Here is a 54,513-nt window from a genome sequence, read left to right as displayed (position 1 = left end):
GGCTGAGACCACAATCTGTTCAATTAGGCTATATAGGTTTTACTGACACCAGTAACGATTTTATGACAACTAATCTTTTGTCTAAATTACAATCTTTGTGGATGTGGTTGTAGTTATTAGCTGGCTAATAACAAGAAGCTTTGAGTGAGACCTAGTAGTTACAGTTTAGCTGCTACCCAGCAAGTTTACATCAGTGGAAGAGGCAGAATTGCTCTTTCTTTTCATTAAGTTGCACATGATTTCCAGTCGGTTTGGTTTGTTAAAAACATCTTACATTAAGATACAGGAAATTGCTGGCTTTATAGGAGAAGATGCCAGACTTTTGTGCAGCCTAGTAAAAGGCCCAACCCTGAGGAAGTTAAAATAAACATGTAATAATTCAAATTATTTTATTATAATAGTAATATTCATATTATAAAAATGTGTGTGTGTGTTTATATATATATATATATATATATATATATATATATATATATATATATAATATCTCATGTTGCCATTCTGCTTGTGTGTGTATATTCATTACACCTATCTGTTCTGTTCAATGTTATTTTCATATGGAAGTTCATGGTTATAATTATTCATAAATATACAGTGTCATAAGTACATCTCTGACGTTTATAACAAACCAAACAGTTTGAAAATCGGTAGAAAATTGAGCAAGTTATGGTTATTTAAAAAGTACATGCACCATTAAAACACAATGTTACGAGTGAGCGAGCTGGCTGTGACAAGATGGCCGCCAGGTGCAGACGTCGACCTCCATTGGCCAGCAGCGCGGACGAGACATCTAGCCTTTATTATGTATATCTATGATGTTAAACACAAAATTTCACTTCAGAGCATGGAACAGTACTGTGTGATTTCTTCTCATGATAGTGGCAAGGCTTTTATGGATGCTCACTAGCGCCAACACCTGTCACACGCCAGAACACGCGTGTTTAGTGATGTAACCCTGAAAGTGTGATGTAACCTGAAAGAGTTTATAAAGTATAGTCTAATATATTACTGTCATGTCTAGTTTTCTATAACTATAGCTTACTATAGTTTGTTCTCCTACATTTTTGAGTTCAGTTATCTTCATAATAAAAAAAAGCTGCATCTAAATCCTGCTTCCTCACTGTGACAATAATGTATAATAAGCAATGCATTCTTCTTCTTCTTCTTCTTCTTCTTCTTATTATTATTATTGTTATAAGTTGTAGTAGTAGGCTATATACTTTATTATACTCTTTCAGGTTCACATCACTATGCATGTTCTTGCGTGTGACAGGAGTTGGCGCTAGTGAGCATCCAATAAAGCCTTGCCACTTTTCACGAGAAGATGTCACAGACACAGTACTGTTCCAACAGCTTTGAAGTGAAAATTTGTGTTTACTGATTTGATTTGTAAGCTAACGGTCCGTGTACTTTTGTGTCCATTCGTTTTTCCTTTTTTAAACCATGAATGAAGTATGGAAAATGCGGTTTCTTTGTTTTTTATTTTAACACTGATGAATAGAATTAGCAGATACAAGCTAATTTTCCTTATGCAAGATTATTATTTTGTTAAAAATAATATAAATGATATACAGCTTGTTTTTTAATATGTAAAAAAGCTAAATTTAATTTCCAGTGTTTTGCGTCATATACACAGATGCTAAAGCGCCCTCTAGTGACTTTTCCTCTGGTGTCAATAGAATGACTCGCTTCAAGAGCCTGCCTAAATGACATTGATTAATTTTCATTCGTTAAATTACTATTATTATTATTTTTACATTTATATTTTAACTTAAACATTACATTTCTAAACCATAGCTTCTTGTTTAGCGCTCTAACATGATCGAGTTCCCGCTTGTGGTATCAATCTCGTCATTTTGCTTTTTACTCTGAATAAAGGTCAAAACGACATCTAAATTACTGTGACTTTTTCATCTGGATCTGTTAGGTGTTTTATATTGTTTTATATTGAGAAATTGTTTGGGATTAGGAGTCACTTTATAGCTATGCAATGCTGTTCAAATTGAAAATATACCAACATTTGTTATGATGAAAAAATTATACCCCAATATGTGATTTTCATGAAGACAAAATTCCCATACCCTTTGCCTCAGTGGAGGTTTGAAATGAAATATTTCTCAATTCTCATTGAAAGCAATGCGTTACAGCCACGTCGCTGGGACATTAACGTTTTATGTGGCTTAATCCTAAAACAACATCCAGGGAAAAACTATTTTCTCGCACATTTTCTTGTCATCAACAGCGTCTAAGGCTAAGACAATGGCAACGTAAACAAAGTGGAAGGACAATATTTTTATGTTAAGCGTTTATAACGGTTTTCTATAACGCTAAACATTGAAAGCGTGTTGCCTTCATATTCGGCCTGACCTGTTTGTTTGCATATCTTTATTGGTCATTTAATATCAGTGTCTTAATCCATTAAGTGTTTTCTTCATAACTGTGTTTTATTTTCAAGGAAAAAGCCTAATGTGTTAATTGTGTTCATAGTGGGCTGCTTATAAGTAGTGAATTTGCTCCTCCATTGTCACTATCTGGTCCGCATGTAATCCACATGCACCAGATGTGGGCCCGATCTGGGCCAGACTATGTTGCTGTCTGGGGGAGAAACGACAATTTTACAAAAGTAAACTTGTAAATTGACATTTTTTCGACTTTCATTGGTCCTTTTTTAATTTTGGTTTATAAAGATGCAAAACGTTAGCCTGACGTGGTCATACTCAATTCTAGTTCGAATATGAGTCTGATACTGCTCCATTGGGCTTTGATTATGGGGGCGTATTTCAACCGATCCAGGAAAGACCTCAATTGGATAGACCTACAACCAATCAGAGCTACAGAGTAAGTGACGTATGTTGAGCGACGCATAGTTGTCAACAGAACTCTTCTTAGCGACCATCGGGGCCAGCTGATAAATCAGACTTTTGCCGAATCCCGTAGGAAGGACATATTTCATCTTGGGGAGATATCTTTCCCATCGACAAATGCCTTGATCGCGGTCCTCCGTTCCTCTTTTAAAATTAATGCGCTGTCGATATCTTCTATAACGGACGCGATGGCGGAAACTACACATCTCAGTTCTTCAACAGCCATCATTGTTGTAAACTAATTGACCTTTCGCAAAGACTCGCCCCCCTTAGTTACTGTTGCTTTGTCCGACAAGCCGTGGCGCTGTCACGCCACACAGAGTGGAAAATACATCGCGGAGCAAAGAGGAAACTGACAACACATCGACAGACGAGACAGAGCAGGTTACTTATGATATTAAACAAAGTCCCAGCTTTCAAACTGTGTAGTTATTAAAAAAATTCAAACAATAAAAACCGTTTTGTGGCTCTTTAATGTGTTGTGACCATGATCGTGACAGATTGCTGTAGCGCCTCAGCTCAAGAGGCTCGTGAACCGATCATCTCTTCCTACTAGTCCATTTATAGCATCAAATAAACATGAATGAACATGAGAATGAATGTTGTTTCAAACGCGGAAAGACGTGAATATGCACAATTTTTCAAGTTTAACTCCACCGAGGTTAATCTTCTAACTCCTGACTGCTTTGTCGGACAAAATGGCGGATGCGGCGTTCTGATTGGTTAGATCGCTTGTCAATCAAACTCCATAAGCGCTCTTTGATGACGTGACTGATTACGTTTCTGGTGATAATCTGTCAATCATCGCCCTGACAATGTGATTGGTCCGAACAGTTTCTGTTCGGGCATAATTACTCCTCTACGGATCGAGTCCAGACCGAACTCCCCGACCTCAAAATGTTGTGGGCGGGGCTAAGTTTGGCTGTCATCCAGGCTAGCAAAACGTAATGAACAAAAATCTGAAAAGAAGTCAATATTTATTTTGTGCACATGAAATTTGTGTATTCGGTTTTAATTTAAATTTTGGTATTCACCATAGCATTTAAAAATACAACAACCGTTCGTTTTTTGTTTTTCTTGACGTGGTTAAAAAACGAAAAAGGAATGGACGCAAAATCAACTGGTCTATGTGATCTATCCCTTCACCATTACGCTGACTCAGTTGATTCAGTAAACAATGTTTGATAGCAAGAGCTTTTCTCTGCCCAAGTCATGCAATAAATCTGACATATGCACAATATGTACAGTAGGATTTTTGGATTAAAATATCCAAAAATCACTAGAATAATGTTACATATGTTGTTGACTTGTGTACTTACATTATCCCAAATGTTTCCAAGAATGTTTAAATCCAGAGAAATAAGCAATTTTAACCAGGACACGTCACCTATCAATGACATCATAACCACATTACCCTCGATTTCCGGTTTTAATTGGTAGAAACCATGGAAACACCAAAAACATATCTAATATGATAAACAGCGATGCGTTACCCCATATATGCAAGACCGGAAAAAGCGGAAGCGGCGACTGTGGCATAATAAAAGTTCTCATTAGCTCTCATTAGCAATCTCTCCAGCAGCTTCATTCAGCTCCAACATCACTTGCCCTGCTCTGCTTCATACCACAGTAACATTAATAATCTCATCCGTGAACATGATTTCTGCCTGAGTCCCGTCGGATTCTTTTCCACTGGCTGTAGACGTGAAGACAACACCTCCCATGATTCCACAAAATCAAGGATAAGTGACCTGAATAAGCGACCTCTGGTGGCGAAAATTTACACATTGTGGATTTAACAGATCAAATATTCACATATCCCTGTGATCTCCCAGATGAAGGTTATAGTTTTAAAGTAACCAACAGTTTAATGTTTAACAGTTTGCGAATGACTCGTAATTGTATCCTAATTTAGTTATTTGGTGTTTGGTAACGAAGGGCCTACTTTGCATCAGCAACACTGACTCAGTGACAAACAAGTCATTCATAAGAAGACAACTGATGGCACCTGTATTCATAGCAACTAGTATCTAACTAATAAATAAATTGATTGATAATCATAAATATAGGGGGCTGCTGCTCGGTATAATAGTTTTCAAGAACATGATGTAAATTGGTAAACTATTTAGCCTAGGCTGCTAAAACGAACTCCAAAACTTAACATCTGTTCTGAACTCAACAAGTCTGGGCAAACTACTAAGCACCAATCAGAGGCCGCATTTTTATGATGTCATCATGTAGACTTCTTACAAAGTATTTTACAGTATTTTAAAGCTACAAAAATATATAACACTAAAGTATTTTGATACAAAATACAAACCCATTTTCATCAACCCTATCAAATACAAATGACTAATTACTATTTTGTATTTGAAATACGTATTTGAAATACATGTATCATAAACACTGCCCTTCCCTGCCCATCAGATTGTCCTACCTGGGCTTACTGCACAAGTGCACATCAATATTACATCATTTTTGTCATGATAAATAACACAAAATTACTGTATTTGCATTATTGTAAAGGTAGGTTTAGTGTTGGGGTAGGTGTAGACATTAATAATTAATAGCACAATCTGATAAGTAGCATTTTTCGCTATCGATTTACTTGTTCTAACGATTAATGCTATATCATATTGTGCTACCACTAGGCCCTACTTGCATTATTATAAGGGTAGGTTTAGGTGGTGTAGATGTTAATAAAGCCATAACCACATTAATATCACACTGGAAGCACAATCTGATAGGTAGCATTTTTCGCTGTCAGATTTTGCTACCCATTGTTTGAATGGGAGGTAGCAAAATCTGACAGGGTAGCACAAATTGTCAGATAACCCTACAGCAGGGATGGGCAACTCCGGTCCTGGAGGGCCAGTGTCCTGCAGAGTTTATCTCCATCCCTGATAAAAACTCACTTGCCTATAACTTTCTACTAATCCTAAAGACCTTGATTAGCTGGTTCAGGTGTGTTTGATTAGGGTTGGAGCTAAACTCTGCTGGGCAGTGGCCCTCCAGGACTGAAGTTGCCCATCCCTGCCCTACAGTATAATTTCTACAGTAACAAAAACAGACAAACTGATCTACAGAGCTGTTTTGCCACTATGTTTGTTGTTGTTTTTAGAGGCAGCTTGCATCTTCACTACATTGAATATGCACAAACAAGTTGTCAGTACCAGTCGTCTGGTTTATTAGAAGCAGAGACTGTTCTTTGTTAGAAGTAAGAAGAAACCTCATTGCTTGACTGGCTATCTGCTATCTCAGACAATGATATCTTTGTGTTTGTGCCACCATAGCTTCACTAAGTTAAGTGTTTCGAAAGGGAGGGGTGAGCATGGTGCTGAGCCGTTGGTTGCAATTCGCAACCCCACCACTAGATGCCACTAAAATTTACACACTGCACCTTTAAATGCACAAGGAGGCTAATCAAGAGAACTAGAGACAGGCAAACAGGAACAGAACAGATTCAAACCAAAACACAAATAAACTAACATACCTGTGAGTTGTGACACATATCTTCATGCAGACGCTCATGTTTATTGAAGTCTGTGCCAAAGTCAGCAAAAAATGGGAATATGAAATAGTGATGGTCTCACAGAGATGCAATACCTCCCCTTTGTGGTTGATGTGTGAAGTGGAATTTAGTGATTAATTTAGTCAAACTGCAAAAGTCACGCCCCCACGGCAGACAGTGACAGGATGTGAGCGTTCTGCTGTGGAAAATGTGCTCTGTGGTTTCACTGGTCACTGCAGACTAGAGCACAAAACTAATCAGATTATACTGTATACCTTACATTACCATCCATTATATAAGTAATGTATATGTGAGCATTGTATTTAGGTGACCTGTGTTTGCATTTACTCATTTAATAATTATTCTTCAGCATTGTTGTTTTTTTTCTTTCTTTCAAAGACTGCATTACAAGAAAAAAAAGAAAAAAGTGTACATGATCAATGGAAACTGTAAATTGTGTAACTGACAATATGACTTATGTCAATGATCTGCTACTGTACCAAAAGTTATTAAGTATATTCTTATAAGCCGCCTTATAGGCATTGCCTGTCTCACTCAGTTCAGTTCTTCCTTTACTAGTTCAGTCTCTACAGCACGTCTACAAGCCTTCAAGATACTGAACACGGACAGTAAGACAGTTTATACTCCTTCACAGCCCTTAAACTGAGTTTCCTGTTATGGCAAATTTTCAAATCAGGATTCTTCATCTGGATCTTTTTGTCGTCATTATTCTCCTGACTTACACAGGTACTGATTTAAGATTATTTATTTCCTTTCCTCACTTGTTTTATGATGTCCTCGTCTCAAAGCCGATAAACAGGATGTACATTATGCTAGCTGATATGAATATAAAGCCCAACATAGATTGATGATAAAATTATTTACTATCTTACCATTTAGTGTAGTTGTTGAAACATGTATTGATTGTATTGTATTCGAATGTTTTTATATTTTTATTTTTAAGAGCCATATGAACAATGTCTCTCATTAGCTTTTGCATGTGTGCATGATTTTACCATCCACTGAAGTTACTGTAAAACTGCAGTGATTGTGATTTTCTGTGTCTTTTCATCAGATTATTCCAAATCCAATCAAGAGCAAAGGATTCAGCAGCACATCAACAAAACAGTGTTTGTGGGGGAAACAGTTACACTTCACTGCAACAAAACCAAATTTGATTACGATTTCACATGGAAAATGAACAACTCTGTTATTTTTAGGCAGGTCTCTGATTTTAACATAACTAAAACAAACTTCAGCTCAAACAGGATTCACATCAACCCAGCAGTTCCAAGAGAATTAAAAATACATCAAATACAAGCGTCTGATGCAGGAAACTACACCTGTTATCCAGCAGAAATAAGATGGACATTAACAATAACAGGTTATTACATTATTTTATTTTATGGATTTGTTTTCTTTTAAAACAAGTGCATTTATTTTAGAAGAAATTAAAAAGTATGTTTGTAACCAGTGACTAGTATCTAGTAGAGTGCTGGTTGACTGATATCATGTGTGATTGACTCTTTTGTGTCTGTCAGAAAACAGACCAGCGTCACCCAAACAAATGCCGCTCTACATCATCATCATCATCTCATGTTCTGGAGTCATTATGATCTTTCTGATAATCACCATCAGCTTCTGCATTCACAGGTGAGAGACATTGAGTTGTTTTATCAACAGTTCAGCTCCTCAACCTCTACTAAACCTGTGCTATAGAAATAAATTATAACCTACTATACATGCCAGCTGATGAAATACTTCATACTTTTTCATTTATTTTTTCAAATGTATATTTGTAGGCAGTCTATTTAAACTCAGCTCAAACAAGCAGCTTTATTGGCAAAGCTTATATTCATTAAGTCCATTCACCAATGTACAAATAGCATTTTACTTCAATTTACAGTTTGTGTGAACAGTATTTATCACAGTGTAAAGAAAGTCTTAGTGCAAACAGTATCTTCCACTGTTTACACTTAGTGTAAATTGTATCTTTTTACACTTTGTAAATAGCACCTGCTAATGGTATACATGCAGATTTTACTATTTGACTCTTGTCCAGATCCCAAACTTTAAAGGGTTAGTTCACCCAGAAATGAAAATAATGTAATTTATTACTCACCCTCATGTCGTTTCACACCCTCAAGTCCTTCGTTAATCTTCAGAACACAAATTAAGATATTTTTGATTAAATCCGATGGCTCAGTGAGGCCTCCATAGCCAGCAATGTCATTTCCTCAAGATCCATAAAGGTACTAAAAACATATTTAAATCAGTTCATGTGAGTACAGTGGTTCAATATTAATATTATAAAGTGACAAGAATATTTTTGGTGCGCCAAAAAAACAAAATAACGACTTATATAGTGATGGCCGATTTCAAAACACTGCTTCAGGAAGCTTCTGAGTTTTATGATTCTTCTGTGTTGAATCAGCGGTTCGGATGACGCACCACAAGATTTTTTTTGGATACAATCCTGATTAGTACCTGGAAATCCCTTTCAGACAGCTTTCTCTTGCGTCGACAGTTACTCCTGTTGCATGTGGTTCATCCTACATGGTGGTATGCCGACATTACCCTGGATACTGTGGCTCTTGATACACCACAAAGACTTGCTGTCCTGGTCACAGATGAACTTCAACACTATATTGGCCAATGGCCAGTGTTTCATTTTCATTTTCCAACCACTGTACATTCCACCACATTGTGAGAAAAGTGTTTTTACAGTTTTTTTTTTTTTTTTCAACTGCTCACACACATTTTCAAAACTTTTTTTTTTTTCAAAACTACCCACAAATCCAAGAATTGTACACACAAAATGCAAAATGCCTCACATCTCTTGCAAAATGAAGCACTGCATTGAAAATATCACAAACACATCTCAAAAGCAAACATTTGTTTTACGTTGCAAACACTTTTGCCATAATATTCTATTTTTGGATATATCATATACACACAGTTATTCAAAACCTAAACCCCTCTTCTTTCATGAGCTTCTATGTACATTTCTGTACAAGATTGATAGTAATTGGCAGAGAGATGTTGAAAAATTCATGGTAAACACAATTGCATGGTACAAAAGAAAAGAAATACATCAACCATGTGTAGTTGGACAGAAACAATGGTTGTGTTTGAAAAGGGAAATCAAGACACTTCTGTTAGATTTTTGAGTGTTACATAGAGAATTGTGTGTTGTGTTTTGCAAAAGGTGTTTTATGAAATTGAAAACTGAGTCAAAGGCTGAGAATTAGTGTATGGTTTTGCAGATTTTGTGTGTGGTTCTGCTGTTTGAGTGTCAGGTTTCAAAAATCGTGTGACAAGTAAGGATTTTGTAGCAGTTAAAAAAAAAAAAAAACACTAAAACACTTCAGGACCAAAAGTGCAGACACATAAAACTATCAGATAGTTGAAACATACACACACACACACACACACACTTCACAAATCCAATGATCACCCCCTGCTTTCTTATGAACTGAGCTGTGTTCTGTTGTTCTCAAATTACTTCATCATTTTAACAGGAAATTGAGGCAGAAGATCAACTTTGGATCAGATAAGAAGGATGTAAGTATATTTTACCACACCACTGCAGGCTATTATTGGGCTTCTATATCTGTTCTTGATTGGGAAGCAGTAGCGGCTTCTTGCCATAAATTTAGGTAGAGCAGATTCAGATTCTTAGCACTAGTTTATGATGACCATTTTTGTAAGATTTATATTCTAATTACTGAACACATCCACTATTGGGGAACACATCAGACACACTTTTGGCAGAATTCTAATGTTCTTGCTTTATTTAGCCTGAGGGTGGCGCTCTAATGATGATTGACAGACTTCAGTACACAAGACAAATGCATAGAATGCGTTTGATCTTCATATAGGAAGAACAGACATGCCAACTAGTTACTGACCTGGGTAGCGTTTCCCAAAAGCATCGTAAGCCTAAGTTGATCGTAGCTGCATTGGTTTCAATAGAGCTACGATCAACTTAAGCTTACGATGCTTTTGGGAAACTCTGCCTAGATGCAGACACATATCTGAAGCAGACTGATATCGTCTTGTCTGGAGTGAGGTTTACATAAGGTGTGTTTACCTAGGTTAAAAAATTAGCGGGGCAGCCAGAAACCTGCAAGTACAGGTCTCTGCAGGACATTAATGATTGATGGGCGAGGCCGTAATCAGAGGGGCGTTTTTGAGAGTGTATTTGTTGCCCATGTCAGAGTGTGGGTAGGGTTTAGGGGTGGGGTCGGGTGAAGGGGATCATTCTCACTGCATGATATATAAATACCCACCAGTTTGAAAACACCAACAAATAAAAAAAAACGCCCACTGTTGTTCCGCAGAGACCTCATACTCAGATCTGCCCCAATAGAGTGCCCCAGGGATGACGCGTTTTTGTAGGCTAACCCGGAAGTTAGCGGCGCACGGGTTCCCTCAGTTGAAAGCCTATGCATTTTTCCCATAGACTTTTGGAAAATTGCAGAAAATAAGCTCTGTGTTTAACAAAGGGTTATGACACTTACACATTTTGTCTATCAAGATAATCTTTACAAGTTAACACAACATTTATAGATTTTGAAGCCTAAATAAAGTCGTCAGATATAAAAGGCTAACAGTAAGCTATAAACGGACTACAGCACACCATGGTCGCGGATCAACGTTGTCACCACCAAGCTTCCTCAAACTGTATTTAAAAAAACAACTTTACTTACAAACATGCTCGCTGATTATGATATGCGCTGTGTATGAATATTTATCCACTTTTTCATGAGAAATGCTGTCCAAATGTCCCGTTTTTAATGATGATGTCTAAAGTCCCCGCCAAAGAAAGTAGTCCCTTTTAGACACAGTAAAAGTTTAAAAAATCACAAGTGGGTTATAACTGGTGTGTTTTATATCATAGATCAAAACGTGAAAGTATTTAGAGGCTTTGTTAACCACAGACCTTATTTCAGGCTATTTAGCAAAAACCCATTCAAAAAACCCATAGACTTTACGGCGTTGGAACCAGAAGTCCAAAAATGCTAACTCGCTTCCGGGTTTTGCCTACAAAAACGCGTCATCCCTGAGGCACTCTATAGCTCTCTATGATAGCGCACTGCAGATCTATTCCTTACCACAGATTTACAATTGGTAATTTGTGGGGCGCTGTAGAGCTGGGGAGGGCTCCGAGACAAGCTGCCTCACTTAGTATCATGAATACATGCCTGCCAAATCCTTGCGCCGCATTTAATATATCCTGCTCACTTTACAACTTAAAATAGTCTAGAAAATCCAAAAAATATTTGTTGCAGAATGCTGAACAAATTAATAATGTATTATAATAATTCAGTGTTTATAGAGGTTCTGCCCCACCTGCCCGTAGACGAGCCGCGGCTGTTGAGAAGTTAAACTTGTGGTATGTTTTTTTTCTATTTTTGCTTGATCTGCATAGGTGAAGATGATCTCTCACTGTGACAAACACACAATAACAGCCTGTGTAAGTCAGTTCAACTTGACACCCATCTACACCCATCTCCATCATGCATGTTCACTGTTTCCATCTATCACTGGCCCCAACTGCTGCAAAACAAAACAGATACATTATCACTGATAAACTGCACAACAGAGATATGAATGGGAGCTGAAATGCTTGTTGTTTGTGCTTGACTTGTTTTATCTTCCTTTTCATCAGGTCTACAGTCTTCATACAGTTTCATGAACATGATCATTCCTTCTCAAGACACTAGTTTGATGTGTCTGTCACTCATCAGATGAGCATCTCAATACAGGAAGAAGTTTTTAGTCATTTTCATGGGTTAGAACGGGACCGTCCCAAGAATCTGTGCAGTCTCAGAGGTCTCATGTTTTTTGTCCCCAAAATGCTATTTTGCTTAGTTGAATAAAAATATCTATCCAAATAAATGTCATTTTCATTTTCAGAGGGACATGAATTTTAAACTTTGATATGTTTGACTAAATACTTTCATTTACCATTATTAAATAATCAGTTGATTTTTTCCCTTTTTTTTCTTTTTTTTTTATACATATTGCTGATGTGACTGACAGTACAGTTAGTTACAGTTTTTTTCAACTGCTTACTCACATTTTCAAAACGTGTCCTCTTTTTTTTCAAAACTTTACACACAAATCCAAGAATTGCACACACAAAATGCAAAATGCCTCATCTCTTGCAAAATGAAGCACTGCATTAAAAATATCACAAACACATCTCAAAAGCAAACATTTGTCTTAGGTTGCTTTTTTGAGATGTGTTGATGCATGAAATTTAAAATCAACTTGTTTTTCCCTTAAAATGATACATTTTCTCAGTTTAAACATTTGATATGTCAATTTAAAACATTTCTGTGATTAATCGTGATTAATTGCAATTAAAAACACTTAAGTTTTTATATGTTTTTAATATATTTTATAATGTAATAATTTCACAGTAAAAATCTCCAAATTAAAACAACATAACGACAGTATATTTTAAATACTTGTTTAATGGCATCTTTTTATGAATGAAGGCCAGTATCACTGATACCAATACCAAAGCCACTGGAAGGCAAGCCTGCAACCTTTAGCCAAAAAAGCGTAACAGCTAAAGCAAACGCTCAGCCTCTGGCGGTACGCAGGGATGGAGACCAGAGGCTGTTTTTTGAATGGATGTCAATGGGTGAGAGGCTTCACTATGCTGATTAAACAGCTTTTGTGGGGAAATAGCTAATCATTTAATTAATCGACAGCCTGTTTGCAAATCTTCAGCATGTTTTACACTAAACAATACTTTAGTTGGGAACTATATGTGGATTTTAGCTTGATAAAAATGTATTTTTTTAAGAGAAGGCAGACTAGGGAATGTTGCAACAGGTATGACTCATTTACGGCATTACCAACAGCACATGTGCCGTATTACTGTTGAACAGATGTTGTAGTATAGATGTTGAAAATAAACATTAGATGTTGTGTCAAAGCCACTGGAAGGCAAGCCTGTAACATATAGCCAAAAAAGCATAACGGCTAACGCTAAGGCTCTGGCTGTACGCAGGGAAGGAGTTTTAAACGGCGGGCACTGATGTCACTGCCATTACACGATAGGCTGAGAGGTGCTGCACGTGATTAAGTTAGCCTTTTTGCTTTCTTCAATGGTAAGAGATACAAACCCTCTCATCTCCCTATGATATACAATCTCTGCTAATACTTCTACTGATGTCTCGATGAAATAGATTTTTCCCCCCAATTTTAAACATGAATTAAAGCCATTCAACATTACAGTGTAATTGAAAGCTATCATTTTTTAACTAAATTAGGCTTAAGTGAACTTAGAACAATCTTCACATGAACCCATAAATGTCATATTTAGGCTACCTGTGCCATTCCTACCTGTCTCACACATATAAACTGCATAATTTATAGCCCAAATTAAATATAGATTAATCATTATTAAAGCTGAATTAGTTCTTTAGTCAAGAGCAGTGAGTAATTTTCTGTTACCTTTGTTCTTTCATCATTTTCAACGACTTGGTTTCTGTCACTTTAAAGGTGCCCTCGAATGAAAAATTGAATTTATCTTGGCATAGTCAAATAACAAGAGTTCAGTACATGGAAAAGACATACAGTGAGTCTCAAACTCCATTGTTTCCTCCTTCTTATATAAATATCATTTGTTTAAAAGACCTCCGAAGAACAGGCGAATCTCAACATAACACCGACTGTTACATAACAGTCGGGGTGTACGCCCCAATATTTGCATATGCCAGCCCATGTTCCCAACATTATGAAAGGCATTAGACAAGGGCAGCCAGTATTAACGTCTGGATCTGCACAGGTGAATCAACAGACTAGGTAAGCAAGCAAGGACAATAGTGAAAAATGGCAGATGGAGCAATAATAACTGACATGATCCATGATATCATGACATTTTTAGTGATATTTGTAAATTGTCTTTCTAAATGTTTCGTTAGCATGTTGCTAATGTACTGTTAAATGTGGTTAAAGTTACCATCGTTTCTTACTGTATTCATGGAAACAAGAGCCGTCGCTATTTTCATTATTAAACACTTGCAGTCTGTATAATTCATAAACACAACTTCATTCTTTATAAATCTCTCCAACAGTGTAGCATTAGCCATTAGCCACGGAGCACAGCCTCAAATTCATTCAGAATCAAATGTAAACAATATAACATTATACAATACTCACATAATCCGACACATGCATGCCGCATGCATGACGAACACTTTGTAAAGATCCATTTGAGGGTTATATTAGCTGTGTAAACTTTGTTTATGCACTGTTCAAGGCAAGCGCGAGCTCCGTGGGCGTGGAGCACGAGAATTAAAGAGCCACACACCCTGAATCGGCTCATTTATAATGATGCCCCAAAATAGGCAGTTAAAAAAAATGAATTTAAAAAAATCTATGGGGTATTTTGAGCTGAAACTTCACAGACACATTCAGGGGACACCTTAGACTTATATTACATCTTTTTAAAAAAAGTTCTAGGGCACCTTTAAGAGCTGCCACTGCTGCACATGAAGCAGATCTCACACGTGTCCCACTTTCTCACAACTCTTTACTTTAATTTAAGACTGTATTTAACTCATTCAAGGCTGCTCTAATGAGGATACTAAACAAAACTGACATTTTTGGCAGTATTGTGTGTGTTATTGTTCATTCAAGTATGACAGAGAACTCGATTCTGGCGCGCATCTTTCTTGCATATAAGTGTAATAATTTGCAAGAAGGCCAAGAATTAATGTATGGTTTTGCAGATTTGGTGTGTGGTCCTGGTGTTTGAGTGTCAGGTTTCAGAAATTGTGTGATAAGTAAGGATTTTGTGTGTAAGCAGTTGAATAAAACTGTACACTCACTGTAACAGACCTTGAGTTCTTACAGCAGGAGAACACAAGGTGGCGCCATAAACACTGATGTGATGCAGTAACGCAGCATTAGCAACAGGACAGATAAAAGAGAGTCTTTCTAAAAACAAAAGAGAGGCAGTGAAATGAGCAAAAAGGAATGAAGGACCATTTAACATATTTCACCTTCCACATGAACACAGAGAGCTGAGAATGGGAAATGATGGCTATCTCTTTCAGAGATGTAAAAGCTCCCAGTTTGAAGTGGTGTTCAGCGTTGATGTTAAGTTGAAATGGCTGCTTGCCAATGTATAATATGCTCATGCAATCAGAGCTATAGCGTATCCGGAAAGCTGAGGCCCCTAATCGTCACCACCTTTTGCCCCTCTAGCAACGGCCTTGCATGCAATGCTTGTGTATTTCATTAATTTAAGAATTAATGTAATGTTTTTAATATTTAAATTTTTTTTGTCAATCATTTCTAAGGATTTAGGTGGGAGAGTGTCATACATTTTTTACATGTGTTTATAAATGCTTCACTGTGCAGCATCTTGAAGAAGGTGAATCATTGTGCTTCTCTGTCATTAGCTCTCTGTGGCTACTTGTTTCCTGTTTGTCTTTTCCTGTCACTCTTCTTAGTAAATCATCACTGTTGTACTTACAAAAAGCACTACAACAAGATGTGTTTAGTGTCATGAGTTCTAAACTCAGTACTTTGCTCTTCTGCTTATTACACTGAGTGCACTCAAAAAATCTTAGCAAAACATTTTTAAATAAATGCTTTAAATAATAAATTTGATTAACTTAAGCTTAACAGATGTAGTTGCTTTGCCATTTACCAAACTGTACTGTTCAAAAACATTTGAATTCTGTTTTCCAAGTTTTAAAACGTCATACTATTAAATATTTTACTACAATACTTTGCATTTATTCTGAGTTCAAAGTGCTGTATATGTACACCATTTAAAGATTACTATATTTGATAAAAGGGTTTTGTTGATAACTCTAATGCTCATGTTATATATTTCAAGCACATGGATGACAGTGTAAAATAAGTTATTCCACATTTCGTCATTATTATGGTACTTTAGCTTTAATATTCTCATCAGCTGTCTTATAGGCATTGTCCTTTGCATTTACCCCATCCTTTACCGTCTCTACAGCACGTCTACAAGCCTTCAAGATACTGAGCGGACAGTAAGACAGTTTATACTCCTTCACAGCCCTGAAACTGAGTTTCCTGTTATGGCAAATTTTCAAACCAGGATTCTTCATCTGGATCTTTTTGTCATCATTATTCTCCTGACTTACACAGGTACTGATTTAAGATCAAGATTTATTTCTTCACTTGTTTTATGATGTCCTCGTGTTAAAGCGGTAATAGGATGTACCTATATGCTAGCTGATATGAGTATAAAGCCCAACATAGATTGATGATAAAATTGTTTACTATCTTACCATTTAGTGTAGTGGTTGAAATATATTGATTGTATTTGAATGTTTTTATTTTTATCAGGTTAAAAGATTAAGCACCATATGAACAATATGTTGCATCAGCTTTTGCACATGTACATTGTTTCTACTGCATGATTTTACCATCCACTGAAGTGACTGTTATTTTTATTTTTATTTTTTTGGTCTTTTCATCAGATTATTCCAAATCAAATCAAGAGCAAAGGATTCGGCAGCACATCAACAAAACTGTGTTTGTGGGGGAAACAGTTACACTTCACTGCAACAAAACCCCATTTGATGATGTTTTAACATGGAAAATGAACAAGTCTGTTATTTTTAGTCACGACTCGAACAGTAACAGAACTCTGACAAACTTCAGCTCAAACAGGATTCACATCAACCCAGCAGTTCCAAGAGCATTAAAAATACATCAAATACAAGCGTCTGATGCAGGAAACTACACCTGTTATCCAGCAGAAATAAGATGGACTTTAACAATAACAGGTTATTACATTATTTTATTTGATGGATTTGTTTTCTTTTAAAACAAGTGCATTTATTATAGAAGAAATATATGTTTGTAACCAGTGCTGGTTGACTGATATCATGTGTGATTGACTCTTTTTTGTCTGTCAGAAAACAGACCAGCGTCACCCAGACAAATGTCGCTCTACATCATCATCATCATCTCATGTTCTGGAGTCATTATGATCTTTCTGATAATCACCATCAGCTTCTGCATTCACAGGTGAGAGACAGTGAGATTTATTTTCAATTGACTTTTATAAATAACCTTCAAATATTTATCAGGTACACACACATTCCTATATTCCTATAAATCTTCATAAGGGTGGTTCTTCAACTCAGGTCACTTTTTGTCCCAGGGGTTGATTATTATTAAAACAGATTTTGGCAACCCTTTGCAATACAGGTGCACTAATATTCATTTATTTATACTTAACTAATGCACAGATAATCTTGAGTTAATGTATGACTATATACATAAATATACGAAAAAAAAAAAAAAAAACGTCTCGGGTTACATCTGTAACCCTGGTTCCCTGAATAAGGGAACGAGACGCTGCGTAGTCGCTTTGGGAACGCCTCTGCGTGATTACGTCTTGAAGCACTTGTGTAATCGAACCAATAGTGTAACGGGACGTCAGAGCGGGTGACGTCACGGACCAGGAAACTATAAAGCACCCCTGAGAACAAAGAACGCTAGCTTCAGATACGGATGAAGCAAGCGCTCACAGGCGGGCAGGGAGTATGGCTAAGCTATGCAGCGTCTCGTTCCCTTATTCAGGGAACCAGGGTTACAGATGTAACCCGAGACGTTCCCTTTCATGGGAACATCGACGCTGCGTAGTCGCTTTGGGAACGCTATCTCAACTAGGCCATAAGACCAAATGCTTGTCTGAATCATCTTTCAGGATGACAGCACTGAGGACCCTGGAGTGGAGCCCAAGTCAAGGTTGTAGAACCTAACGAAGGTATGATGAGATGACCACCCAGCAGCATCACAGATATCATTGAGGGGAACTCCCGAAATCAGAGCCTTTGAGGCAGCCATTCCCCTGGTAGAGTGTGCCCGGACGGCCAAAGGCGAGGGCTGTCCGGATGACTTATAAGCAAGAGAGATGGCCTCGACCACCCACTTGCTCATTCTCTGCTTAGACGCGGGACCTCCCTTGTTAGGGGACCCGTAACATATAAACAGTTGTTCTGTTTTTCGCCACAGGGCAGCTCTGTGGACATAGGTGTCTAAAGCCCTCACTGGGCAGAGCAGATTCAGTTTTTCCTGATCCTCATTTGTGAAAGGTGGAGGACAAAAGGCCTGCAGTACAATAGGCCCTGGGACATGAGTAGGGACCTTGGGAATATGCCCAGGTCTAGGATGCAAGAAAGCTTTGACCATTCCAGGCGCAAAGTCTAAACATGAAGGAGCAACTGAAAGTGCCTGAAGATCTCCAATTCTTTTAAGAGATGTAATAGCCAGCAAAAATACGGTTTTTAGCGTGAGGAACTTCTCATGTACTTCCTCCAAAGGTTCAAAGGGAGCCGCAGACAGCCCTTCGAGTACAATAGCTAAGTCCCAGGATGGAGTCTTTGTACGCACAACCGGCCTCAGCCTCTGGGTGCCACGGAGAAAACGTATGACTAGTGGGTTTCTTCCCACAGAAACACCGTTCAAAGGAGCGTGATAAGCGGAGATTGCTGCTATATAAACCTTCAATGTAGAAGGAGTTAGGCCATCTGAGAATTTTTCTTGGAGGAATTGCAGTACGTGACTGATAGAGGAGTGGAACGGATCCACTTGAGATTGGCTACACCAAGTAGCGAACAGCTTCCACTTATATGCATATAGTTTTCTCGTGGACAGAGCTCTGGAGTGGAGTATGGTCTCCACAACCTCAGTTGGGAGACCAGATTCTATGAGCTTGGCCCCTCAGAGGCCAAGCCCACAGTTTCCATAACTCCGGGCGGGGGTGAATTATTGTGCCGCCCGCTTGAGACAGAAGGTCCTGCCTGATTGGAATCTCCATGGGGGAGCCGTCCAGAAGGGACACTAAGTCCGTGAACCATACTCGGGTTGGCCAGAACGGGGCTATCAATATGAGACGGACCCCGTCCCGCCGAACCCTCTCCAGAACTCCGGGGAGCAGAGCAATCGGGGGGAAGGCGTACAGACGCAGCCTCGGTCACGTCTGTACCATGGCATCCAACCCCAGGGGGGATGGATGAGTTAGTGAATACCACAGCGGGCAGTGAGACGTCTCTTTCGAGGCAAATAAGTCGACTTCTGTGCGACCGAATTCTCTCCATATTAACTCCACCGCCTCGGGGTGGAGTCTCCATTCCCCGGGCCTCTGCCCCTGCCTCGACAGGATGTCTGCCCCCACATTTTGATGCCCCGGGATGTAAGCTGCTCTCAGTGAGAGGAGCTTTCCCTGGGACCACAGGAGGATCCGAAGGACTAATTTGTACAACTGACGAGACCTCAGACCCCCCTGATGGTTGATATATGAGACCACCGACATGTTGTCTGTACGGACCAACACGTGGTGGCCCCTCAGGTCTGGGAGGAAGTATTTGAGTGCTCGAAATACTGCCATCATTTCCAGCCGATTTATGTGCCAGGAACGATGATGGTCCTCCCAAAGACCCTGAGCCGAGCGAACCAGGGCTTCTTCCACATGGATAAAGCACGAAGGCATCGCCGCGTGACTTTGATCATGCGGAGAGGATTTCCCCTCGGAGAAAACCCCCTGGTCCTGAGCCACCAATGTAAGGGTCTCATGTGCAGCAGGCTAAAAGGTATCACGTTGGACGCCGCTGCCATCAGACCCAACAGTCTCTGAAACTGTTTTACAGTGAGTGACTGGCCTAATTTCACCCCTTTCACGGCTGAGAGAATGGAATTCACCCGAGCAGGAGACAGACGTGCCTGCATTGTAGTGGAATCCCAAACTACCCCTAGATAGTTGGTAGTCTGAGCTGGTAGAAGCACACTCTTCTTGGCATTAAGTCTCAACCCTTCTCATGTGTGACAGAACTACATCTCGATGTAGAACTGCCTGTTGCTCTGATTGAGCTAAAATCAACCAATCGTCGATATAATTCAGTATGCGGATGCCCTGGAGTCTCAGAGGAGCCAGGGCTGCATCCACACACTTAGTGAAGGTGCGGGGTGAAAGAGATAGGCCAAAGGGAAGGACCTTGTATTGGTAAGCTTCGCCCCCGAAAGCAAACCTGAGGTACTTCCAATGTGAAGGATGGATTGACACATGAAAGTAAGCGTCTTTCAGATCTATAGATCTATCTATAGATAGATTTTAATACAGGACCCCCTCCGGAGGGGGCTACCCTCGGAAGTCCTGGGCCACTGGCGTCAGGACTTCTTCGAAGCCTTCCTGGCGATGATAACAGTCCTCAGATCTGCTCTACCCCGGGAAGGCTTCGACTGTGTTGCCCGTCCCGGTCTCTTTGCGGGGGAGCACGGGCAGCAACACTCTGTTTTTGTTTCGCTCTCTGCACGGATGAGGAGCTGCTAGACGCCCGAGGCTGCTCCCGCTCAGCAGCCTCGGACGGGAGAGAGCGGCGAGGGAGGAACTTCTGGAAGGCCGCTGACTGCTTTTTTGCCTCCTGGAACCTCTCGACGACCGAAGTGACAGAGTCGCCGAAGAGGCCCAGGGGAGACAGCGGCGCATCCAATAAGACGCTCTTATCTCTTTCTCTTATGTCCGATAAGTTTAGCCATAAATGCCTCTCCATTGCCACCAGGGCTGCCATAGAGCGGCCGATTGTTTTTGCCGTCTCCTTGGTGGCACGGAGAGATAGATCAGTGGCTTTTCGAAGTTCCTGTATTACTTCAAAGCTCGCCTCACCGCTCTCATCGATCTCCCCCAGCAGGTCAGCCTGATATGCTTGAAGGATAGATATTGTGTGTAAACACGCTGCGGCCTGACCTGCTGAGGCATATGCTTTGCCCACCAGAGCTGATGTTGTTCTTAGTGGTCTGGTGGGCAGCGTCGGGGTTTTTAGGGACGACGCGGACTCGGGCGAGAGATAGCTCACGAGCGTCTCTTCGACCCGAGGCATCGTCCCATAGCCATGTTGTTTAAGCCCCAGTATGTTGGAATATATAGATGTTTGAGGGTTATAAACACGATATTGTGCTGGCTTTTTCCACGACCTCGTCACCTCGGTGTGGAGGTCGGAAAAGAATGGTAAACCCCGACGCTGAGGCTGTGACCGGGCAGGGAGAAAGCGCTCATCCAGTTTGCTTTTGTGACGCGCTTCGCTTTTTTCTGCTGGCCATTCGATCTTAAGTTTTGCCACTGCCCTAGTCACAACCTCAAGCAGCTCCTCATACGCTGGAGATGAGGATGGCGAGTCCTCCTCTCCAGCTTCAACGCTCACCACATCCAACTCCTCAGAGCTAGACAGGTGAAGCGCTGGTGCCTCTCCTCTGGGGGAAGAAACTGCAGCGCGTGCTTCCGCAGCCAAAGGAGAGACACTGGGTCTGGCGGGTGAGGGCCGAGATAGGGCTGGGCCCATCTCAAACCCCTCCGCCAGATCCATCTGTGAACCCCAGGAATGAAGCCGCCGCTATGCCTCAGCAGCAGCGGGACCCGATCCCTGGGGAACACTCGCCGCGGCGCCCTCTCTATCAAAGAACGCCCGGCGTGAACGGAGTGTACGGAGCGTTAGCTTTTCGCAATGCACACAGTCAGCTCCCTCAAGAGCTGCCTGGGCATGCTCCACTCCCAAACAGGCTACACACAACTCGTGTGTATCCCCACCCGTGATGAAGCGAGGGCAGGGAGAAGCACACTGAATAAACTGCTGCTTGCCTGTTTGTTCTTTTGCCATATTATAAATGTGTCTTTTCCACTTTCTATATATAAGTGCTTGGTGGACTGAAAATACTCTTGCCCTCGGACTAAGAGATATTTTCGAGCTGTATAACAGACAAACAACACCAAATAAGACACACAATACACAGAGCGCTTGCTGAAGACGCAGAAGCTAGCGTTCTTTGTTCTCAGGGGTGCTTTATAGTTTCCTGGTCCGTGACGTCACCCGCTCTGACGTCCCGTTACACTATTGGTTCGATTACACAAGTGCTTCAAGACGTAATCACGCAGAGGCGTTCCCAAAGCGACTACGCAGCGTCGATGTTCCCATGAAAGGGAACACCCACTAAATTATTCAATAATGACAGCCAAATCAACAACTAATAAAGTCATATATGGATTAATGGATCATGGATTTTATTAACTATTAGTGTAAATAAATGTGTTAATTACCTATGGAAAGCCACGCATTTCAACCTCAATGACAGTAAACTGATGCTCTATCCCATCAAGTGTGCATCATTGATCATAATTCAAGTAAAAATATTTACATATATTCAATATTGCAGTGCTATATTGAACACAATTCAAAGCAGAATATTTTTCCAGTCAAGCAGTCCTCACTGTCAAGTCAATCCAGTCCCATCCGCAAATTATGCCTATATGCCTATTTAAAATACTAAATAGTTTAAAATCAAATTAATATGTTGATGTACGGAATGTGTGAAATAATCACAATTTTAACATTTATTCTGTGAAAATTATTTATTTCCATTTTCCTTCAGGTGTGGCATCATTTCCATTATGACCAACAATTATGACACTAATACATTTTATCAAAATAATAATAATTTCCATTTAATGAAAAAATAGATAGGTGATGAGTGAAGAAAATAAAGAAAAGTCTATATATTTGTAATTTATGCCATATACAGTCAAGCTGTAATTTAGTTCAATTGTGCAAGTGTAAAAAAATATTATTAAACTGTGAGCATTGAAGATACGCATAAAGGCCTACATAAAATGCTAGCAATTAAATACGTCTTAGCAAGACAAGGAGTTAGTCATTTTATTCTGCAAATGTTTAAAATGTTTATGTTTAAAATGTTTTACCACAGAATGCTATTAAAACGTATTTGAGATGTGATGGGAATAACTGTTCTTGACAGAATGAGTAAAAAGTGTGCATGCTTCGAAAAAGATTTAACTGGGTTCAGTATAGAACTCTAGGATTTTTGTCTCAATTTTAAAGAACACCTTTTGCCCAAATATAAGGAGAAATGTCTTAAATTATTGCATGATACTTGTTGGTGTTCATGTTTAACTTATTTCAAAAGTTTTCTATGTATGTTTATGAGTTCAATTCATAAAATTGAAAAAAAAAAAAAAAATTAAACTATTGTGAATAACTTGAATTACTAAATCATTTAAAAACATATGTCACACAGAGACATTCATACAGCACTAGCATTTAGTATATTGGAGCACTTTGCAATTTTCACTCTAAAAATGCTAGGTTGTTTCAACCCATGTTTGGGTCAAATATGGACAAACCTAAACATTGGGTTTGAAAATGTAATTTAAAAATTTAAACCAATGGTTGGGTTTGTCCATATGTGACCCAAACATGGGCTGCAATAACCCAGAATTTTTTAGTGTTCTGCATCACTTACATGAAAATGGATGAATACAATTTTGCTGTTGTTGACTAAATGCACGTACATCATAATAAACTGAGCTGCATCTGTGATGTGAAAATGATTCATCATTTAACAGGAAACTGAGGCAGAAGACGAACTCTGGCCTCAGTGAAACAGTCCAGGAGAATGTAAGTATATGTGTTTACCTCACCAGTTTATTATTCAGTACATGCAGTAAAGGATCTGTTCTGGAATTCTGAGTGAAAAGAAAGTCTTGCAGTATATTTTCACCAATTTTCTTTTTCTTTTTTTTTGTTTTGTGCTTGATCTGCATAGGTGAAGATAATATCTCACTGTGACAAACACACAATAACAGCCTGTGTAAGTCACCCACCTACACACAGTTGAACTTGTTCACCACATCATGTCTCTTCACTGTCCCCGTCTATCTCTGACCCCCATAGCTGCAAAACAAAACAAACAGAGACACACACACTTCTTGATGGAAAAACTACTTCTTTGAAAACTGGAGCTGAAATGCCTTTTGTTTGTGTTTCACTTGTTTAGTCTTTGTTTTCACCAGGTCTACAGTCTTCATACAGTCTCTTGAACAAGATCTCTCCTTCTCAAGACATCAGTTTATGTGTCTGCCACTCATCAGATCAGCATCTCAATACAGGGAGATGTTTTAGTCATTTTCATGGGTTCCCAGGTGGAAAAAAATAAATCTCTATAATGTACTTAAAGTGCTCTATTTTTGTGCACTAATTTTGTACTTAATATATAAAAAAAATCTTCTTTAGTACCTCTTAAAGGGATACTCCACCGTTTTTTCATATTAAACTATGTTATTCCCTTAACTAAGACGAGTTGATACATACCTCTCTCGTCTCAGTGCTTGCACTAAATCGCTCTGTCTTGTGGCGAAACTTTGTTAGCACTTAGCTTAGCCCAGTTCATTCAATAGGGGCCAAGCAGAGAAGCTACCAAATACCTCCACGTTTTCCCTATTTAAATACAGTTACTTGAGTAGTGTAACTCGACCTAGGACGGTGACACAAAACAAAACGTTGCGCTGCGTTCTATTGACGCAAATGAGAGGGAGGAGGAGAGGAAGCGGGGGCCGGTGAGAGGACTTTTCACGAGTGAAGATATTACTGTGCCAAGTCAAAGTGCTCCCGAGCACTTGCTATGGTATTCCGCCATACAATATAGTTATCCATTTTACACGCTTAGAAAAGCGCAACGTTTTGTTTTGTGTCACCGTCCTAGGTCGAGTTACACTACTCGAGTAACTGTATTTAAATAGGGAAAACGTGGAGGTGTTTGGTAGCTTCTCTGCTTGGCCCCTATTGAATGAACTGGGCTAAGCTAAGTGCTAACAAAGTTTCGCCACAAGACAGAGCAATTTAGTGCACGCACTAAATCGGTATGTATGAGAGAGGTATGTATCAACTCGTCTTAGTTAAGGGAATAACATAGTTTAAAATGAAAAAACGGTGGAGTATCCCTTAAGATTAATCAATAGATCAGTATTAATCAAGTTCTCACTAGGCATACAAGAAACTTTTAAGCATGTGTGTTGCAGCTGGTTGGAGCTAAACTCTGCAGGACAGTGGCCCTCCAGAACCAAGTTTGGAGACCCTTGGGTCAGAGAATGGGTCTGGCCCAATAATAAGTATAAGTACAGTCTCAGAGAATCTGTATATGTATGTGTTTTTGTCAATCAGTATTCAAGAAAAGTGAGCATATCATATCATAACAATAGGATTTGGGGGATAAAGTAGTTTATGAAACCTGTTTTTCAAAGGACACTCCAAAAGACACATAAGAGCTTTTCACACTTGAAATAGTTAACCCTGGGTCACTCTAAACTCGGGGTAAACGGAATCCTGGGTTATCTTGCTTCACATTTCACACTGCTCATAATTTACCCGGGGACAAAAAATTAATCCAGGGTATTCTTATGCTGATGTTTCACATTGTACATTCCTAAACCCTGGGTTAACCTTCTTATTTGCATATTTGCGGTGTCAGTGTCATTGATTGGAAATACGCAGTACGCGTTCACATAAGCTCTAGCATTGCGCATCCTCTTATTGCAAACTGTACTAGCAAACTGTAAGTTTATACTGAATGGACATTTCGGTCTATTCTTTACTCAAATTGTTTTCTGTCAGCATTTGACATTTATCCTGTCAAACACTGAATTTACTGTTTATACACAATGTGCAGTGTTGTTTTGACTGTCCAAAGCAGGCAAATATTAATATGCGAGTATTAGTATTGTCTGTTGCTAATTATCTAGCTGTAACTTTCTAACACTTCAGGTGCTAACCCTGCTCCGGAGCAGAGTTTCATGACCCTGGGTAAAAAGCGGTGCTAACCCCACTTCTAAATTACAAGTATGAAACGTTCCTTTACCTTTACGGTGTTTAGAATGGCGATGACCTGGGGTTAAGCACAGTGTGAAAAACCCTTTATATATGCTAAAATGATAATTTTGCCTCCCTTGAGTTACATTTCAATAACTTCTGTTTAGAAAATGATAAATATAAAATTTAATAAAGAATAAATTTTTTTTTTTTTTTGTTGCAAACTGATTTTGTTATTTTGAGAGGTTTTCTGTTTTAACATTTCTTCTGTTTGAACATTTAAACTTGTCAAATTCAGACAGAAATTCAAAACATGCACAAGAATGGATGGGGTCAAGACTGTGGCCAGGCATAAACTAATATAATATAAAACTAACCGTCATGTGTTGTGTTCCCGTCTTGCATTTAAAGACTTAAGTTGAAGTGTTTTCTGTTTCTATTGTTTCTGTATTCAGTTCTATTTGATTTTGTCCCTTGTTAGTTTCTGTAGTTACCCTGATTAGTTCTCACCTGTTGTTCCTTAGCCCTCGTTTCCCTATTTATACCCCTGTGTTTCAGCTGTCTTTTATCATTGTTGTCTTTGCATGTGTTTGTATATTTTGTTCCTGGTTTGGATTTTATTGGTTTGTGTTTTTTGAATAAAATTGCTGTTATTGGATTCTTGCCTCTCCTCATCCCTGCTGTCCTGTAACACTAACATAAGTTGTTAGTTATGGAGAAAAAAATAAGTTGATCAGCGTTTTAAGGTAAAAGCTACTGCTAACAGATATGAATATCCAACTAACGTGAAAATACTATTTATTAGCAAGGTAACATAGATTGGCAGTTTAAGACATTCAATTCAATTCAATTTGTAAGCACATAACACAAGACACTTCTCTTTACAAATATAAATGAGACTTTGATTATTCTAACACATAAACTAATATCTAACACAAACACATGCACACACACATTCACACGAGTTGCAGAAAGAAAGGAAGCAAGGAAATAATGAGTTTTAAGAGAGTGAAATGATGCAATCCCGATTAAGCTTCTAGCAAAAATATGCACTTCATAAGACCTGATCTGAACAAACCATCAATCATTAATTTAACCCTTTTATCGCTGCTTATGCAGGATTATTAGACTTTATATCACTGCACCAGTTCAATCTGGAGGTACTTGTGTTTGTCGTTTGTGTCTTTAAATAGGGATTCCCTTCGTCAGTGTCTCTTGCTTGGAGAAAGGTGTTTCCCAGGTTCGTTTCTGAAGGTCTTTTCGGATCCGGATTGATGTTATGGGATGCCAATCACATTCTGGTGTGCTGGCAGATGAAGGGAGTCTCCCCTTAAGGCTGAAGTTTGAAATTGAGGTGGCAAAGACTGTAGTGTTGATTAAATTTTGAGGCAAAACTTAACTTAGAACACGGGACTCTCAATGGAAAAGAAAGAAAACTAAGTAAAAGGAAGGAAAGTAAGTGAGTGAGACAAGAGTAAGTTGGATGGCTTGAATGTAACTGCTTGTCTGCTCTTCATCGTCTACTCGTCATTGTATTTTTCTTTGTCTGTCTCATCTTGGTCAACTTATTCTATCTTCATTCTGAAGGCATTTGTCCAACCTCTTTGAGGAGTTCTGACTAATAAGGTATCTTCTTTGTTTCAGAGGTGGCTTTTCTCCTCCCCTGATCATAAATTAAATGTTATCTCCTGGTCTCTTAACTTTCCGCTCTCAGCAGAAAATACGGAGAGTACAGTTTAGACTTGATTTTTTCTAAAAAGAATAAGATACATTTTACGCAGATTTCATTCAAGCCAAACTTTGAATTATGAATAGAGATTTACATTCATACCAAACAAGGCACACTTCCAATCAACCATTTAATAGTTATAACAATTACATGAATTGTGAGTGTTCTAAGCATAACTGGTCACACGTATAATGTGTAGACATGATACAGAATTATGCAGTTGAATGATGTTTGATTGCAAGTCCATTTAGAAATGTTTTGACACATTTTTGATGGCAGTCTCTGTCTCTGTGGTTTCCTAATGGATTTGATTCTGTGTCACTCAGAGGTCACTCAGATGATGAAGGCCTGTTTTCTATCTGTCTCAGGAGCTCAAAAGACTCTTGGCATTATCTACGTTTGAACAATTAAAGCTGAGTCCTCAGATGATGCAATTACTCTGTAGTGCAATCCAGCACGGCTCTCTCTCACTGCGCGACTCCAACACAATCCGGCGAACGTCGAGATTCCGTTCTTCTCAAGCTTGCCATACAACGTCCAATCGCTAATGCAATAACACAGTTCAGACAAGATGGATAAGATTTATGATAGCTGCACATGTGGCTCACATCTCTCCCTTCAACGAGCTGACGCGCATGTGACGTAAGCACCCATCTACACGTTTATTACTTAAAATACATAAAAAAAATATACATAAAAATACATAACACAGGAACACAGCCTCAATTAATTGGGTTGGTTACATATGGACTTGTGTTTGAACGAATCTGGAAGATTCATTTGTCTGTTTTGTCCTCAATTCCTACACTTGATAATCTCATATCTTCATGCAGACACTCATGCTTATTACAGTCTGTGCAAAAGTCAGCAGAGATTGAGAATGTGAACTGGTGATGGTATCACAGAAATGCAACATGATGAGGTAAACTCGACAGGACAGCTACTCTCAAAGACCGACATTGCCTATACTTGGCCCAGAGTGTTCTCATCCAATTCCATATAAATGCAATCCATGCAATGCACTGCAATCTCTATGGGTTCCAGGAGGGCTAGCACTAACGTCCTTTCATCATCATACATAACCTTAATTTGTGCAGCAATTGGTGGGAACAAATAAACCTCTCTTAATAATCTTTAAGCTGAAGTGATAGGCAGTAATATTTGAAAATAATTTCGAATTTGAACAACAAGAAAAGGCTTTCGGGACGGTTTTTGCCACACAGTCAGTTATGAAGTAATGAAGTTAGTAAGAACCGCCACATTCTAGACCATCTTATGGACAGTGTGAAGTTTTGTGGCCTGTTCGAATTAGCCTTGAGATGCAAAGAAGAGAGTGAAGGTTCAAGCTATGCTGGCATTTTTCGTGGACTGGTCGATTTAGTAGCGTCACTAGCAGGGTGTTTGAGGAGCACTTGAAAACTGCCACAGTCTTCAAGGGTACATCAAAGACTGTACAAAATGAGCCTTTTGATTTTAGTGTAATGTAAGTGAGCAGTGTAATACAATAAGTAGTGTGATACAGTATAAGTGAATAGCATAATATAAGTGAGTAATGTGATTTCAATTATTTCAATTATCAATCATTTTATAACTGAAATTGGAGTAAAATGTTTTTGGAAAACCACATGGTTTTAGTCTTTATTCGAATAGATTTTGGCTTGCTGCTGAATTGTGTTAAAGGATTTGTCCACTTTTAAATACACTTTTCCTGATAAATTTACTCACCCCCTTGTCATCCAAGATGTTCATGTCTTTCTTTCATCAGTCGAAAAGAAATGAAGGTTTTTGATGAAAACATTCCAGGATTATTCTCCTTATAGTGGACTTCAATGCATGGCTACCAACATGTTGAAGGTCGTTTCGCTGATCGTTTCGCTAGATAAGACCCTTATTACTCATCTGGTGTTGTTTAAAGCCATTTGAAGCTGCACTGAAACTGTAATTTGGACCTTCAACCTGTTGGTAGCCATTGAAATCCACTATATGGAGAAAAATCCTGGAATGTTTTCTTCAAAAACCTTAATTTCTTTTCGACTGACAAAAGAAAGACATGAACATCTTGGATGACATGGGGGTGAGTAAATTTATCAGGAAAAGTGTATTTAAAGGTGGACTAATCCTTTAATTCACATATAGAAACACACAAGGAGAGCAAGGTGATCGTAAGAGACCGTTTATTATTCATTACAGTTTTTTGCTTAGACACTAAAAGTGGTATTTAAGGCCCACTCAGTGAAATCATTCACTCATGTAACGAATCTTCAGACAAAAATCTGCAAAACCTACATTACACGCTTTACACTCAGTTTGCAACTGTCAATCAAACTTTTTGCAAAACTCTAAACACAATTCTCTACATTATTAGACACATTACACAAAACTAACAGCTCTTTTGTTTCAGTTGTAAACACTGCCATTCAAATGCCACAATTATTTCCTAGTTAGAAAGTCAACTTTATTTCTAAAGCGCTGTTATACAATATAGTTTGTTTCACACAGCAGCTTCATAATATAGTTTTTCTGAATTGTTAAAACACTAAATCCCATTGTCTGAACCAAATTCTTAATAGCCTAAACCAATTTGTTAAATAAATCACTCTAACCGCCGGAGCGGTTAACTGTTATTTGTTTAAGATAACTACAAACTAACACAGCGATTAATCACATAATATAAACACTAGAAAAACACAGTCTGCGATTTTACCTCAGTTAGCGGTCTGTGTAAGGTCCGTGTAATCTGGCTATCACCAGACCAAGCTCAATTTAAAATTGAACATTGGTCTGGGGAGTTTGCTATGTATTTCCTACTGCACAAGAGGCATGATCAACGAGCATTAGTCACGTAATTGGATAGTCCTTCAACCAATCAGATCAACGATCCGGGTGACGTACTTTGCAGAGCGATGCGAAAACTCCAGACAGGTTTACCATGTGTCTCAATCAGCTCCCTAGTTCAGTAGTCAGGGCACTGATCAGGGAATCAGCCACATTCACTTGCATGATATACTGATTCACGACCTAGGGAACTAGGGAGCTGATTGAGACGCAGGTTTTGTTTGTATTGGTTTGTAGCATTGATCCGCAGTTTGCAGAAGCAGCAATGGCATCGAGCGATTTTTGCAGGTTGTGCAAAAAAACATGAGAGTGATCGGTATTTACACCCACTCGAGCAATTTGTTTGCTAACTAAAGAAGTCATTCAGCATCGTCGAGAGGTTAAAAGGCGACTCTGATACTGTTCAGTTCAGTGTAAATGAACGCGGAATATAGCCGCCCTAAACTACGTCATTGTCATAACAACCAAAAAGAATTCCAGTCAGCTCAGGCGGCGCGAGATTCAAGAAGCAGGGAGACGAAACGTATAGAGCAAATAATAAAAATATTGTCTACCATCAAGGGGCACTGAAGTAAAAGAGTCCTGTACTCACATCGTGAAGCAAACCACCAAAATAACAGCAGAGAATCATTGTGTGTCATTAATCGCTGTTTGTAATCTTCCTATGAAGAGACTGTCGGATCAACGCTCTGCTACATTTGTCTCAGATAAAGTAAATGCTTAACACAATCGGCGTCACTGTGATTGTGCATTGTTATTTTGGAGAGAAGGGTAGATCAGCTAGAGTTTGAAAGCTGCCGTCGCTTCTCTATAGTCATCGTGTTATACCCGCCAATAGCGAGCAAGGTGGATGTTAAGGTTTCATTTCTCTCCGTCATGCCTATGTGTAATATGTTGTTGTCATCCATCCATTAAAGATTACTACAAAATATAACTTCTTAGTATTGTTTTATTTTACCGTTTACATCTCAATGCACTGCCATCAGTGCTCGAGGGAGCAGCAACAGGTTCAATGTGAAAAGTTTTCTTTTTACATCCACTTTACTCAAGTCAAAATAAAAGTCCCGTCTGTTCACACATGCGCACAATGAACTCTTGCACATTTTTGGGTATACAACAGTCAGTATCATAATCTAACATAAAAGGAAAAATAATAATAATAATAGTAAGCAACATAATATAACATAAATGATGAGAACATAACTCAACACCCCCCACTTGTTCTCATCATCTTAAGCCATATATAATGACATCACAAATATTTAGTTCCCAAACAGAAAACATTTGAATTTTAGAATTTTAATTTTTGATACAGATTTTGTCAAAACGTCTGCCACCATGTCTTCTGTTGGGCAGTACACAATATGTATTTTTCCCTCACTGACAGCATCACGGATAAAGTGATATTTCACATCAATGTGCTTAGATCTAGATCTATTCACTGGATTTCTACTCAGTGCAATGGCCCCCTGATTATCACCATACATCGTGGTGCAAGTGTAAACACTACTGTCCATGCCATTTAGCAGTTGAGTTAAGTACATGCTTTCCTGAGTAGTGTTTGCTAGACCAATGTATTCAGCTTCGCAGGTCGATAGTGCCACTGTCGGCTGTTTCTTAGACTTCCATGAAATAACAGGGCCTTGTTCTGTCAGGCTGAAACAGTATCCTGAAGTGCTACGCCTATCTTCTTCAGAAGATGCCCAGTCAGAATCACTGAATGCTATTAGACTTAAAGTCTTGTCTGTTTTCTTGAAACAAAGCTCGTAGTCAGCTGTACCTTTTAGGTATCTCAGGACATGTTTAGCAGCTACTAAGTCATGTGTTTTAGGTTTTGCAAGGGTTTGTGACAGTTTACTGACTATCCAGCTAATGTCTGTTCTGGTACAGGTCATTGCATAGATCAAGCTTCCAACAAGTTCACGGTATTCTTTGGGGTTCTCAATCTCATTGTTGTTTTCTCCCTCATTCTTATCACATTCCACTTTTAATTCACTATGGGTAGCTTTTGGTTTACAGTTAGACATTCCAAACCTTTCAAGCATTTTGAGAATGTACATTTTCTGATTCATTTTAATTTCTCCCTCTTTTTGTTCAAACTGAATCCCCAAAAAATAAGATATTTTCCCCAGATCCTTCATGTTAAATTTGGACTTCATTTTTTCTTTAAAACTGTTGAGCTGATCTTCACTGCTTGCTGCAATTATCAAATCATCTACCCAGATGATCACTATGATTGTCTCATTTTCAATCTGCTTTCTATACACACAGTGATCAGACTGATTTCTCTCAAAGTTGTTTTGTTCAAGATAATCATTTAAAAGTTCGTACCAGTTCCTTCCAGACTGTTTTAGACCATACAGAGATTTTTTTAACTTGTATACTAACTTGTCTCCTATGTCAGATGTTTCTTCAAAACCCTCTGGTTGTTCTAAGTATATGTCTTCCTCTATTGGAGCATGCAGATATGCTGTTTTGACGTCTATCTGATGAACAAAAAAGTCATTCTGAGCAGCTATCTGCATTAATGCCCGTACAGAGGTGAGATTTGCTGTAGGAGCAAATGTCTCATGGTAGTCTATGCCTTCAGTTTGGTTGTATCCTTTTGCAACATACCTAGCCTTGAAGATTTTTCCTCTTTCTGCATTTTCTTTAAGGGCATATACCCATCTTCCCCCTACTGTCTTTCTGCCCTCTGGTAGAGTTGTCAATTCAAATGTGTCATTTTCTTTTAGTGAGTCCATCTCTTCCTTCATAGCATGTTCCCATCCGGGAGCATCAGGTGACATAAGGGCTTCTCTATAGGTTTGGGGAACTCCACACACTGCCCTGTAACAATAATCGACACTCACATTGGTTACATCATCTTTAAAGTCTGTCAGGTAATTTTGTAAATACTTTGGGGCTCTCTTTTCTCTTTTCGAGTGGTAATGTTTTTGACTAGCAGTGTCTGTTGGACCTGTACTGTTTTTGTTGTTTTCTGTGTCTGCTTTTTCCATAGTTCCATCATGTTCTGACACCTCTGTATTGTCTGTATCTATACTCTCCATTTTTCCATCTAGGACCTGATTTTCTGTGCTTTCCTCACTTTGTGGGGCATCGCCGCTGTTCTCACTATCCTGTGTCCTGTCTCTGTAGCTTTGGATTTCTAAGTAATCTTCATCGGTTTGCGTCTGTTGTTCAACACTGCTCTTCCTAATGAATTTCACCAATCTGTGTTTTGACACATTTCCTGTCTGTGGATTGTATACACAGCAAAATCACTGGAGTAAAAAGAACACCCACAGTGTCAAATTTTACACCAGCAAAGTGTCTATATGTGTCCACACTATAGAGGGTAAATTTTACACTTTTGATAGTGTTAACTTTTTGACACCCTTTGAGTGTAAATTCAACACTCATTATCGTTAATTTTAAACCTAGTCAACACTATTTATTGTTGTTTCTGCACTACACCAGTGTTAGTACTCAATTACGGTGTTAAAAATTAACACTCTCCTTTTAAGATCAACACCAGTGTAATTTCAATATACCAAGGATGAGTGTTCAAAATACTGATTTATAATAGCACTTTTGGTGCTTTTAATATATTAAAAGCACCAAAAGTGCTATTATAAATCAGTATTTTGTATTCAGTATTGAGTATTTACATAGACCCCTAGGATTTATAGTTACAACAGTTACCATCTATTAGTGTTACCATCCCAATAATCAGATCATAAAGTTCTGCAATGAATACATTTTATTTTTCCTTTAACAGAGCTACACATTTCATTTAAGCCAGGGACAGGGCACTCAAACTACCCTGTACAATGACCTTGTTCAACAAACAAAGCTCATACCTGCTGCTTGCAGTCTATATGATGCAGCCGTACAATATAAAACAGTCTGTAAGCATAAAACAATCAAAAATCGAAGAGCTTCAAGTATCATCAAAAGCTTCACATAACATGACAGGTGCATTATGGAATACTCTGCAAACGTAACACTTAGTTCCTGTTCATGAGCTTGGCTCTCAGTTTCTTTCACCTTTGGACTTTCTTCAGTGGTGTCAACATCTACTACTGTAGACTGTTGTCTGGAGGAATGTGTACACGTTGCTGAGAGCATCATCAGAGCTGAAAACGAAGTGCGCTTTAAAAAGTTCATCAAAGGCTGCCAACGACATGGTTCCCTTACATGGAATGAGCATCGGGTCAATCACAACGTAGTAACTGCTGATGGCCCACATGTGAGTTCCTGAAGCAAGGAGATATGGCTGGCGATGTCCCTCCAGTTTCTCCAAGTGTTCTTCTACGCTGCCGATTCACTGTAGGAAAAATTACATATCAAATTTACATAATACTATTCTTACTAGTTCAGGGTTTCTGCAAATATCATTAAAAGTAATTTAATGTTCTTTAAAGGGTTAGTTCAACCAAAAATGAAAATTCTGTCATTTATTTCTCACTCTCATATCATTTCATACCCGTAAGACCTTCGTTAAACTTCAGAACACAAATTAAGATATTTTAGTTGAAATCCGATGGCTCCGTGAGGCCTCCATTGACAGCAATGACATTTCCTCTCTCAAGATCCATTAATGTACTCAAAACATTTAAATCAGTTCATGTGAGTACAGTGGTTCAATATTAATATTATAAAGCGACGAGAATATTTTTGGTGCGCCAAAAAAACAAAATAATGATTTATATAGTGACCGATTTCAAAACACTTCTTCAGAAAGATTTGAAGCATAATGAATCAGTGTATCGAATCATGAATCGGATCGCGTGTAAAAAGTTGAAATCACATGACTTTGCCGCTCCGAACAGCAGATTCGACACGCTGATTCATTATGTTTCGATGCTTCCTGAAGCAGTGTTTTGAAATCGGTCATCACTAAACAAGTCATTATTTTGTTTTTTGCCACACCAAAAATATTCTCGTGGCTTTATAATATTAATATTGAACCACTGTACTCACATGAACTGATTTAAATATGTTTTTATACATTAATGGATCTTGAGAGAGGAAATGTCATTGCTCCCTATGGAGGCCTCACGGAGCCATTGGATTTCATCAAAAATATCTTAATTTGTGTTCAGAAGATGAACGAAGGTCTTACAGGTGTGGAACAGCATGAGGGTGAGTAATTAATGACAGAATTTAAATTTTTGGGTCAACTAACCCTTTAATGCCATAAACGACCTTAGCATTTTTTATGAACTTTTGAATTTTTCTTCATCTTACTGGAATTAAAACTAGGAATTGATAAGCATAATCGGAATCAGAATCGATAAAATTCAAAAGATACACAGCTCTATTAGTGAGCAGAAGAGACTTATTTAAAATTTAAAAAAGTAATGACTTTTAATTCTATTTAAAGGTTAGTTCACCCAAAAAATAATGTCATTACTCAGCCTCATGTTGTTCTACACCAAATTATAATAAAGTTATTTTTGTGAAATCTGAGGCTCCGTGAGGCCTCCATTGAAAGCAAAGCCACCGAACTTCAAGATCCAGAAAGATACTAAAAACATATTTAAATCAGTTCATGTGACTACAGTAGTTCTACCTTAATATTATAAAGTGACGAGAATTTTTTTTTTTTTTTTTGGTGCACAAAAAGTAAAGACTTTAACAATATCTAGAGATGGGTGATTTCGAAGCACTGCTTCAAATCTTTTTTTTTGAATCACTGGTTTAGAACGCCAAAGTCACATGATTTCAGCAGTTTGACAAATGATCCGAACCACTGATTTGAAACAAAAGCTTCGAAGCAGTGTTTTGAAATTGGCTATCACTAGATATTGTTGAAAAGTCACTGTGACAAGCAGGGCGGGGCGAGAGACGTGAGGGAACGACGCAAGGCCGGTGACATGAGCGATATTGAGCGTCAGCTGTACGTTGCACGGGTCTCTTATCTCTCACCGAGGAGCTCCAGAAGCATTAAAAAGGAGGAGCGATGACAGTGAAGGACGAGAGAGGATTAGGTCTGGACTTTAAGTTATGTTTTATTATGTTTGTGTGGGTGGCAGTTGTCCGTGAGGAACTGCCACCATTTTACTTTTGTAAAATGCCCCACCCTGCTTGTCACAGATGTTATTTTGTTTTTTTTTTGGTGCACAAAAATATTCTCGTCACTTTATAATATTAAGGTTGAACCACTGTAGTCACATGAACTGTTTTAAATATGTTTTTAGTACCTTTATGGATCTTGAGAGGTTCGGTGGCTTTGCTCTCAATAGAGGCCTCACTGAGCCACCGAATTTCATCAAAAATATCTTAATTTGTGTTCCGAAAATGAACAAAGGTCTTATGGGTGTGGAACGACATGAGGGTGAGTAATAAATGACATTATTTTCATTTTTGGACGAACTTTAAATAGAATAAAAAGTCATTAATTTTAAGACCCCTTTTTTCGTGAAATCTATTTAATGACTTTTAATGCTTTTCAGTGCCCCGTGGAAACCATGTAGTTTGTCTACCCACTAAAAATCACAAACTGTAGCCTGGCACATACCTTGTGAAATACAGCTAGATGGTTCATGACCTGAGCTGCGCTGATCTTCAGTTTTTTCTTTTTTAAATGTTGTGGTGGCAGGATATGCAGAAGCAGCAAAAAATATGTCATATCACTGTCCCACTCTAAAAAGAAAAAAAGTGGGTTTTTTTCCCCAATCCGTGCATCATTCATTCACTCATTTTTCTATATAAAACCAAAAATCAAAAAAAAAATAATAATAATTTTATTTTCCTTTTTAAATCCAAAATGAAAAAAACTGATAACGAGCCCTTAAATTACATTTTGGTTTTCTCACTGGATGCAAGTGGCTTACCGGAAGTGAATGTTACGCGCGCGAGGAAAGCATCAAAGCGAGTGACATGGCCGGACTGAAGTAGTTAATAATACATATTCTAAAATACAATAGTTAGAAAAATATGAGACTAAATAATTAATAAATATAAATGTGCATAAACATATACAATAAATGCAATGTAAAAGCTAAGGAAACTGAATCATCATATAGAATATATAAAGTTGCTAAAAATAGTGGCCATATATAGTGTTTATGCAAAAGTAACTAGTTATTATTATTATTATTATTATTATTATTATTATAGCTACATGAATTATTGCACTTATTGAAAAGTCACATTTTTGTTAGGGCAATATATTTATATTGTCCCTTAAAACTGTACTAAAATTTCGTATTTCGCAAGATCAAAAGCTATGGAAGCCCGTTTCCGCCACTAAATAAAAAATAAAAAGAGTAACTGCGACTTTTTATCTCAGAATTCTGACTTTTTTCTCACAATTGCGAGTTATAAAGTCAGAATTCTGTCATATAAACTCGCAATTGTGTGATAGTCAATTCTTTGAGAATTTTTTTTCCTAAGTCAGAATTGACTCTATATCATGCGATTGCAAGTTTATATCGCAGAATTCTGACTTTATAACTCGCAATTGTGAGAAAAAAAGTCAGAATTCACAGATGAAAAAAGTCGCAATTACTTTTTTATTTTTTATTTAGTGGCGGAAACGGGCTTCCATAGCTTTTGATCTTGCGAAATACGAAATTTTAGTAGTTTTAAGGGACAATATAAATATATTTCCCTAACAAAATATCTTTATTAATTCATGCATTTTATTTAATTACATGAATTAATAAAGATAATGTGACTTACTTTTCAATAAGTGCAATAATTCATGTAGCTATAATAATAATAATAATAATAATAACAACTAGTTACTTTTGCATTAACACTGTATATGGCCAATATTTTGAGCAACTTTATATATTCTACATGATGATTAAGTTTCCTTAGCTTTTAAATTGCATTTATTTATTGTATATACGTTTATGCACAATTATATTTATTAATTATTTAGTCTCATATTTTTCTAACTATTGTATATTAGTATATGTATTGTTAACTACTTCAGTCCGGTCATGTCACTCGCTTTGACGCTTTCCCCGCGCGCGTAACGATCACTTCCGGTAAGCCACTTGCATCCAATGAGAAAACCAAAATGTAATTTGAGGGCTAGTTATCCGTTTTTTCCATTTTTAATTTGAGCACAAAATTGAAAATCAGAAAACGAGTTGTTTTCTGTTTTTTTCATTTTGGATTTAAAAAGGATATATATATATATATAAATATAAAATAAAAATAAAAAAAATATATATATATATATATTTTGGTTTTATATAGAAAAATGAGCGAAAGAATGATACACAGATTTTTTCCCCCTCCCTTTTTTGTATTGTTGTCACACGAGTGCTCTGAAATTAATACCTGGGTGATCTTCTGAAGATTCATCATGATACTGATTCCTGGCAGACTTCAGCAAACTCTGGAGCACTGAGGTGGTAGTAAGGTCAAGGTTCTCTGCTTCTCTGATCACCTTTTCCTTATAGAATGTAGGCCACTTCTCCAGCAGTTTGAAAGCTGTTTGTGGACCAAAGAGGAGTCTAAAACCTTGAGCTATCTGCAGAAACACAAACAAAAACTTCATATTTCTGACAATCATATACTAAGTTCAGAGATATTAACTGTAATTGAAAAAAAAAAGGATGCCAATACTTACCAGATCTTTAGTGTCCAGCAGCCTTGGAAACACTCTGAGGATGGTGTGTGATTCATCAGGAAGGATTGTAGATGGGTGATCACCAGTCAACTTCTAAGGATGACAGCAATATCTTTCTACCCTGTTTAACAAATGCACTTACCAATAAATAAATAAATAAATAAATAAATAAATTGTATGAAAGATATTCACAAAATTTATATATACAATACTTTTACAATACATTTCTTGTGCAGAATTCATAATAATCATATTCCTTTATAGGACTTTAACACACTTAAATATCTAACTTCACATGGTTATGTTAGCCTCATGGCAACTTTACAGATAAAAAAAAAAATACTTACCTGAAGAAGAAAATTTTAAAAGTAGTGTCTCATGATCCGGTTGGTTCCTACACAAGAGAACGTACATCAAATGTATTGTTAAAATAAAGTAAACGCCATCAGAGGTATTTTATTAGTTTATGTGACACTTATCTCCAATGATAATAAGTGATTAACGTTGACGTTGCTGAATAACGTTAGATAGCGCGCGATATTACACAAACAAAACCCCGGAAATAGCTGCCCAATAAAACTTTAAAATCTCTCTTACTCGAGATGAAAGCGAGTGATAGAAAATTGTGTCTCAAATAACTGTAATTTTATATTATTGTTGGAATCATCCCTCAGGCCGGCTTGGACGCCTCCGTGGCAGAGCCGTTGAAAAAGGCCTCTGATCCATGGGCTAACGTTATGTTCAGCCTGCAGGCCGTATGTTCGACACACCTACCATATCAACTACTCCGATAAACTTCATGTTTGCACAAAAAGAGCCATATAATGCAAGCACAGAGTAAAACGCTTTCCTTGAGACTTGAACTTATTTGTAACAGACAGGAGCAATATTTAAAACCGCTTCAGATGGCGCGCACCCGCCTTGTGTAACGAACAAGGACAAATACATCATTTGCGCGTTAATACATCCCCGTATGTAAAAACTAACACTAAATTAATAATTTTGATAGAAGATGTCCATTAAACGCAAACTTTAAAGTAGCTTTAACTCACCAGTTGTCGTCTCTCATCCTCCGCATGGCACGAGAAAATGGCGTCTGGAAAAATCTTTCAGCGAGATCGCTGAATAAATGCCCGGATGTTGCAAATAACACCAGGGGGTGTTGGATACCTGTAACTCTGTGATAACACTGAAGCAAACAAGCTTTTAACACACTGATAGTGTTAATTTCTCTAAATTTTACACTATAACTTCAACACTTTACTCTAAATTGGCTTAACACTTGAAATTTAACACTGATGAATTTGCTGTGTACCAGATAAGCTGGGCTATTTTTACTATACCCCACAAATATTCCCTTCTCACATCTAGGGTCCAATTTCTTTTGATTGTGTTTGTACGCATAGCATTCTGATCCAAAAACCCACATTTTAGAAAGGTCTGGCTTTCTTCCTGTCAACATGAAATGTGGAGTATTCTTAATTCTGTCATTATAGCATCTGTTTCGGATATGAGTAGCAGTTTGGACAGCATAAGGCCACAGAACCTTTGGTAATCCCTTCTCCATTAGTAGACACCTTCCCATTTCAAAAATGGTTCGCCATTGTCTCTCAGCTGTACCATTTTGATGAGGAGAGTATGGGGATGATGTATCATGTCTTATACCCTTTTCTCGTAAAAGTGACTGAAATGCATTGCCTGTGTATTCTGTACCATTGTCTGATCTTATGCATTTCACTCTACCGTATGGTGCACAGTCTGCAAGAAACTTCTCTGTCGCTAGAGTAGCGTCACTCTTGTTCTTAAGGAAGTAAACAAATATTGCCCCTGAAAAATCATCTGTGAATAAAATTGCATACTTATATCCATCCTGAGAAGTTGGTTCAATGGGACCTGCTAAGTCAGTGTGTACTAACTCTAGGGCCTCACCAGCTTTTGTGTCAGTTTTCCTATTTCTGCTGTTGATGAACTTCCCCTCAGTACAAACGTTACAGTCTAGTTTGGTATTACCTGTGATTTTCATACCCTCTACCACTTCAGGTAATTTCAACACATCGCTAACATTACAATGTCCCATGATCTCATGCCATGTTTTAACATCACAAGTTAGACTCACTTTGTCCCTGGACATCATATCAGTAACTGATGTATCAACACAGTGTTTGTTGTTATTTACCATTTTCAGATAGTACAGTCTCTCATGCTCTTCTATGCGGAACACAGCTCCATCCTTGCTTATCAGTTCATTCTGTCCTTCCTGGAAGACCACCTTGGCACCATCTGTTGTAGCAGCTTGAACGGAGATGATGCTCTGTGGATATGATGGTATGAACAAGGCCTTCTTTAGAGTGATCCTGACGCATTTCCCTTCCACATCCAGCAGTAACACCTCTGCGTCGCCCCGCTTTAATGCCACGTTGTTCATCCTGGCTCCATCCGCCAGTTCCATGTAGTGTGACTTTGGGTCGAAACTCTCATCAAATTTCGTGAAATCATTCTTCTCTGTTAAGATGTGGGATGTTGCTCCACAGTCTACCATTAGTCCATTTTTCGTAATATTGTCTGGAAGAAATGTTTGACTGACTTTGAAAACAAATGTTTGTTCTTTCTCATGCTCCTCTTGTTTTTCTGCAGCCTGTTTCGCTTCGTCTTTGTGCCCGTCTTTTCTCCGGCGACATGTCTCATCACTGTGTGTTGAACTTCTATGGTAGCTGCACCACTTGGGTACGCCTTTTTGGCGGCAATCACGTGCAACATGACCGCGGTTTCCACATCCATAGCAGGTCACGGATGCTATGTTTACTTTCATCACATTGTCAGTTTTGGATTTATCATCAAATTTTTCTGTCTCTTCATAGCTTCTTAGTTTGCTTTTGAACTGGGTGAAAGTCAATTCTTCACTACTCTGTGTAGTATGGATAGCGAAAGGTTTGTAGGAATCTGGCAGGCCCTTTAGGATCATAGCTATTATCAGTCCGTCACTTATTACTTCTTTTGTGTTTCTTAGGGAAGTTACCGCTTTCTCAGCTCGGATAATGTAGTCTGTTATAGTCTCGTTAGATTCCTTCTTTAACGAAGTTAGTTCAGTGTATAGGGCGATAATTCTCGGCTTACCCTGACTGGCGTAGTGACTTCGAAGTATTTCCAGAGCTTTCCTGCCGTCATCAGTCGCCTCTCGCATCACCAGTGACAAGCTTTTATCGTCGAGAAACTGGATTAGTTCAGCGTAGCACTCCTCATTCTTTTCCTCGTCTATATCCCCGGTAGACAGTATTGTTTCTTTTAAACCCAGTAGTCTCAGATGACCAAGAAATTTTACTTCCCATAGTTCGTAGTTATTTTCGTCTCCGTCAAAGACTAGCCTCTGCCATCTTCCTCCTGTAACGTTAGCATTGGCACGCCTGGGCCCATAAGCTGTTAAGGTTTCATTTCTCTTTTCAATGTGAAAAGTTTTCTTTTTACATCCACTTTACTCAAGTCAAAATAAAAGTCCCGTCTGTTCACACATGCGCACAATGAACTCTTGCACATTTTTGGGTATACAACAGTCAGTATCATAATCTAACATAAAAGGAAAAATAATAATAATAATAGTAAGCAACATAATATAACATAAATGATGAGAACATAACTCAACAGTGGATAAGCCAGTCTGTGATTGGTTCCCGCAAAAGTGTAACAGCGCAGCAGAAATGAATGCACGGGTTTCCACACTGAGTTGCCGAGCGAAATCAAATCGCCGGCAGATCAGGTTGGGTTTACCCAGACTACAAAATAGCATTTTGGGGACAAAAAACATGAGACCTCTGAGACTGCACTGATTCTTGGGACGGTCCTATGGAGTCAAATTAATGCCTTAAAGTTTTGCACAAAAATAAAGTTTTGCAAAACACAAAAAAGAATTGAGCAATAAAAAATTTTTTTGCAAACAAAAATAAAGAATTGCAAAGGAAAAATAAAGTATTGAGTGTGTAAAACTGAGTGGCTACTGGTAGCTTTATTGGTTTATGTGAATTTGCCGGTTGATAACAAATCCACTACGGAGCGTCCGGTAAGAGACTTTCTGACAGATGTTCAGGTATGCGGGAATAACCCATTTATTGTCACCACATTTATTGGCTGGTTTGCATGTATGTGTGTGTGGTTTTTCTACAAGATAAAGATATAAGAAAAATATGTAAGTACAAATAACAAATGACAGTGGTCATAATAAATATAATAACAGTACAATTTCTGCACAAAGAATACACTAAATACAGTAATTAAACAATCAAATAGAAAAACAAATGTGCCATTATATGGAAAGATGCGCTACTAGAAATGACTAATATCAAGCAGTTGAAATTCGACACCTCTCAGCGCTGAGGACAAAGATGGAGCCGCTCTGTCTAAATTATTAGTGCGTATGCACCAAAAGAGTGCTCTAACTCTCAGAATTGAGCGATATAAATTGAATATATATATTAAATACACCATATAATGATCAAATGGCACATATAATTTGTCTTATAAACATAATAGTGATATATGTGAGGTAACTAGTATGCAAATATATATATATATATGAACACCTTTACACGCTAGTTCATCTTTGTCACTCACATACATAAACTTATAAACACTCGGGACAGTTCAACATTCACAAACAATGTAGAAAACAATATATGAACAGACTGTTACTCACTTTATATGCACGCACACAACTTTAGCAAGGTATAAATCGCTACAGTACAAGCTAGCATCAGTCCGCTTTCCCGATCAATATGACTCAGCTCAGTGGGCGGGACCGCTGATCTGCACGTCCTGTACAGAGCGCTGATTGGCTCGCTGGATGGATGCTGCGTGTGAGTCAACTTCAGTGTATTGCAAGGGGAACTAAGGCACGTGAATATAACCTGAGTGTGGCCTTTTTTACAGCCGCCTCCAGATTTCCAGAAGGAAATATGTACAGTAAAAAAAAGGCCTATAAACTATACCATTTAAAGTAGCTTTAATCTGGTATGGCAGGCAATCGGATGAGGTGTGCGACTGGGCATGTGTACAGTTTCTTTCCCACCTTAATTTCAGCTGTTCTTACTCTGCTGTCTAGTCCAGGGAATACTTTCAACACCTGGCCCACTGGCCAGAGTGCCCTGGGCAGCTGGGGGTCGACGATCAGGACAATGGTGCCAACCTGGAGATCAGATTTCTCATCTTGCCACTTCTGGCGGGTTTGAAGGCTGGGAAGGCAGAACCTGAGGAAGCGCTTCCAGAATTGGTCGGCAAGGACTTGGCTGTGGCGCCATCTGCGTCGACTGATCAGTTCAGATTCTGGATATATCACAGGAGGAAGGGATGAATCTGGCCGCCCCATGAGAAGGGAGCTTGGTGTGATGGGGTCTAGATCGGAAATGTCAGATGAAGTGTAGCCCAGTGGCTTAGAATTTAAGATCGCTTCAATCTCCACCAGCACAGTGTACAGTACTTCAAAGGTGACAGACTGTGCACCAAGTGTTGTCATCAAGGCCTGTTTTAGGGAGCGAATCTCTCTTTCCCAGATGCCACCAAAGTGTGGAGAATTAGGGGGATTGAAGTGGAATTGTATTTGCTGGCTTGCCAGCTGCTGTTGCAGTTCTGGGACGATAGTTGTGTATGCTTCTTTCAGTTCTCTCTCCACTCCTTTGAAGTTGGTCCCTTGATCTGATAATAGCTCGAATGGCTTTCCTCGTCTAGCAATGAATCGCCTGAGAGCCATGAGGAATGAATCAGAGTCGAGACTATGAAGGACGTCAATGTAAACTGCGCGGGTAGTTAGACATTTGAACAGGATGCCCCATTTCTTGGACCGAAGCAATCCATTCCTGTTGAATAGAAGGCGGGCTTGAATAAACGTAATCTGGCGCACATAGCGCCATGTGTGCTGGTCTGTAATGTCCTGGATCTCAGCAACTCTGGTTCCGACAAACACTTTAAATCGGCAAGAGTCTGAATGCAGCCAAGTGAGGACTGTGGTGGAGTCAGTCCACAGGGTGAGTTGATGTATGGGAAGGTACAATTCTGTTCTGACTACTTTAACGAGCTGTGCCCCAGTCAGTGCAGCACAGAGTTCAAGACGAGGGATCGATTGCTGTTTTTTGGGTGCCACTCACGATCTGGCTGTGAGGAAGGCCACCTCTACCTCTCCACTTTGACCTTCTGTGCAGAGGTAAGCGACTGAGCCATAAGCACGTTCAGAGGCATCACAGAAGATGTGTACCTCTCGCTGACTCATATCTGTGTCTCTGATTGGACTGGTGTAACACCTTGGAAAGACAATGTGTTGTAGGGCAGGCAGCTCCTCCACCCACTCTGTCCAGGTCTGTAAAAGATCTGCAGGTAAGTGCGGGTCATCCCAGTCTCTTTTCTTATCCCAAAGGCGCTGCACTATCAGCTTGGCCCTGGTAGTGAAGGGAATGAGATAGGCCAGTGGGTCATACTGGCTTGCCACAGTTTTGTAAATGCTGCGCATGGTAGTCTCAGTGTTTTGTATGGGATGGTACTTATAGGAAAGCGTGTCCGTTTGGTGATTCCAGAGGAGCCCCAGGGTAGATTCTTGGGTGTTGTTTTGCCCTTGTGAAATCCAAAGTTCAGTGCCATCTGATCTGGCTTCAGGAGGTAAATGGCTTATGGTGGAGAGCTGGTTGCTGGACCACTGCCTCAGGTCGAAACCTCCTTCTGCCAATAAGCTCCGGAGTTTGTCAACAAGACACTTGGCTGCTTCTACTGTGGTAAAGATCTGCAGACAGTTATCTACGTAAACAGAATTCAGGACACAATGGCGGACGTCTTCCCCAGGTTGACTATGGTCCAGGACATGTTTTTGTAATGCAAAGATTGCACAGCAAGGGCTGCATGTGGTGTCGAAGGGGAGAACCTGCCATTCATAAACATTGGGCGGATCCTGTGTCTTTAGATCCCTCCAGAGGAAACGCAGAAGCGGCCTGTCTGCGGGAAGCAATCTGATCTGGTGGAACATCCCCCGGATATCACTGCTGACAGCAACGGAATGCTCTCTGAACCTGAACAGCACTGCAAGAAGAGATGGGCCTAACACAGGACCAGGGAGCAGGAGCTCGTTCAGGTTTTGACCCTGATATTGAAACGAGCAATTAAACACAACCCTGTTCTTCCCGTTGTGTTGGACCAGATGATGGGGAATGTACCAGGAGTTAGTTGGGCATGTTTCAGCATTTAGTTCCACCTTGACTGCATAACCTGCCCGTTCTAGTTTCTGGATCTCTGCAGTGTAAGCAGCTGCTTGCTCTGGATCTTTGATCAACCTTCTCTCTATGGCTCGCAGATGAGGTAGAACAGCATTTTGGGGGGCCTTGAGGTCTGGCATGTTCTTAACGTGCAAAAGTGGGGTTGCATAGCGCTTGACGCCATCCACCTCTACTCTCACTGTCTTGTTCTCCAGAATTTTCACTGCTTCCTGGTCTTGTCTGGATCTTGTGCCAGGGAAGCACGTCCATCTGCCAAAGTCTCTCCACTTGTCTGAGAAGATCAGTTTCTGGTGCTACTGAGGTGAAAAGACACTGTTGTTCAGTGACCTCATGTTGCAGGTGTTGCACAGGGCCCTGCAAAGTCCAGCCAAGACGAGTCTTGATGGCTGCTGGTCCCCCTGGGGGGCCTAGGCGGATTGGCTCCACTGCCATAATGAGATGGGGGTAGTCTGTTCCGATGAGCAGGACAGGGTGAACTGCCTCTAAATGGCTCAAAGGAAGCCCTCTGAGGTGGTGGTATTTCTCCCTCAAAGTCTTAACTGGGTGTGTGTGTTCAGAAAGACTTAGCTGCTGGGCTGTGAATGCACCCTTTATGTGATACAGTTTGCTGGGCTGAGACAGGGGGGAGATGTGAAATGACACTGCTGCACCCGTCAGCATCTGTAATTCCTGCCTAACTGTGCGAAGTGGAAGATCTTCTGGCTGACCTTTTAGCCCCAGCTGTTGGGCAGCATTGTGCAGAAGGATGGTCCTCTCCGATCCATCATCCAGAATGGCATAAGCTTTCATCTTATGTGCCCCGTTTCGGAGAATGACCTTGACGATTTTCAGAAGAACCTTTCGGCTGGCAGGAGGCTTACGAATGAGAAATATCTCGTTCATCATGTTGAGGAGGCAGGCATTAGCTGAAGTACCTTCATTTGGGGTAATCTTTGGGATGTCTGCACCCTTGAGATTGATATCATGAAGGACCAGAAGGTGACAGCTATTACACTGTTTGCAGCGCATTCTCAGATTGCACTCTGAAACTTGACGATTCCTCCCACAGCGGCAGCATCTGTTGCAATCTTTGATCCAGTTTCGTTTCTGGTCAACAGTGAGCTGCTTGAAGTTGTTGCAATAGTTGAGGGAGTGTTTGTGGTGGTCACAGTAAGGGCAGTAAGGGGTTAAAGCAGGTTTGCTGGCCATAGGTGTCATCTTTGTAGGTGGAGGCGCTTTCTCTGTGCCAAGCAAGAAATCGGGCGGATTCAAATGGTGGAGGGCCTGTGGTCTCTGGTTCGCATAATGCATAACGACTCTGTCTATGGTCTGGCGCTGTCGTCCTCAGACTGTCATGATGTATGGTTCTGCGGTTCTGCAGTTGGTTAATATTGGGGTGGCCTAGGTAATTGAAGATTACAAAATATTGTGCAGGACCTGGGCTCAACAGTAACAACAACATGTGAGTAACAGTTAATCTGTTATTTAACGGTGATTAAATTATATAATGAAAACGATCAAAGAAAGCCCCTTTGCAATTGTTGGAGCAGTGCGCGCTGAAGCTGTCAATCAAACAGCGCGAGTTTATCAGTGACTGACGCGCAAAAGTCACGTTTTATTCAACGAATCTTTCAGTTATATCGCATTTGCACAGTTAGTGAAAATGAAAGCATTTGTTGGTGTGCAGAAATTGAGTTGTAATGACGAAATCACTGCTTTCATGCGCTCAACATGTCTGTGATCGACTACAATGTTCATCTCTGCAACCTTTCATGCCACGATCTAAATATAACGCCATAGATCTAAATGTAATGCAACACTTTTCATGATTAGTTAACCTTAAAGAGCTGTAGTTAAAAAGCCTTAAAAGAGAGAGTAATACTTGACCATTTCATATGCAAAGATGTTAGCCAATCACAGCAGTGGGCGTTTACACTGAAGTCTCACAGCAGACACGGCCTCTTAAAACAGAGCGGTCTATGGTTCAAAGCAGAGGGCTAAAATCAGGGTAGGAAAAATGCCTTTTATTTATAAATTAAAAATTATAATTATAAATTACGCAGCAGCAAAACACACTGTACTTTACAAGCATCTAAGCATCCATCTAAAAGAGAAAACCGTTTCAAATGTCAAATCGACAACAGCGTCATATATTTGCCGAGAAATAATGGTAAAAAAAGACTTACCTAAGAAAATCTTTTTTCTAGAATTTGTGCATGCAAAATCGTCAATTAAATACAAGCATCCTAGGTAAAAAAAAAAAAAAAAAATGCACATGAACATTTACATACGATAGGCCTGTGTGTAATCATTTGAAGCGTATTGTATGTTTTATACACAGCGAAATTTGCCTGCATTTGACAGAAATTACAGAATCGCCAGCCACCAGACTACCTAGATAGCACTGTGAATGTTTGTCAGTGCATGGGACACTACATAGGCCTATAATTTTGGTTTTAATAAGATTTTCCTAATAAACAGGCATAAACCTGGTGTCCTCCATGCATTGGCATGCCATGCACAGAGGCGAAATCGCGTTCTGGGGGAGGAGAAATGGGAACGCGGGGGCACCGCGACAGAGACCTACATCGGATGGGACAGATTTTTCAGTCCCGCACCTGCTCGCCCGCTTCCGGCCTTGAGTTCATGACCCCTTTAACACCCAGCAAAATGTATTTAAGATTAAAACAGTTTATATGTTTTAGATAGAATGCTGTCATTTGTATTTGACAGCATGTATAACAGAGAAAAAAAAAAAAATAATGCTATAATTTGGTACCATAATGCCATTTTTGTTGATGTTACCAATGAAAGTCTTGCAGTAATTTGCTGTTAATTTCAATAAATATTTTTCTTACAACTGCTTGGTTTGATTATTTTTTAAATGTTTATTTTAATGCATTTACATCAATATAATGGTAAATAATAGAGTACAGTTTACTGTTAAAATAATTATTTACAGTATTTTTAAAGTATAACGATTACAGCAACATCTTGCCTTTTGGAGCATTTACAGGATTTTATTGGCAACTTTAGTTGCCAGGTAAATACTGTAATTCAGTGCAATTACAAAAAAATACTGTACACTGAAAATAATGATTTTTTTGATGCTGTTAAACAACTTAATTCAACACCATGCTTCATGTTAAAGTATCATTTTACTACAAGTTCAATTTATAATCCTGTAAAAAAACAAAAAAATACTGTATTCCACAAACAACAATATACTGTAAATATACAGTGTGTAGATGCTTACAGTTGAGACATACAAAGAACAATTGTACAGAACAAGTTTATTTTAAGCCCACCCCACTGAGGAAGGTGTTGCAGAAAACACGTCTTAAAACATGAACTGAAACTACTTTATACAAAGTACTAAGAGCAGCTCATATCTGAACATATTCAGAAATAGTCTGCAGTTGATTTTTATCAGAAAAGGATATTTTAGTATCACTGTAACAAATTGCTGTAGTTTTTTACAGCAAAATTCTACAGAAACTTGCTGTTTTACCATTTTACAAGTTATTACTGTATTTTGCAATGCATTTTGGGTCAAAAAGGTCATTTTGGGTATTACAGTTGTTAACAGTATTTTTCTGTGTCAACTGTAAATTAATTTACAGTTAAGAGGTGTTTTCGCTGTAGCTCATACGTTTTTACATACATACAAACGTTTTTGCTCTCAAGATAGTATTTTTAGAGCATTTGCAGTTTGGAAGACATTACATATTGACCGCTCGTGAGACAAAACTACTTATAGGCTAACGTGTGCAGTTAGGTTTGTTGATGAACAACATTAGAATATGTGGTATTAATATTGTTGGATGCTGCGATTTTCTCATTTATTTCACCAGTTTGGATTACTTATTGAGAGCATGTAAACCCAATTTTTAACAAAGGCCTGCAACTAAATTGAACGCAAAAAAGTTTGAGCGAATGATGTAATGTTAGGGGTGTTTCGACTTTGCTCGCCACTGCCAGGGAGTATTGTTTATTGATATTGTCATCATGTGATGGCCTGATGTCTATTAGAGTTTAAATCTCTGACCATATGCTTGATGTGTTTAGTATTAATGATTACAGTCCGGTGATTTTACAGCTTAAATCCAACAGCAGAATAACACTTTTTTTTTTTTAAGAATAATACATTATGAACTGAAGCTTCTGTGTTTAAACACACACAGACATCAAGAGTCAGCATATGATTCTCAAGAACGGTGACGATAAATAAATACAAAATACTGACAAACAGATCAACTCTGAACATCACAAAACAAGCTACTGTCACAACAAAAAAACAGAAAAATAAAGCAAACATGAACAATCTACGAAAATTACAGGACAATTCGGCTGCATAATTTATTCATGCAGCAATGCATGATGGGAGCCATGGATGCATTTTGATTGGTGGCTCCCATCATGCACTGCAACATGAAGCACTTTGTTGGATTGTCACCATTGTTGAGGGTCATATGCTGATTCTTGATGTCTGTGTGTGTTTTTTTAAACCTTCAGATTATAAAAGCTCTTCTGGATTTTAAGTGGTGACAGATTTACTAAAAGGAAATAATATAACATCCATATGACCCATCAATACTGGATGTCACCAATGAATCTGACCATTTCACAAAGAGAATGCCATCATCAAAACAAAACCATTATGACTGTGCTTTCCAAAGCATTGTAAACATAAATTGATATCCTTTGGCTTACATCCCTATTGGGAAACACAGCCCAGATCATAATTTCTCTGACCATAACAAATGTGCTTCACAAACACAAAATTGGAGCAGCCAGAGATAAATTAATGTTAATAAATAGAGTCAAGAGCCCAACTAAAGGAAATGCTTTTCACCATCATGGTGACTTCAAACTAAACTTTCATTAAAACATTAACATCTAAACATCTGTTAATTCTCAGTAAGAACTGTTGTTGATGTATTACAGAAATAAAATCAAACTGGGTAGCATTTCCCAAAAGCATCGTAAGCCTAAGATGATCGTAGCTTCATTGGTTTCAATGGAGCTACGATCAACTTAAGCTTACGATGCTTTTGGGAAACGCAGCCCTGGTTAATAATAAGTGTAATAATGTTTAATGGCTGGAAGTCAGTTGTAGATGTTAGGCTTGTTTGAGATGAGCAAATTCTGCGCAGAACCGATCACCGGTGATCACCGCGAGATGCATGCCGGTTAGAAATGTGTCCGAGGGTGGGCCGCCTTGCTCTGATGTCATGCCGACGTGTGTCAAAAACCTCTCGCGAGCGCGAGGCGGCCTCATCGGATTCTGCAGTCGAGAGCAGTTGCTCTCCACTGACTGCGCTGACCAAAAGCACGATGGGAAACGACTTGATGACGACACAGCTTAAAGCTTATTGGTTTAAACAACTGTGATGTATAGACCAATTTGGTGTTTGCAAACAGCGATGACGTTTTTTGTGGGCGGAGCCTAGCTGGTTGCAGAAAATAGGGTTGTTTGAGATGCGCCTAGCCTCGCCTGAAGTTCAGCCGAGAGTAGGCGGCTGCAGTTAGGGGAGGAGTGAAATAAGTGCAGGCAAGACGAACAGTTCTCTGTTCTCGTAGTGGATCAGAACCTACGAGATCAAAGGCGGATATCGCGGGATTCACATTCGTGCGCTGTGTTGCTGATAAACTGGATGCAATTTAAGTTCTGTTGCTTTTATATGAAAATAAACATAATGAACAATACACCCAAAGTACTTGTTATTTATTTCCATTCGAAATATGTGTGTATCAATCATTTTTACTTTAATTATAGACATGTTTTTATATATATTTTTTTATAAATGACAACGTTCGCATAACCCATAGAGAGATCACTGTGTCAGAGAGTTTGGGAATATTCACACATTATTTTTACACATAAAAACATGATATTAGAGTTTTAAAATCAAACATTTTAAATCAGATCAATACATCACGGTTGTTTAATCCAATAAGCTTTAAGCTGTGTCGTCAGCAAGTCGTTTCCCATCGTACTTTTGGTCAGTGCAGTCGGTGGAGAGCAACTGCGCTCGACTGCAGAATCCGACACGTCCGCCTCGCACTCGCGAGAGGTTTTTGACACACGTCTGCATGACACCAGAGCAAGGCGGCCCACCCTCGGACACATTTCTAACCGGCATGCATCTCGCGGTGATCACCGGTGATCGGTTCTGCGCAGAATTTGCTCATCTCAAACAAGCCTATTGACAGTTGAGCAGTAGAAGTCTATGGAAGCCACGAAATAAAAGAATAAAAAAAGTTAATTTCGAGTTGTTATCTCACAATTCTGACTTTTATTTCTCGCAAATCTGAGTTTACATCTCACATTTCTTACAAAGAAAAACAGAATTGTGAGATATACTCGTTATTCTGTCTTTTCTGAATTGCAATTTATCCCGCAATTCTGACTTTTCCCCCCTCAGAATTGTGAAATAAACTCAAAATTGTGAGTTATAAAGTCCGAACTGGGAGTAATAAACACGCAAATGCAAGAAGAAAAAAAAAGTAGAATTGTGAAATAAAAATTATTATGTTTAAAAGTTATCTATGTAAAATATTATAGGTTTAAATTATTTTAATTATAATTATTTCATGCCGTGTAACTGCTATGTATGTGTGACTGTGTGTGTGTAGATGGAATAAATTCACATGGAGATCAGGTGGATGGTCACTCAGGGTTGCTTTACTGTATCTGCGACAAGAAGACTGGGAAAACAGGACCAAATGGCTTATCAGCATACAGCATATAGCACATCGATGTCGCATACAACGTCAGCAGGACGAGCTATGAGACTCTGATTATATACATTTTCTCAAATTGAGCGTGAACATATAGTGGAAAAATTCTTAAAGCATACATCCATGAAAATAAAATATAAAACACTAATACAGACAATTAACATTAATACAGTGAAAATATAAACTCAAGTAACCATCATTTTAAATATTTTATATAAATGAAATGGAGAGAGAATAACGCAGCCCTTAGATGGCGCAGTTACACAGCAGAGAGCACGTGCGAGACGATACAGCACATGTGCTAAAAGCTAACATTCAGCTGGGGCTAATATTTTAACATAGAACATGACAAAACTCGAATAAAACACATACCTGGGAAAACAGGACCAAATGGCTTATCAGCATACAGCATATAGCACATCGATGTCGCATACAACGTCTTAAATGAAATAAACAGAAGTTTGGAGATTACAATCAGGCCAGTTAACACACTGTTCATCGTATAGTCACAAATAATACATATTTGACTCGAATAACACAACTAGGACTTAACAGACAAAATGAGTAACCTTTTGTGTGGTTTATAGTTCAAACTTGGGCCTGAAAATGATCCAAATGTAATTATTAAGACGGAGCAAACATTTATGCGACTTACCAGCAGGACGAGCTATGAGACTCTGATTATAGAGCTCCGCCCCGCAATATCATGTGCACTAACGCGAGTGACGTCACAGCCAATGGCGAGTTTCCCAATTTAAGCTGAATTTAACATACATTATTTTTAAACACCGTTACATACACCCCCCTTAAATTCTGCTAAATTGGGCTAGAACCAGCATATGTAACAAATAGTATACAGTAAAGATTACAGAAAAAAAAAATATGTGAATATAAGAGCTTTACAATACATTACGTCAGAAAATCATTCTCTTCCTAGGAAGTGCGTAAGAATGGAATGGTACCAGGTCCCATACTTAACACAGACTATAGGAGGTGCAGTCTACACACTCCAAAAGGCTAAAATTGTATCTCTGCTCTTCAAATTTCAGTGCAACAATGCAAGAAACTCTTTTCAAAGTTAAACACTTAACATTATAATTGACTCTTAGATATGAATCATCATGCACACTCTGACATATTAAACAAAAATGTTCCTTAACAACTCAACAAAGCTAGTTCCTTGAAAAATAACTTGTGCATCACTGTGTGAATCACTTCTGACAATTCGTTGATTATCAATTTCACAAATAAGTCTGTTAGGGGGCCTAACTAATCTCCCTAACCGTGTAGTGATGTGACTTGTTAGTGTGCTTGTGGGCTGTTCGCAAATAACAGGAACATCTCTGTTATCAGGTTCTTGCA

At 38.8% G+C, this 54,513-nt stretch overlaps 3 protein-coding genes across 10 annotated transcripts; 2 read left to right on the top strand and 1 right to left on the bottom strand.

Annotated features, from left to right (window-relative positions):
* The first annotated feature begins 5,975 nt into the window (after positions 1–5,975).
* Positions 5,976–12,325, top strand: LOC125269506. 2 transcript variants are annotated; one of them, XM_048192401.1, is made up of 6 exons: positions 5,985–7,122; positions 7,451–7,759; positions 7,917–8,028; positions 9,897–9,939; positions 11,810–11,854; positions 12,050–12,325. In XM_048192401.1, the coding sequence occupies exons 1-6, from the start codon at positions 7,053–7,055 to the stop codon at positions 12,074–12,076; spliced, it is 606 nt and encodes a 201-aa protein (XP_048048358.1). In that variant the 5' UTR covers positions 5,985–7,052; the 3' UTR covers positions 12,077–12,325. The 2 variants fall into 2 exon arrangements, with proteins under 2 accessions (XP_048048357.1, XP_048048358.1); XM_048192400.1 differs by lacking the exon at positions 12,050–12,325 and having other exon boundaries at positions 5,976–7,122; positions 11,810–12,034.
* Positions 12,326–16,037: 3,712 nt separating this feature from the next.
* On the top strand, positions 16,038–24,454 carry LOC125269505. The gene is made up of 5 exons (XM_048192399.1): positions 16,038–16,533; positions 16,869–17,177; positions 17,310–17,421; positions 23,810–23,861; positions 24,010–24,454. Exons 1-5 carry the CDS (start codon positions 16,464–16,466, stop codon positions 24,079–24,081), a joined length of 615 nt encoding a protein of 204 aa, XP_048048356.1. The 5' UTR covers positions 16,038–16,463; the 3' UTR covers positions 24,082–24,454.
* A 6,945-nt stretch (positions 24,455–31,399) lies between these two features.
* On the bottom strand, positions 31,400–44,505 carry LOC125269966 (copia protein). 7 transcript variants are annotated; one of them, XM_048193086.1, is made up of 4 exons: positions 39,535–40,233; positions 39,188–39,324; positions 38,896–39,088; positions 31,400–33,441 (listed from the first exon to the last, which is right to left on the bottom strand). In XM_048193086.1, the coding sequence occupies exon 4, from the start codon at positions 33,399–33,401 to the stop codon at positions 31,875–31,877; it is 1,527 nt and encodes a 508-aa protein (XP_048049043.1). In that variant the 5' UTR covers positions 33,402–33,441; positions 38,896–39,088; positions 39,188–39,324; positions 39,535–40,233; the 3' UTR covers positions 31,400–31,874. The 7 variants fall into 7 exon arrangements, 5 of the variants coding, with proteins under 5 accessions (XP_048049043.1, XP_048049042.1, XP_048049044.1 ...); XM_048193085.1 differs by having other exon boundaries at positions 39,188–39,308; XM_048193087.1 differs by having other exon boundaries at positions 39,188–39,280.
* Positions 44,506–54,513: the final 10,008 nt, after the last annotated feature.

Source organism: Megalobrama amblycephala, linkage group LG6, assembly GCF_018812025.1.
Source record: "Megalobrama amblycephala isolate DHTTF-2021 linkage group LG6, ASM1881202v1, whole genome shotgun sequence".
Lineage (NCBI taxonomy): Eukaryota > Metazoa > Chordata > Actinopteri > Cypriniformes > Xenocyprididae > Megalobrama > Megalobrama amblycephala.
This window is presented reverse-complemented; position numbering and strand designations above follow the sequence as displayed.

Bases quoted from the DNA above. Each gene is read 5' to 3' on its own strand.
- LOC125269506 (XM_048192400.1), top strand. From the start codon at position 7,053: ATGGCAAATTTTCAAATCAGGATTCTTCATCTGGATCTTTTTGTCGTC. The intron at 7,760-7,916 runs GTTATTACATTA...TGTGTCTGTCAG, and splicing joins ATGGACATTAACAATAACAG to AAAACAGACCAGCGTCACCC. The intron at 9,940-11,809 runs GTAAGTATATTT...TGATCTGCATAG, and splicing joins TTGGATCAGATAAGAAGGAT to GTGAAGATGATCTCTCACTG.
- LOC125269505 (XM_048192399.1), top strand. From the start codon at position 16,464: ATGGCAAATTTTCAAACCAGGATTCTTCATCTGGATCTTTTTGTCATC. The intron at 16,534-16,868 runs GTACTGATTTAA...TCTTTTCATCAG, and splicing joins TATTCTCCTGACTTACACAG to ATTATTCCAAATCAAATCAA. The intron at 17,178-17,309 runs GTTATTACATTA...TTTGTCTGTCAG, and splicing joins ATGGACTTTAACAATAACAG to AAAACAGACCAGCGTCACCC.
- LOC125269966 (XM_048193088.1), bottom strand. From the start codon at position 33,401: ATGTCACCTGATGCTCCCGGATGGGAACATGCTATGAAGGAAGAGATG.